A 72,089-nucleotide genomic window follows, 5' to 3' on the forward strand; every position below is an offset into this window, starting at 1 on the left:
TAGACCTTGAGAAGACCGTTGAGACGTCTAATGCTATGAAGAAAGAGGCTAGGGAGGATCATGAAGCTCAAATCCTCGAGTTTAAGACCACTCTAAAGGAGTGAAAGGATCTCTTAGCTAAGGAATAACTAGAGAGTGAGAAAGTTCACCGAAGCTTCTTGCGCGAGCAGTTAAACCTTGGACGAGCATGTGAGAAAATCAAGAACCTGAAGATGGGAATCTACGATCAAGCATACATGGGATTACAAAACAACTGCGAATATTGGGAGGAGAGATTCCATGGAGCCGAAGCTTCAATTTCTCAAAGGGATGAAATCATCCATAACCTCCAAACCCTCTATAGCGATTGGATGGAGAAATATGCTAACATGGCAGTGCTAACAAATTATACCCTCCGGGACTTTGCCCTAAAAGCACCCCCGAAGAGATCTACCATTTCGTCAAGTTCTGCAAGAAGACAATGACAGAACTCATCACCAACATTGAGGCTCTCCACAAGTCTCAAGGGGTCACTTTTAGGGTCGACATTTAGTTTGCTTATTTGTTTCAATCACTTATACTTTTCAATTCCCATGTATTTTTAATTTATATGATTCACTTCAAAGGACGAATGAAGCTTTATGATTCACTTTGTGTGCTTTCCTTTATTCTTGATTGCAAACGTAAATTGTTAAGTACTTCCTTCAATAAACAACACAAATAACTAAAGAGATTTGCATTAAAAAAACATTCATGCATCATTTTCATTTTCAAACACAAAAAAAAAACTCATTGTTCACCCTTTCTTGATCAGAAAATAACAAACACACTTCTCGACACCGTTACAACACGCGTCAGCACCAACAAGCAGTAATGGATCAACCAGAACATAATCAAGCCGCGCTCCGCGAATAGGTGTCCCAGGTGTTAGATCAAATGGGGAAGCTAATGGAAACAATTCAAGTCGTTGCTCGGTGCTAGGAAATAATGGTAAAAATGCAAGAGGAAATGAATCAGCATGCTCACGCTGCCAATCCCATTCCTACTGCCTATCCTCCTGTCATAGAGAATCCAGTACCTCCTCCTCCAAACAACACTCCAGTTCACATTCCGGTGGGTGCACCTGACAGTGTTCCTCCAGTTGTTCTCAATCCACCTGTTATTGAGATAGATGACAAATAAGATGCTTTCTTCAGCCCAAGTGTTGCCTCCATGTATGAATCTTTTGGACCTCCCACTAACGAAGTGGAGAGGAAGGTTAAATCCATCAAAGAGAAACTAAAAGAGATGGAAAGCACATACGCTTTAGGTCTCAATGTTGCCCATATGTGCTTAGTTCCTGGTGTGATTATCCCCGCTAAATTCAGGGTCCCTGACTTTGAAATATACAAAGGAGACAATGATCCAAGAACTCACATTCAAACATACTACTGTAAAATAGCCGCCTATTCCGATGACGACCGACTCCTTATGCATTTCTTTCAAGATTCATTGGCCGGAGCATACCTGGACGGTACATGCAGCTAGAAGGTACCCACATCCGCACATGGAGGGAGATGGTTGAAGCACTCCTAAAGCATTATCAGATAATACTAATATGGCGCCCAACCGCATGCAGTGGAAAAATTTGATGCAAAAATCCGAAGAGACTTTCAAGGAATATTCTCAATGATGGAGAGAGCTCACGGCCAAAGTACATCCTCTTTTGCTTGAACACGAGTTGGTAGATATGTTCATGGGAAATCTACAGGGCCCATACTTAGACAGGATGGTAGGGAGTACATCCTATGGCTTTTCCGACTTGGTTTTGGTCGGCGAAAGAATTGAAAATATGATAAAGATAGGAAAAACCAGAATGTTGTAAGCACCTCAGGTGTTGCAAAGAAACTCTTTGTCGCATACGGAAAGAAAATGGAAGGAGAAACCAATGCAACCGCAGTAGTCAGAACCAGAGCCCCGATATACCGTATCCTGTATCAGCAAGTGGTCGACGTACCTCCAGTACAACAACAACAACAACAACAACCACTCATAATTCCAGTTCAACAATAACTACAACCACATTATCAACAACAACAACAATAACAACCTCATTATCAACAACAACAACAACAACAACCATATTATCAGCAGTAGTAACAACAAAGATAAAGACATCCCAAGAGAAGGTTTGATCTGGTCCCAATGCCATACACTCATATCCTACCATATTTGTTGCGAGGATCATTAGTACATTTAAGGGAGTTAGGCCCATCTCCAGCGGTTCTTCCTCTCGGATATGATGTTAATGCCCGATGTGAGTTACACTCAGGTGCTTCCGGCGATTCCATTGAGAATTGTAAGGCCTAGAAATATAAGGTGTAAGATATTATCAATTCAAAGGAAATTACATTTGTGCCCAATAGCCTGAATATAAACAATAATCTAATGCCTCCTCACAACAAATCAACCATGAACATGGTAGATATGGACAATGGAAGAAGATTATTGACCTTTGTGGACGAGTTGAAAACTCCACTCCTTGAGATAAAGAATATGTTGATGAAGAATAATGCATTTCCTATTGGAGTACCACCTATGAAGATTGTCTTATTAACCCACAACAATCCGGAATTTTAAGGTCTACCATACAAAAACTGATGGACCAAGGGATCTTGTTAATAGATCGATCATCCACAATCGAAGAAGTATCTACTCTTGAGATCCTGTATGACAAAGTTTTATCACTATATATACCATATGATCTCTCTCAGATGACCGTCTCTAAAAAACCCATTACTCATATGGTGATAACAATACCGACAACATTTCCCTACAATAATCTGAAGGCAGTCACGTGGGTGTACGTCTCAGCTGTCTATATCCGTGGACAGGAAATGCAAGATAATCCCATAATGTATGATGAATCGATAGTGAGCATAGTCGGTACCATAAGGGTCACCCAAAGAGGAAGAATCTTTGCTCCCACATCTCCCCCAGTTGACAATAGTGGCCCTTCAACTCAGGCAAAAGGAAAACAGATCGAAAACACCCAGCAAAGGCAAGATTCTCTACCTACCAATGAGGTAGATGAGTTCTTGCGTATCATTAGAAGAAGTGACTATAGGGTGGTTGACCAACTCAACCAAACTTCATCCAAAATTTCTATGTTGTCTTTGCTCATGTGCTCCGAAGCACATCTTGACGCCTTGGTCAAATTTATGAAAATCACCCATGTGCCTCAAGAGGTTTCTATTTGCCAATTTGAGGTAGTGGTCAATAACATATCTACTAGCCTGAGTCTGGGTTTTGGTGATGAAGAACTCCCCGTCGAAGGAAGGAATCATAACAAAGATTTATATATCTCCGTTGAATGTGTAGACATTATGTTGTCAAGAGTCTTATTGGATACTAGATCATCTCTCAACTTTTTGCCTAAGATTTCTCTTTCAAAATTAACTATTGAGGGACTTGTGTTAAAGCCAAGCGAGCTGGTGGTAAGGGCGTTTGACGGGTCAAGGCGAGTAGTAATTGGTGAAGTAGATCCTTCCATCAAGATCGTCCCCCATACTTTCCTCATCACTTTCTTCGTGATGGACGTATATCCAACCTAAAGTTGTTTGCTTGGATGACTGTGGATACATGCGGTCGGAGTTGTTACTTTAACACTCCATCGAAGGCTTAAATTCCTGGTCAGCAACAAGCTAGTAGTCGTGGAGGGAGAAGAAGATATCATGGTTAGCCACTTGGCATCATTCTAGTGTGCGGAAGGAGAGGGAGAAGTTAAGTAAATACCATTTCAATCCTTTGAGATTGTCAATGTTAAAATGGTTGGCCTAATAAGGGAAGTGAAGACTGCTGAATTTCCAATGTCCTCCCTGAAAGATGCTCAGACTATCATCAGAAGTGGACACCCTGAAGGATGGGGAGGGATGCTGGAATTGTTAGTCAATAAGGATCACTCCGGATTTAGATACAACTCCCAAGACTTGAAGAAGCCAACACCGATTGTTGTAGAGGGGCAAGTACTCCCCTTATCAGATTTCTTCTCAGGCGTCGGGAACCTGTTAGATGGACATACTTGTACCCTGAAATAGGATGGTGAAGTTGAAGAAGAAGGATTGATCTATAAGAAGACTGAAGGAAGAGGCACCACTAACAGGATGGTGTTTTAGTTACCCGAAGTAATGATGTTGGAGAAGTAATTTTCCTTGTTTTTTATTTTCCATTAAAAAATCAAATAACCTATGTCGTGCTCAAGGCATGGGGGAATCATTTGTAGAGCCTCAATCAAATTTCCCTTTTATCAATTAATGAAAATTATCATGTTTCGTATTCAAATTTTTTATCATTGTCTTTCATTTATTTTATCTTTTCACTTAATCAAAAAATAAAAATGCTTTTCTTTTTCCTTTAAAGTTTTTTAAATAGTTTTTTCTTCCTTTCATACAAATACAGGCATGAACCCTAAATCGTGCAGATTACCCTCGATTACCACCAATAAGGAATCGGCTATGATCCCATATGACTTTGATAATCTGATTAATCACGCTAACAAAGATTGTGAGCTCCCTGAAGAGTTAGCACGACTAATTGTCGCAACCTGAAAAATACAATGTGCGAAAAAACAACCGGCGAAAGAAAATGACAGAAGAGTCGCCACCGTGCGTTATTTATCCCAAAGGAGGGAAAGGAAACGCTCGAAGTAAACCTGAAAAGAGGAAAGGAAAAGACAAGGTCTCGCAACCAAATCTTGGGTTCGGGAGTCGGTTATGTGAAGGGAAGGTATTAGCACCCCTACGCATCCGTAGTACTCTACGGGATCCACTTTTGTAATTCTTGTCTAAAGGGTGTGAGTTTATCTTGTGCTGTTTACTAAAAAAGGGGGTTAAATGAAAACGACTCGCGCGGATGTCGCATCCACTGCATACGTATCTCATCTGAATATGAGAATCAGAGTCTTCGTAGCTCGGCTGACCTATGGGTTGGGGGGATGTGTGCTCGCTAAGACATCGCGTCTTATGCCTACGTATCTCATCTGGAATGAGAATCAGAGCAAGCCGTAGTTCGGATAACTACGGGGTTAAGGATTATGTTTTGGGGGCGGACGGCGTTACTACGCAATCTACCGGATGCTCGACCTTTGGAGACTTACTCACCTGTAGTAGAAGGAGTAAACGTGTGTTTAGGAGAAGAAAAATCAATGAAGGGTTAGGGTTTGGGATGCTCATGCAAAAAGGCAATCCTTGACGAAGGAACCGCGCTACCTGCGGGGATACAAACACATAAAAAACAAACACGTATAAAATAAATGTGCCAACAAGGCAATCAGAATAAATCTCCCAAATGGTATCCCACAAGCAAAGTGGAATATCCAGCGAGCTATCCCAGCAAAAGTCATGTGAGCCTTCACAAAAACTCAACAAAAGGGTTAGTGAAACAAGATAAGGATTAGGAGAAAACATGCTATGACAAACCTAAGTCAGATTAGAGGAAAACAGTATGGTTTTTCATGGATAACAGTATGGTTTCAGAAACCTCAAACCCTGTGGCATACACTTCAGAAATTAAACGATTAAGCATTCAAGGCATTATTTATACATTCATACATAATTATGAACCCGTGGGCAAAAACCTAATGAAATTCATCCATCATACCTCAAACATTTAGAGTATTCAACTTCCAAGCACAAAGGTAAAGGGAATAAGGGCAAACCTGATTGGAGAGATCGGTTAAAGTCAAATGGCACGGCTGGATTTGCGAACCAATGTTAGGGTTTGCTTGAGCTGAAAGTGTGTGAGTCATAATGAACCTTTCAGAGTTTCCTGGAGGTTGCTCTGAACTCTGTTAGCTCTTCTCTCACTATCTTTTTCCCCAGGGTTCTTCTCTCACTACCTTTTGTTTCACTGAAACTCTGAATTTATAACCTGATTTTTGTGGACCTGTGGGCTCAAATGAGAGAGGTCCAAGTCCAAGATTTTTTATTTTATTTATTTATTTATTTTATTTTTTTCAAAACACGTGGGCTTCGCCTAACGAGCATGACAGCTCATGAACAAATCTTTGCTCCTTCAAGATTAACGTTTTGACTGACGAATAGACCCCTGTTGGAAGTAACTCAAGTCTTTCCCTTGTGTTGACTGATCATCTAAATAGAGCCCACAAAGTGTCCTGGATGATGTTCAAGCTTCTTGGATCCGATTCTGATTGCCATGATGAAATGCAAATGCTAAATGACCTAAAAATGAATGCATGCATGAGGTGTAAAGTGTATGCTTCCAGGGAAAATGAAGGGTAAAGTTTGGGGTATTACAGCTTCCCCTATTCAATCAACTGGAGACCTGGAAAGAAGATAGCAGCGGCTTTCATGCTTTCGAGGTATCAAGGGACTGAATACAATAAAAGCCCGAAAATTTGCACTAAAGTGAAGTGAAGTAACAATGCCTGTCAGAATCGGCAAAGAGGTGGTCTTGAAAGAAGAATCTGTCTGGTACGGTGAGAGTCAGTCTGAATACCGAAAAAGAATGTTAACCTGGATACCAAAATAAATGGTAACACAGAAATAACCATGGCCTGAATGCCGCTCATCAGTCTAAATACCGAAAAAGAATGTTAACCTGGATACCAAAATAAATGGTAACACAGAAATAACCATGGCCTGAATGTCGCTCATCAGTCTGAATACCGAAAAAGAATGTTAACCTGGATACCAAAATAAATGGTAACATAGAAATAACCATGGCCTGAATGCCGCTCATCAGTCTGAATACTGGAAATGACTTCGATCTGAACATCGGGAGATATGAGATTATTAATATCGGTCTAAACACTGAGAGGCTGGTGTCACATTACGCGAAAAACCGGCGGGAAAAAGAAACACAGAGCCGCCACCGTGCGTTATTTATCCCAAAGGAGGGAAAGGAAATGCTCGAAGTAAACCTGGAAAGGAATGGTCTCGTGACCAGAGATGCAAGGATCGGGAGTCGGTTATGCGTAGGGAAGGTATTAGCACCCCTACGCATCCGTCGTACTCGACGGGATCCACGCTCAAAAAGAATAGAAGAAAGGTTGCTAAAGAAACTGCTCAAGAACTGCACAAAACTGGGAACAAACACAGAAAGGACGGAAGAAACGGACTCGGCAGGATATCGCACCCTGGGCCTACGTAGTTTGCCATACACAAACATCAGAGTCGACGTAGTTCGGGGACATGGGAATGTGCTCGCTAGGATGTCGCATCCTATGCATACGTATCTTCTCTAACCAGAGAAAGAATCAGAGCACTCGTAGCTCGGCTAACGCACGCCAAACAAACACAAACAGGAAACCGACTGCCAATCGTTGGACTTATGTGAGACTCCGAACAAACAAACACACCCAGGAAACCGACTGCCAATTGCTGGACTTACGTCAGACTCCAACAAACAAACACACACAGGAAACCGACTGCCAATCGCTGGACTTACGTCAGACTCCAACAAACAAGGATAGGAAACCGAATGCCAATCGCTGGACTTACATCAGACTCCAAACGCACACAAGAGGGTTGAAAAAGAAAAAGGGCGCCCGGAGAGATCAGCTCATCTCCTGCCTACGTACCTCATCTGGTATGAGGATCAGGGCGACGTAGTTCCCCTTAACAGGGAAATAACTTCTATCCTAACCAGAGACTAGGGAGATAACAAGCCACTAGGGAGACTACGACTCGAGCCTAGAAGTTGTCATGCATACGATCCCTATGTTGAGGTCTCTAATCCTAACTTGCACAGGAAACAAGCTATCCTAAATAGCACATAAGCAATCACAAGCACAAGTATCACACACTATATGCAAACAATTGGCTCACACAAGGCTGGGCTTTAGTCAAGGGGTCATATCAACCTCGATAAACAAGCCAACTGGAAAAGGGTGTTGTTAGCTCTTAACCCTAACATTGAGAGTTAGGGTGAAGCAGATGAAATGGGAGATGAGGATCAGACCTCATAGCTCTTATCCCTGACCTGGGAGAGCTTCAATCAATGAAAGTGTGGGAGTTCAGAATGTAGGAACTCTTCTCCACATGACTGACACAACAAGATCTTGGGTTTTTATTCAAAGTGCATCAACACATGGTGTGAGCAGGATGAATGACACAACTGAATAATAGGGGATGGATTGCACATCCCTTCTATCTGCCAATGCCTCTTCACTTAGGAGGTCTTTGAATGTACAAGGCATAAAGATAAACAACCACAAACATTGCCTCTTAAGGAGGGCTTCAGACAGGTGCTTGCCAACATAACATGACAGGTCTTCCAGACTACATGAAGTTAGAGGTCATTACCTAAGTGGTATGCCAACCACAAGCACAGCAAAGCAAAGTTCAAATGAACTTAAAGCAACTTAGGTACATGTGTAAACAACTAAACAAATCAGTGCAGTGTTCAAACAATCAGACAACAGTCAACAACAAACAGACAATCCAATATACACAATGAGTAAGCCATAAGGCAAACACTCAAGTGAATTATCATCAAAGCCTACAAAACAAACAAATGTTAGCCAACAACAACAAATGACCAAGCTCAAATGAAGAAGCAACATCAATCATGGAGATGCATACTTGAACCTGAAATTCACAACTCAAATGTAAGTTCAAACCACTAGGTCAAAGCCTAGGGTCAAAGGTGGATCGAAAAGCCAAAACAGAACTTGATATTCAACATGAATCATATTTAATCAATCAAGAACAAGTCCTAAAAAGTACCAAACCAAAATCAATAAGCAAGTTCATGTAATAGGCAAGAGAAGTCAAAGACCAATTCAAGGCATACATTTGGACATTGAGAATGAAAATTCCAAATCAAAACAGAAATGATTCAAATAATTCTGGAAAAATTCATGAACATTCAACACATCTAACATGATCATCATACAAAATATCAGAAGCATTAGAGATCATTTGATATGGAAATTAAATTTCACAAGTTGAACAACCAAATGTGTGATACAAATTGTCACACCATACAAACATGTGTGTAAAATAGAAATGGCAAATGAGAAAAATACCAAACCAAGTCTCAAATATCCATCAACATGTCAAGAAACATCATACAAAATTTCAAAGCATTTGGATTAAAATCAAGCATTTCACAATAGAAAGAGCAAAGCAAGGTCATAAAAGCACATATGTTCAATCATTCTAACACAAACAGAAATCCAGCCATGCACAACTTCAAAATTCATCATCATAAAAAACTAGACAAGCAGAGGATCATTTTGCAAAAAATTGGGAATGTTTTGAGTCATTTTTCAATTTGTTATGGATTTATGAAGTTGGATAAAAAGATAAAATCAAAATGAACATGGCATGGAAAATAAGGGAGGGAAAGCATAAATGATGAAGTGATTTTGAAAATGCGCAGCCAGCCAGGATCGAACCCGGTAGAAATTCAAATGTGCGCGCGCCATGCTGAAACGGTGCCGTTTCACCTGAAAACCCTAACCAAGCCAAATTGGACGCTAATCCGTCGCTAGTTGGACGCTAATCTGGAAAACTTCATCTTCTTCACGAAGATGAAGATGAACAGTGGATCTCAAGAACAAATTTCCCAGAATCACGAAATCTTTACATTATTTCAAAGATCTTTCCATGGTGATTACAGATCAACTCAAATCTAAGCCTAATTCCACAAGATCAAAGAGAATCGATGCAAAACATTCTTGAATGCAAAACTTCAATCACACATAATTCACTCAATAATGCATCATTTTTCATGAAATTTAGCTCAGAATGCTCAGGGTTAAAAGATCTACACAAATATGTACATGGATTGGCAAATAATTGAGATCGAATTTTCACCTTCTTGAAGATCAATGTGAAGAAACAGTAGGTTCAGGTCCTCATTCACGCTCAGATCCACTCTATCTACTCTAATATGAAGCTTTGTGTAGGTATGGATGCTTGATTCCTCTTGATTCCAGCTCAATTTTGAATTTTCATCATCACCTTCAAGCTTGTGGTATGCACGATTTTGAGCAGAAATCCACAAAACGCACGTTGAATCAACAATTCACCAAGAGAAATGGTGCTTATGTGAGGAATTTTGAAGTTCTTTGTGAGAGAAATTTTGGATCAAAACTCAAAAACTAGATCTGAAACTGTGTCTTCTCATCAATACAGTTGCAATTAACCTTATATACCTCCTCTTAATTAATCTGAAATTAAATTTAAGCCTTGGCTAATTGAGATTAGAAGAATATAAGGTGCATGCACAATTTGACAATTTCACCTCATGCAAGGAATGGCCACGTGAACAATGCACAATGAAGGCCCAAAATCACTCAAAATCAGCCCATGCACACATTAGAATTGGAATTATATGCATGTGATCAACCAATTTTGATTTTGGCAATTTTCCTTCAAAAACTTCATGAATAAGCAAATGATCATATGTTCAAATTTAATGCCATGTGATGAGGTATTTGGAAAATTCATGTCATGAGGAGAATTGTGCAAAAAGGAGCACTCAAATTGGAGTCTTGGTTCAAAAGATATGGCCATTTGAAGTTTCAAGCACACTTTGCCATGATTTGATCATAACTCCTTAACCATTCATCATAAATTCATGATCTTGTACTTTTTGGAAATGGGAGAGAAAGATCTTCAACTTGCATGTTGGACAAAAATTCATTTGAAACTTATTTGATGTTGGAAATTTGAGTTGAAGTTGGTCCAAAAACTTGCCATTTTTGGAAACTTGAAATTACAGGTCACTTTCCGTTTTTGGAAACTTTTGATCTGGCTTCAAAATCTTCAAGGTAGATGTTTGACATGATGAAAAAACCTCTTTTGAACATGAATGAAGTGTCTCAAACCATTTCTCCATCTCCTAGCCCTCAGTTGACTTTCAGTTGACTTTTATGGGCCTCAGATGACTTGGACATGTACTGATGACTTTTGAGCCTCTAGCCTTTGGTCAAGTTGCTTCATCTCATGGAAATGCTTGGTCTCTTGCACAGTTGACTTCTCCTTGATGCCAGTTACAGTTGACTGAATACAATGCAATGTGCCATGCAATGTTAATGACCTAAAAATGAAATGGATGTACAAATGGGGGGTGCAAATTTGAGGTGCTACAGCTGGCCTGAATGCCACAAGTTGCGTCGACCTGAACATCGGAAACTTCTTCGATCTGAACATCGGAAAATTGGCCTGAATGCCACAAGTTGCATCGACCTGAACGTCGGAAACTTCTTCGATCTGAACATCGGAAAACTGGCCTGAACGCCACTTCGGTCTGAATACCGGAAACTTCATGCCTGTCAGCATCGGCAGAAATAGGGAACGATAATAGAGGCGGCGCATGGGCCAATGACACTTGCTGGGGATAACAAAGGTAAGTCATGAACAATCTTCAGTCTGAGTACTGGAAATAACTTCTGGATTATCACTTGGGATATCGAGAATGTTTTATGATTACATGCGTATGTTTGAATTTTTCAATGGCGTAATGCTCCATGAAAATGGAAATGCTACGCGATTTGGGAGGATGCAATGCAATATGATTCTACATGTAGGGATGCGAAATGCTGGATAGAATTCCAAGCTGAGGCAAGGGGATCTGCTGGGGAAATGATCACCATCTTCTGAACCCTGACAAGGCTACTGGAGATGCACAACGCAAAGAATTCTGTGGGGAAATGACCCGCCACACGGTGTTCTAGCAATGACAAAATACCTAGATTCTGATTGGGGAGAGAACGACACTAAAAACCTGCTGTTGGGGAAAGCGATAGTGGTTCTGGCAACCACGATCTACGAGAGATGACTCAGCAGGGGAAGCAAACACCGATACGGTACCGAGGTTCTTCTTCAAGGAAAGAAACCATGGATCTGGCATTGGGATTATCGATCTGGCCTCAAACTCTGAGGAGCAGCCGCTTCTGCTGGGAAGATACAGTCTGGCACTGTCAACTCCGCTGGGGGTATATAGTCTGACACTATCAACTCTACTGGGGAGTGTATAATTTGAAACCACCGCTTGGAGGGAGGTACAATGGTGAGAACCTGCTGGGGATTGAAGAATCCAACGCTCTGATCAGCTCTGCAGGGATAAGATACCGAATTCGTCTGTTGCGGGGAAAACATTCACGATCATCTGCAGGGGATTTTAAGGAAATGACCCGAGGGTACCTGTTCTGAATAGACGATCCAAAGCACTTAAAATATACAGCAATTTTAAATGTTTATTAAGCATGTACCTGTAAAGCTCTTATGTGTCATGATGCAATGTTTATCAAAAAATTCGGACGTCATTTTTGCAAACAAAACAGAAAAATGAAAGTGAAAACAGAGATATACTGAATAACATGATTTTATTGATTGAACGGCCTCTGAATAGGCATTTACATCAGGAAGCAATCCCTGGAAAGAGGTAATCGCACAACAGATAAAAATAGACATTAATCTAATGGCAATGTGAAATGGATTTCTATTAGGTTCCAATTCTGCTATGACTTGCTCGTCTTCAAGATCCTCCAGATGACCAGCTTTCTGAAAAGAGTGATTGGACTGTTCCCTATCCTTCAAAAGTTTCCAGTCCTTGACACGAGATGAGATTCAGAACTACTCAGAACGCAGTCATTCGCTTAATCCCTAACTTTTGCCTGGATCGCCCTTTTCGGGTTTTCAATCCACCGGGATACCCATTTTTGCCTAAGTTGCCTTTTCAGGTTTTCAACTTACCGGATGTACAATCTTTTCACTTTTAATCCCTAATTTTTGCCCGAACCTTTTTCATTTTCTTGGTTCGCCGGGATGCCCATTTTTGCCTGGACTACTCTTTTTATTGTCCAGTGGGTCTATTTCATGCGAAGTATTTTTTAACTGCGTCTGAGTTCACCGGGGAAGTGAAGTTTTCACCATCCATCGTTGCAAGCATTAAGGCCCCACCATCAAAAACCTTGGTGACAATATACGGTCCATCATAGTTAGGAGTCCACTTGCCCCTGTGATCTGTCTGAGGAGGAATGATCCTTTTCAACACCAAATCTCCGACCTGGAAGCATCGAGGATGCACTTTCTGATCAAAGGCTCTCTTCATCCTACTTTGATACAACTGCCCATGACAAATGGCTGCCGTTCGCTTCTCTTTGATAAGACTTAACTCATTGAACCTTTTTCGAATCCATTCAGCTTCGTCTAACTTGACATCCAACAGGACTCTTAGAGAAGGAATCTCCACTTCAACAGGTAGGACTGCTTCCATACCATACACAAGGGAGTAAGGGGTTTCCCCGATCGATGTACGTACTGAAGTACGGTACCCATGCAAGGCGAAGGGTAGCATCTCATGCCAATCTCTGTACGTAACGACCATCTTCTGCACAATCTTCTTTATGTTCTTATATGCCGCTTCAACAGCACCGTTCATCTTAGGGCGGTAAGGGGAAGAATTATGATGCTGAATGTTGAAGTTCTGGCATAACTCCTTCATCATTTTGTTGTTGAGATTAGAACCATTATCAGTAATTATTCTTTCGGGAATCCCATAGCGACAAATGATTTCTTTCTTGATGAATCGGGCAACCACATGTCTGGTGACCTTCGCAAATGATGCTGCTTCGACCCACTTGGTGAAATAGTCGATGGCCACAAGGATGAAGTGATGCCCATTGGAAGCGGTCGGCTCAATCTTCCCAATCATATCGATGCCCCACATAGTGAAAGGCCACGGCGAAGACATCACATTCAAAGGATTCGGCGGCACATGCACCTTATCAGCATAAATCTGGCATTTATGGCACTTCCGAGCATATTTGAAATAATCAGATTCCATGGTCATCCAGTAATAACCTGCTCTCAACAATTTCTTAGCCATTGCATGTCCGCCGGCATGAGTACCGAAGGAGCCTTCATGAACTTCCTGCATTAACATGTTTGCTTCGTGTCTGTCCACGCATCTGAGCAAAACCATGTTGAAGTTCCTCTTATACGGAACATCGTCTTTGTTCAAGAAGAAACTGCCTGCCAATCTTCTCAAAGTCTTTCTATCATTGTTGGATGCCCCTGCAGGGTACTCTTGATTCTTCAGAAAGCACTTGATGTCGTGATACCAGGGCTTGTCATCAACTACCAGTTCAGCAGCAAGCACATACGCGGCCCTGTCGAGGCGCATCACATCGATCCTGGGAGCGTGGTTCCACCGAATCACGTTGATCATGGAGGATAGAGTAGCAAGAGCATCTGCCATCTGGTTTTCGTCACGAGGTACATGATACAACTTTACTGTTGTGAAGAAAGTCAACAATCTTCTCGTGTAATCTCTGTAGGGGACCAGAGTAGGCTGGAGAGTGTTCCAATCACCATTCACTTGATTGATTACCAGAGCTGAATCTCCGAAGATGTCCAAAGTCTTGATTCTCAAATCAATGGCTTGCTCAATACCTAAGATACAGGCTTCATACTCAGCTTCATTATTGGTGCACTCGAAAGTCAGACGAGCGGTGAAAGACATGTGGGCACCTTTCGGAGTTGTAATGACAGCACCAATTCCACTTCCTCTGGCGTTGACGGCCCCATCAAACATTAAAGTCCACTTTTCGTCTAGATCAGGTCCCTCTTCAACAACTGGCTCTTCACAGTATTTCATCTTGAGGAGCATGATGTCTTCATCTGGAAAATCAAACTTCATCGGCTCATAATCTTCAACCGGCTGTTGAGCAAGATAGTCTGACAGAATACTCCCCTTGATGGCTTTCTGGGAAGTATAGTGGATGTCGTACTCTGTCAGTACCATTTGCCAACGAGCAACTCTTCCGATGAGAGCTGGTGTCATACGGTGAACTGGACTTTTTGGATTTGTAATCGCAATGTCGCGGTTAGCAAGAGTCGCCACCGACTTTTCTTTTATCCCATAAGGAAAGGCGGAAAAGAACAGGAAAGACCTTAATTTTAAATTCTTAGGTTCGGGAGGTACTTTATACAAAGGGAAGGTATTAGCACCCTTTGTATCCATGGTTATCCATGGGCTCTTAATTGCTCAATCATTTATGTTTTTTTTAGTTTGAAAAAGGTGGTTGAAAAATGGATAAAAATGTTTTGAAAATGAGAATTTAACTTTGTAATGATTCTTGCATGAATGTATACAAAGTGATTATCTCGTTCAAGTTTTTTTGAAAGTAGTTTGGAAAAATATAACTCGGCAATGATCCTAGTACGGATGTATGCTAAGTGGTGATTTTCCAAAAAAGATGTTTGAAAGGTGTGTGGTGTGAAGAGTATTTTTTTTTTTTTAGGTTATGAATGAGCAATTAAGATTATACCTGTCCGAGGTCTTTTCGGGCATTTCCTATCCTTATGAGGGTAAAACTGTCCTTACTATTGGGAAGCAAGTAGTTTTATCCTTGGGATGTTTAAGGGTCATCGTAGGGTCATCGGCTGGTCATTGAAGGCAACAGTTGTGAGGATACCTTAGCATTCGAAGGGACTATCATCATTTAACCGTAGGCTACACCGAAGGGTCATCGAGGGACAAAATCGTGTTTCGAAGGCAACATCCGAGGGACTATGATGATTTTACCGAAGGGTCTTTGCTAAGGATGACCCCATATTCGCGGGACATGACCGTAATATTGTAATCGTGGGGTAATAAAGAGAGGCCCGATATCATTTATTTAAAGTCCATGTTTTAAGTTCATTAGGTAATTATGGTGATACCGCATTGAATCGATACATTAAAATCAACACATTAAAGATCAATACATTAAAATTGGTTAGGCAACCAATATGAATTTTCACATTAAAGTGAAATAATGTAGAGTCTCTCTCTCCATGAAGGCTTCCCATGCATAAAGTGGAGTACCTATTTCTTCGGAAGTATGCTAGCCCTTACACCATGAACACACGGATTAAAGCATCGAGGTAAAATACAATTGGAAATTGCACCATAAAATAAATATAACAGCCAGGAACTTAAGCCAAATAATGCAGAATCATCATTAAGTAAACATGGAGTGGGCAGCGAAAAGGCAAAGCAGCCCCTGGCCCGGTCGCCTCTGCTTCGCCTAGCGAAGGCTCAGCGAAGGCTCGCCGCGGGCTCGCCTAGCGATGAGCTAGCGAGCGGCTACGGGTTTGAAATTATGACCTCAATCTGCAGCAAGGCTTATGGCCTCTAACACGTAATTATATGGTTTAGTTTCACAATATTCAAGCACATAAAAATTCTCACGCAAAACTTCAAAATGTTTATGAATTCAAGTATAATATCCTTCACAAATTAAGAACATGAAGTGGTACCATAGGCCAAATGAGAGTACAAAACGATATCGCATGCAAATTAAGACACTAAAGCGGTACCACATGCAAAATACGAACATAAAGTGATAATCATATGCCGGTTAAGAATCCTAAAGCAATATCATATGCCAATTAAGAACTAAAGCGATAATAGTGATACAAACCTGTTTGCGAATCGAGTTGCAATCTTGGATTGGCGAGGCGGATTGAGTTGGGCGGCGGTAGCTTCGGAACGGGTAAGCGGCCTTCAGGGTTTCCGCCTTCTGAACTCTTTGGATCAGTAGGGTTTCTGTGTTTCTCCCTCTGGATGCGTGTTTCCGTCCGCCTTCGTCCGTCTCTGTGTGTTCTTTTTCGTGGCAGAAGAGCATGTATTTATAGTAGTGGCAATGATGACCTAATGGGCTGGAAATGAGGTCCAAAATTTCCAATTTTCGCAAGCTTCGCTAGGCGAAGGAATTGCTCGCCTAGCGAGCAAATTAGGTCTGGGCTTTTTCCTGGATCTGATGCTTCGCTGGGCGAGTGGCATGATGCAATGTTCGCTAGGCGAAGCCGCTGCTCGCCTAGCGAGCAAACTGTTTTGGGCCGCCTGTGGATTGGGCCTGTAGTGAGCTGGGCTCTTGTCCATTTGGCATCAGTGCCTTGCAGAACAAGTCAGAGGGTCTTGGAAAATGCTTTGTAACACCAATGGGCAAATTTTGGGGTATGACAGCTGCCCCTGTTCAATATTCTCGAACCGAGAGAGTAGAATGGCATGTGCCGTTCGTGGTCTGGAGGTGAAAGATTATTGAACACTAGAATGCCCCGAAAATTTGCGCTTGTCCATCAGTCTTGACGGAGATGGGCTTAAAGATGCCATCCAAGAGACTTGCTGAGGAGATTTCCAGATTGTGTCGTACGTTAGACGATGTCTGCAGATATGGATGTCATACCGGGTCATACGCTAGACCGTATGGTGAGCCATCCATTATGCTGTCGACTTCGCTGGGGAGTCAGAGTATGCTATATACTGCTGGGGATATGGGATCAGCATGGATCGTATGTTAGACCGTGTCTGAATACCAGAGTGAGTTGTTCATTAGGCGGATGACTTTGCTGGGGATGAAAGATCAGAATGGATCGTACGCTAGATCGCATCTGGGTTGCAGAATGGGCCGTCCGTTAGGCTGAATCTGTTGAAAAGGGAGTAGTCGTATGCCAGACCACCATTCAGGAATGTACCTGTCCGAAGGTAGCACCTGAGAAAGGGAGTAGCCGTATACTAGGCTACCATTCAGGAATGTACCTGTCCGAAGGTAGCACCTGAGAAAGGGAGTAGCCGTATACTAGGCTACCATTCAGGAATGTACCTGTCCGAAGGTAGCACCTGAGAAAGGGAGTAGCCGTATACTAGGCTACCATTCAGGAATGTACCTGTCCGAAGGTAGCACCTGAGAAAGGGAGTAGTCGTATACCAGACTACCATTCAGGAATGTACCTGTCCGAAGGTAGCACCTGAGAAAGGGAGTAGCCGTATACTAGGCTACCATTCAGGAATGTACCTGTCCGAAGGTAGCACCTGAGAAAGGGAGTAGCCGTATACTAGGCTACCATTCAGGAATGTACCTGTCCGAAGGTAGCACCTGAGAAAGGGAGTAGCCGTATACTAGACTACCATTCAGGAATGTACCTGTCCGAAGGTAGCACCTGAGAAAATGAAGGTTTAACTTGGTCGTCCATTAAACCATACTTGAGTTGTTGAAGATCAGAACGGATCGTACGTTAGATCGTATCTGAACTGAAGATCCAAATGGGTCGTACGTTAGACCGTATTGGAGTTGCAGAATGAGCCGTACGTTAGGCTGTATCTGAAGAAGAAAGTAGTCGTACGCTAGACTACACCCCGGAATATACCGTACGCTAGGCAGCATCTGAGGATTTGAATATCCAAATGGGTCGTACGTTAGACCGTATTGGAGTTGTTGAGAGTCAGAATGGATCGTACGTTAGACCGTATCTGAGTTGAAAGAGTCATATGTTGGGCTGAATCAGAATGAACCGTACGTTAGGCTGTATCTGATAATATTTGCAGAGAATATCTGGGGTGGGCTTAGAGATGCCACCATTAGGAGGATGTCAGAATGAATGTTGCCATGGAGTATATTTGAAAGGCGTAGTTGAATCCGGAATGTAACCGATACAGATGTCCGTCCGAATGGACCTTTATTCTGACTGTACCAGGAGGATAATTAACCTGAAAAATAACGTTAGCCTCATGCAATGTCATGATGCATGAGATGTTTTATGCCTGCGAACCTGGTATGCGTGTGTATGCATGTATATGTTATAGAGTGTATGATGCGGAATGAAGTAAATGTGAGCGTCGTATGCAGGTATGTAATATGAAATGATGTAATGAATGCATTAGGCGTCTGAAACATTCTTCCAGGGGACACTACTGGGGAGATAGATCTCGGTCTACTGGTCGGAGACATTGGTATTGATGGCCCTTCCTTAGCTGGGGGTTTGGGTTCTGTCCAACGGGGCCTGGCTGGGGATAGAAGGGATGACCTGTCTGTCTGGTGGTGCCGACCTCTTCTGGGGAATAACTGGCGTTGCCGGGGAATCGGATTAGCAACGGACTCCTTGGGGAAGTGCGATTAGACCTTCTCCTCGACCCTGAAGTCGTGTAGTAATTGCTATTGCTATTTTAGGCATGCATTTTTGGTAAACATTGGTCATATTCAAGTGCATAAGTCAATTCAAGTTAAATCGATGGATGTTTACGCAAACAAAACAGAGAAAGTAAGACAAAAGCATCTTTTTGGAAATGAAATTGTATTGATTTTGAAAGAGAGCCTATAAACAGGCAATTTGTATACAAGGAGACAGAAATCCTAGTAAGAGGAAATTGTCAAGACAACAAAAAGAAAGCTATGCAGAATAAGTCCTATTGATTTTGATTCCACTACTGTCATTATGTCTTTAAGCATCTCATCTCCTGCTGTCGGATAGAAGTGATTGGCTTGTTCAGTCCCTTGAACTTGGTTGAAGCTGGCAGAGAACGGGACATAGTCATACGCTTTAATCCCTAATTTTTGCCTGGACCGCCTTTTCAGGTTTTCAGTCCACCGGGATACCCTTTTTTGCCCAAGCCGCCTTTTCAGGTTTTCGACTTGCCGGGTATACGTCTTTTTATATTTATCCCTAATTTTTGCCCGAACCCTTTTGGTTCGCCGGGATGCCCTTACTTTTGCCTAGGTACGTCGACCTAGCGGGTCTCTTTCATGCGTAGTATTTTTTAACTATGTCCGCGTTCACAGGATGCGGGAAGTCTTCGCCATCCATTGTAGCAAGTATCATGGCTCCACCAGAGAATACCTTCTTAACCACAAATGGCCCTTCGTATGTGGGAGTCCACTTGCCTCTGGGGTCACCTTGCGGTAGAATGATACGTTTGATCACCAAGTCGCCTACTTGATACACCTGTCTCTTGACTCTTTTGTTAAATGCCTGGGCCATGCGCTTCTGATATATCTGCCCGTGACAAACAGCCGCAAGTCTCTTCTCATCAATCAAATTTATCTGATCGAGTCGAGTCTGAATCCATTCATCTTCATCTAAGCCCGCTTCTTTCATGATTCTTAGAGAGGGAATCTGAACTTCCACCGGTAAAACGGCCTCTGTTCCGTAGACTAAAGAGAAAGGAGTTGCCCCCGTCGAAGTGCGTACTGAAGTGCGATAACCATGGAGAGCAAATGGTAACATCTCGTGCCAGTCTTTGTATGTTACTGTCATCTTTTGTATGATCTTCTTAATGTTCTTATTAGCAGCCTCCACGGCGCCATTCATCTTTGGCCGGTACGGAGAAGAGTTATGGTGCTTAATTTTGAACTGCGTGCAGAGTTCAGTAATCATCTTGTTGTTCAAATTAGTACCATTGTCAGTGATAATCCTTTCAGGGATGCCATACCGACAAATAAGGCTATTCTTGACGAACCGTGCCACCACATTCTTGGTGACAGAAGCGAATGAGGCTGCCTCTACCCACTTCGTAAAGTAATCAATAGCGACAAGAATGAAGCGATGTCCATTAGAAGCCGTAGGTTTAATCTCTCCAATCATGTCGATGCCCCACATTGCAAAGGGCCAAGGCGCTGTTAACACGTTCAATGGAGCAGGAGGTACATGTACTTTATCCGCATAGATCTGACACTTGTGGCAGGTTCTGGAGTGATGGTGGCAATCAGCTTCCATGGTAGACCAATAACACCCTGATCTCAGAATCTTCTTGGCCATGGTATGTCCATTAGGATGAGTCCCAAAAATACCGTCATGCATGTCTTCCATAATCTTCTCCGCTTCCTTTTTATCCACACAGCGAAGCAGAGTCGAGTCATGATTACGTTTGTATAACACTTCATTACTCAGAAAGAATTTAGCGGAGAACTTCCTCAGGAATTTTCTGTCCTTGATGGATGCCCCTTCAGGGTATTCCTGAGCTTCTAAATATCTTCTTACGTCGTGGAACCAAGGTTTCTTCTGTACCTCCTCAGTGTCAAGTTCATAACAGTGTGCTGGTTCATCTAATCGTCCAATGGTAATCATGGGAGCTTCACCGTCCCATCTAACTCTGAACATAGATGACATGGTAGCTAATGCGTCTGCCAACTGATTCTCTTCTCGTGGAATATGTTCAAATGTAATCTCTTCAAAGTATGGGATTAATGTCATCATCCGCTCTCGATAAGGGATGAGATTTGGATGTTTAGTCTCCCATTCTCCGTTGATCTGACTGATTACCAAGGCCGAATCTCCGTACACACTCAAAAGCTTGATTTGCCAATCTATAGCAGCTTTGAGTCCAAAAATACATGCTTCATACTCAGCCATATTATTGGTACAATGAAAACATAGTCTAGCAGTGAGAGGCGTATGGTAACCTCCAGGAGAAATGAGTACAACCCCAACACCATGGCCCAATGCATTAGAAGATCCATCAAAGACCATAGTCCATCGGGATCCCCATTCGGGTCCTTCATCTGGTTTAGGTTTTTCATTATCAGCAACAAACATGACATCCTCATCTGGGAACTCAAAATTCATAGATTGGTAATCATCCACCGCTTGATGAGCCAAATGATCAGCCAGCACGCTTCCCTTGATTGCTTTCTGGGTAGTGTACTGGATATCGTACTCTGTTAAGATCATCTGCCATCTCGCTATTCTTCCGGAGAGGGCAGGCTTCTCGAACATGTATTTGATGGGATCCATCCTAGAAATCAACAAAGTGGTATGATTCAACATATACTGTCTTAGTCGGCGAGCAGCCCAGGCCAAAGCACAGCAAGTTCTCTCGAGCAGTGAGTATCTTGTTTCACAGTCGGTAAACTTTTTGCTCAGGTAGTATATGGCATGCTCTTTTCGACCAGACTCGTCATGTTGCCCCAACACGCACCCCATTGAATTTTCTAACACGGTCAAATACATGATTAGAGGTCTTCCTTCAACTGGTGGTATCAGAATCGGAGGTTCTTGGAGGTAGTTCTTGATTTTGTCAAAAGCTTCTTGGCATTCGTCATTCCATATCGTCTCTTGATTCTTCCTCAGCAATTTGAAGATGGGTTTGCAGGTAGCGGTCAAGTGGGAGATAAATCGAGCAATGTAGTTCAAGCGTCCCAAGAAACCTCTGACTTCTTTCTCCGTACGGGGAACTGGCATTTCTTGAATAGCTCTCACTTTAGCCGGGTCAACCTCAATTCCTTTACCACTGACAATAAAGCCTAAGAGTTTACCGGATCTTACTCCAAAAGTGCATTTGTTCGGATTCAATCTCAACTTGTACTTCTTCAGCCTCTCGAACAGTTTGTATAAATGATCGAGATGCTCTTCTTCAGTATGAGATCTAGCTATCATGTCATCCACATATACTTCTATCTCATGATGAATCATATCATGGAACAAAACCACCATAGCACGCTGGTATGTTGCCCCGGCGTTCTTTAGACCGAATGGCATTACTTTGTAACAGAAAGTGCCCCATTGCGTCACAAACGTAGTTTTTTCCATGTCCTCAGGTGCCATTTTAATTTGGTTATAACCCGAGAAACCATCCATGAAGGAGAATACTTTGTGTTGAGCGGTATTGTCTACCAGAACATCGATGTGTGGGAGTGGAAAGTCGTCTTTGGGACTTGCCTTATTCAGGTCTCTGTAATCTACGCACATCCGCACCTTACCATCTTTCTTTGGCATTGGCACCACATTAGCAACCCATTGAGGATAAGAAGTAACAGCTAAAAAACCGGCATCGAATTGTTTCATGACTTCGGCCTTGATTTTCTCGGACATTTCAAGACGCATGCGACGAACCTTTTGCTTGACAGGACGGCAGTCTTCCTTCGTAGGCAGCCGATGTACCACTATATCAGTATCCAACCCGGGCATGTCTTCATAAGACCAAGCGAAAACCTCTACATAGTCATGTAACATCCGAACCAATCTTTCCTTGACACTGCTTTCCAATCCTGCTCCTATTTTGACTTCTTTTCTGTCTACCTCAGTACCCAGATTTACAATTTCGAGTGACTCCTCATGCGGCTGTATAGTCCTTTCCTCTTGCAGTAATAGTCTGGCAAGCTCTCCAGGGACTTCACCATCTTCCTCACTTCCATCTTCGGCTTGGTAGATTGGATTTTCAAAGTCATAATGAACAGTAGCGGAATTATCATCAATAGGATCCAGAGTGAGTACGGATCTGCAATTTGTTACGTGAGTGTGTGTAAGAATGCATAGCTTGTTTGAAAGACGACAGGAAAAATAAAGAGCGCAATATTTGAATGCGAAAACGTCCATAGATTTATTGAATATGAAAATATGCTTATGAAATGACAAAACCCTTAACAAATTAGCTATTGTGCCCCGGGTATAGACACAATGCTTTAAGAAGTCCGATTAAAATTTGCAATACTAAATAGACAATAACAATTACTCCTGACTAAAGGAGATCGGGATAGTGTCTTCAGCCTTCCAATTATTGGGTCCGTCGCCAATTGTTGGGTAGATCCAACTATCCAGGTCGCAATCACTGTCAGCATCTTCTACAACATTGATTTGATCTTTGACCGTCTTCTCAGAGCTAAATCCCAGGCCAGACTTATCAGACTTGTATGGTACGTTGATCAGTTGACCCCAGCCAGTACAGCCACCATCTTCAACCACAGCTTGAGCATCTTTCAGAGAAATCATAGCAGGAGGAGCACGAGTAACCTTGGGCACACAGGGAGTTGGCTTAAGGACAGGATCGGGCGGAGAAACCACTTCAAATGACTGAATTGGAGTCTCGAAGAATTCACCATCCATCTCAACATATCTGAAGGTATGCACACTACTGACAATGTATTCTTCTTCCCCACACACAGTGACGATTTTACCCTCTATTGGATACCTCAGCTTTTGATGGAGAGACGAAGCTACAGCACCTGCCTCATGAATCCAAGGACGCCCCAGTAGGCAGGAGTAGGCAGGACGAATGTTCATTACATAGAAGGTAGTGTTGAAAACTTGAGGTCCTATCTTGATAGGGAGAACAACTTCACCGTGGACAACACTCTTTGCACCATCGTAGGCCCGCACCACAATGTCACTAGGCTTCAGTTCAACGCTCTTGCAGTCAAGTTTCTCGAGCACGGCTTTCGGTAACACATTCAAAGAAGAGCCATTATCGATCAGCACATGAGACAGGGTGATCCCTTTACACTCAATGGAGATATGCAGGGCCTTATTATGGTTCTTTCCCGCTGGTGTCAGATCAGCGTCGGAAAATCCTAGGCCATTGTCAACAGCCAAGTGAGCCACATAATGTTCGAACTGATCGACGGATGTTTCCTGAGGCACATGAGCAGTCTTCAAGAATTTTATCAACGCATTGGCATGAGATTCAGAAGATAACAGCAATGATAGCATTGAGATCTTAGATGGGGTATGCCCCAACTGCTCTACAACATCAAAGTCACTCTTGCGAATGATTTTCAACACTTCTTCCATTTCTCGTTTGGCAACGTCTTCAGTAGTATCTTCGACCGGTGTCTCTGACTGAGAAGGATTGACTGGTTCCTTTCCTCGAGTCTCAGGAGCTGGGGGTGAGATCTCTGGAGAGAAGATCCTTCCGCTTCGAGTAATTTTACTAGTCCCAACGATGTCATTAGGATTAGCAGAATCACCAACTTGCTTTACGCCATGGATATAAACCTCACCTCCATAATTCCACGGAATGGCCTTGCTTGAGGAATACGGTATTGGGCCAGGTGCAGTAATGATCAGGGGAGCTGCCTTGGGCTCAGCAATGATCTTCACAGGTACCCTGTGAGCGGTAATCTTAACCGGAACTTTGGACCTTGCAATCATAGATATTTCTTCACTAGGGTTTTCCGTTTTAGAAACCCTTTCAAAGAGAATTGTACGGTCGTCCATCAGCCGTTGAATGCCATTTTTCAATTTCAAGCAGTCCTCGGGCCAAAGTGTGCAGAGATTGCAATCTTCAGTACAACCTGGAAATAAACCAGCTTGCGATAAATTCCGCTTTATGATCGGGAGAGGAGATGTTAAGTCCGCTACAGTAGTGATGAGAGAATCGTCATTGAGAGCATTAACAGCCTTGTCATGATTAGGCATAGGTGCATTGATGACATTAGGAGTCTCCGGAGGCTCGAACTCAATTTCCCCAACATCGATCATGTCCTGAATCTTATTCTTCAACAGCCAACAATCATTTGTATCATGCCCGGGGCTATCGGAGTGATATGCACACCTGGCATTGGGATTATAACGAGGCGAAGCAGTGTTGACATTTGCAGGAGGACCTCTGAGAGTGATTAGGTTTACCTTCAGCATACTTTGCAGTGCTTGTGCTAAAGTCATATTGAGCTTGGTAAACTGCCTTCTTGGTCTGTCTTGTCTTTGCTGGAAATTTTGAGCTGGCGGGGCTGCAATCGTCACTGCTCCAATGGCATGGTCACTGATTTTCTTATTATGATTCTTTTGTCCATACACAGCATTCGATTCACTCTTCCCATGGTAGGACTTTTTACTGCTTGTAGAAGTAGTTGCCTGCAATTTTCCACTTCGAATGCCGCTTTCGACCCGTTCACCTGTCAGTATAAGTTCAGTGAAACCTGATGAAGAACTCCCCAGTAGGTGGCTATAGAATGGGCCAGTCAGGGTACCCATGAACAGGTCTACTAATTCTCGGTCGGTCATAGGGGGTTTGACTCGGCCGGCCAAATCTCTCCATTTCTGAGCGTACTCTTTGAAGCTTTCTTTAGATCCCATGGCCATATTCTGCAACTGCAGCCGAGTAGGTGCTAGTTCAGAATTGTACTGGTACTGCTTGTAGAAAGCCGTTGCTAAATCAGTCCAGGTGCGGATGTCAGAGCTCTCGAGCTGATAATACCATTCCAACTGAGTGCCAGACAGACTTTCTTGGAAGAAATGGATCCACAGTTTCTTGTCAGTGGTATGCGGCTGAATTTTTCTCACATAAGCCCTTAGATGCATCTGAGGACAAGACGCACCATCGTACTTAGTGAAAGTGGGGATTTTGAATTTGCGAGGAATGGTCACATCGGAGACCAGACCCAAACTTTCGAAATCTAGACCAGGCGCCTTCTGACTCTCCATGGCTAGCATGCGTTCTTCCAGCAATTTGTATTTGTCATCTCTTGGAGAGTACTGCTCATTCTCATACTCTTCATCATCATCCTCAGGGTTAGAGAAACCGGCATTCTCCTCCTCTGAATCATCCTCCGCCTCCTCTTCTGGACCGTTCGGGATTCCAAATTTGATTCCCGTAGCCTGTCCTTTACGCCTTCTTCCCGGGTTAATGAAACTCACAGCTTTCTTGTCCTTCTTCTTTTCGGCCAAAAGAGCCTTCAGTTCCTCCTGCCCCTTGGATAAGCTTAGCATCATCTCCTTGAATTGAGCATTCTGAGTCTGGAGATCTTTGACAGTTTGTTCGAGATCCATTTTTCTGTTTAAGAGGCAGACTGTGAGAATATGGTCCTTTGGGATACCTGTTATGCAATGTTATGTTATGCGATGCAATGCATGAAATGTTTTCAAGGACTTTTGGAATTTAACTCTGCATAAATCCCCAACAAGAGGGAAATGTTTTATTGCTATTTTTTTTTGATCAATGTTCATTACAAAAGGAATAATAGTAAAAATACAATGAGAGCTCAAGTCTCCCAGGGGCGACTTCTTTTCGGGCGAAGATATGCATTGAGTCTTCGTTCCTCATTAAGCTGACTGGTGAGATCTAACACTTTCTTCCTTTCTACATTGAACTGAGCTTCGAAAGTATCTCTCTCTTCTCTCAACTGGGTCCAGGATCTTTTCAATTCCTCAACGTCAGTAGGCATATCTGGATAAGGAATGATCTGGGAAGTAGTTCCTTCGGCCTCTGATTCAACAATCAATGGTCCGACTGCAAGATATGGCATGACAAGTTTGCGAGCTCTGGCGCGTACCCATCTGAGATAAGGCTCCATAGGAATAGAATTTTTCTTTCCTAAAGTGCTTCTTTTCACCATGCCCCAAGCTCGTACAAACCTTTGGCGGAGACCTTGAGCGTCATTGTCATAGTCAAACATTATACCTTGAATAATCATTTCATGTGGACCATCTCTTCGAGCATGCCCAAACTGACGTAGGGCTAAGGCAGGATTATAAGTAATACCTCCTCTTATCCCCATGAGTGGTACATTAGGGAATTCTCCACAACGGTCGATGATGATAACATTTTCTCTGAGGTTAGAACACCACCGGATGTCTGAATGGGAGAGTGCCATTATCCTTTGAGACCATTTCAGATTTTGATCATTCTTCAAGACTGATTGAGGGAGGTGCGAAATAAACCACCTAGACAACAAAGGTACGCAGCACATGAGAGTCCCTTGCTTCTTCATAGTACGAGTGTGAAGGGAATGCAAGACATCTCCAAGCAAGGTAGGCACGGGGTTATGAGTGAGGAATACCTTAATAGCATTCACATCTATGAACTGGTCCGGATTAGGGAATAGCACCAAACCATAGATTAGCAATGCTAGAACATCTTCAAAAGCATGGACATTCATAACTTTTAGGAATTCTCGGGCCTTACTTATCAGAAATTTGGCAAGTAAACCTTTAATTCCACTTCTTGTGACCCAATTAGTTTCAATGTCGGACTTTGTCATGTGTAAAGCGGCGGCAATTTCTTCGGCCTTTGGCATCTTTTCTAAACCGCTGAAGGGTACTTGACCGAGGATAGGTATCCCAAGCAGCTTGGAAAACTCTTCCAATGTGGGTACCAACTGATAATCTGGGAAAGTGAAGCAATGATGCTTAGGATCGAAGAACTGGAATAGGACTCTCATCATATCTTCTTTGAAACCAGTGGTAACTAAGTTGAGAAGATGACCATGTTTCTTGTTGAACTGAGCATGATCGGGGAGTTCTGACACCAAATCCTTGAGTTGAGGAGAGATTGCTACAAGATTGATCCGGATAGTCTTCCTGGAAGCCATAACCTGTTTAACAGAGCAAAGCTAAATTCCTAAGTCCTTGAAATGGTTAGTATGATGATGCTATGATGTTATGATGTCATGATGTTATGATGTTATGTAAGCACAGACATGTCACACCACAATCATTCCTAGGTTTTAAGGCTTGCATGAGTTCCACAGGTAAGTACCCTCCCCCTGAAGTTTAGTTGGTTCAACCTGTCCTAGAATAGTAACCGGGTTCTAGAAGGATCTCAAATCATCGACCTTTCCTTAAGTCCACTTCAGTGCAACACCAAGTGGTTGACCGAAGCTTCCCTAAAGTCCAATCTCAAAGAGTGTAGTATCGAGTATCAACCAACCTCAGTCGGAACCGAAGCCAGTTATCTCACTACTTTCTAATGGCTAGGATGAGTCAATTAGGGTTCTACAGGTCTGGTTAATGCTTTGACGACACCACGCGGAAGCCAAATTTTTCCTCAAGTAAACATGAGGACCATCAGGACAACCAAAGTGCCACATTAACCGTAGCCATCATTTTAACCATTCCAGTATACGCCGGATAGTCGCGATGATCTATTGCTACTTACCTAGGGTACACTAGATCCGAGTGTAGGATCTTTCACTCAGACAATCCCTTAAAACGAAAGAACAAATTAAAACATAAATGATTTTTTAGGGTGGACCTCTCTTTATGTCCCCAGCAGAGTCGCCAGTTCTGTCATACGGTGAACTGGACTTTTTGGATTTGTAATCGCAATGTCGCGGTTAGCAAGAGTCGCCACCGACTTTTCTTTTATCCCATAAGGAAAGGCGGAAAAGAACAGGAAAGACCTTAATTTTAAATTCTTAGGTTCGGGAGGTACTTTATACAAAGGGAAGGTATTAGCACCCTTTGTATCCATGGTTATCCATGGGCTCTTAATTGCTCAATCATTTATGTTTTTTTTAGTTTGAAAAAGGTGGTTGAAAAATGGATAAAAATGTTTTGAAAATGAGAATTTAACTTTGTAATGATTCTTGCATGAATGTATACAAAGTGATTATCTCGTTCAAGTTTTTTTGAAAGTAGTTTGGAAAAATATAACTCGGCAATGATCCTAGTACGGATGTATGCTAAGTGGTGATTTTCCAAAAAAGATGTTTGAAAGGTGTGAGGTGTGAAGAGTATTTTTTTTTTTAGGTTATGAATGAGCAATTAAGATTATACCTGTCCGAGGTCTTTTCGGGCATTTCCTATCCTTATGAGGGTAAAACTGTCCTTACTATTGGGAAGCAAGTAGTTTTATCCTTGGGATGTTTAAGGGTCATCGTAGGGTCATCGGCTGGTCATTGAAGGCAACAGTTGTGAGGATACCTTAGCATTCGAAGGGACTATCATCATTTAACCGTAGGCTACACCGAAGGGTCATCGAGGGACAAAATCGTGTTTCGAAGGCAACATCCGAGGGACTATGATGATTTTACCGAAGGGTCTTTGCTAAGGATATCCCCATATTCGCGGGACATGACCGTAATATTGTAATCGTGGGGTAATAAAGAGAGGCCCGATATCATTTATTTAAAGTCCATGTTTTAAGTTCATTAGGTAATTATGGTGATACCGCATTGAATCGATACATTAAAATCAACACATTAAAGATCAATACATTAAAATTGGTTAGGCAACCAATATGAATTTTCACATTAAAGTGAAATAATGTAGAGTCTCTCTCTCCATGAAGGCTTCCCATGCATAAAGTGGAGTACCTATTTCTTCGGAAGTATGCTAGCCCTTACACCATGAACACACGGATTAAAGCATCGAGGTAAAATACAATTGGAAATTGCACCATAAAATAAATATAACAGCCAGGAACTTAAGCCAAATAATGCAGAATCATCATTAAGTAAACATGGAGTGGGCAGCGAAAAGGCAAAGCAGCCCCTGGCCCGGTCGCCTCTGCTTCGCCTAGCGAAGGCTCAGCGAAGGCTCGCCGCGGGCTCGCCTAGCGATGAGCTAGCGAGCGGCTACGGGTTTGAAATTATGACCTCAATCTGCAGCAAGGCTTATGGCCTCTAACACGTAATTATATGGTTTAGTTTCACAATATTCAAGCACATAAAAATTCTCACGCAAAACTTCAAAATGTTTATGAATTCAAGTATAATATCCTTCACAAATTAAGAACATGAAGTGGTACCATAGGCCAAATGAGAGTACAAAACGATATCGCATGCAAATTAAGACACTAAAGCGGTACCACATGCAAAATACAAACATAAAGTGATAATCATATGCCGGTTAAGAATCCTAAAGCAATATCATATGCCAATTAAGAACTAAAGCGATAATAGTGATACAAACCTGTTTGCGAATCGAGTTGCAATCTTGGATTGGCGAGGCGGATTGAGTTGGGCGGCGGTAGCTTCGGAACGGGTAAGCGGCCTTCAGGGTTTCCGCCTTCTGAACTCTTTGGATCAGTAGGGTTTCTGTGTTTCTCCCTCTGGATGCGTGTTTCCGTCCGCCTTCGTCCGTCTCTGTGTGTTCTTTTTCGTGGCAGAAGAGCATGTATTTATAGTAGTGGCAATGATGACCTAATGGGCTGGAAATGAGGTCCAAAATTTCCAATTTTCGCAAGCTTCGCTAGGCGAAGGAATTGCTCGCCTAGCGAGCAAATTAGGTCTGGGCTTTTTCCTGGATCTGATGCTTCGCTGGGCGAGTGGCATGATGCAATGTTCGCTAGGCGAAGCCGCTGCTCGCCTAGCGAGCAAACTGTTTTGGGCCGCCTGTGGATTGGGCCTGTAGTGAGCTGGGCTCTTGTCCATTTGGCATCAGTGCCTTGCAGAACAAGTCAGAGGGTCTTGGAAAATGCTTTGTAACACCAATGGGCAAATTTTGGGGTATGACAGCTGGCTTCTCAAATATATACTTGACTGGATCCATTTTGGAGATCAGTAAGGTTGTGTGAGACAACATGTATTGTCTCAATCGCTTCGCAACCCATGCAAGTGCACAACATGTTTTTTCAAGCATTAAGTATCTCGACTCGCAATCTGTGAATTTCTTACTTAGGTAGTAGATGGCATGCTCTTTCCTACCTGTCTCGTCGTGTTGACCGAGAACACAACCCATGGAATTGTCCAGTACTGTCAAATACATAATCAGCGGTCTCCCTGGGACCGGAGGCACAAGGATATGAGGATTCTGCAAATACTTTTTTATCTTCTCGAACGCCCTTTGACAATCATCATTCCACCTGATAGCCTGATCTTTTCTCAACAATTTGAATATTGGCTCACACGTGGCTGTCAGGTGAGAGATGAATCTTGCAATGTAGTTCAACCTCCCTAAGAAACCACGGACTTGTTTCTCTGTTCTTGGCTCAGGCATTTCCTGTATCGCTTTCACTTTGGCCGGATCCACCTCAATCCCTTTTCCGCTAACAACAAAACCTAGTAGTTTTCCAGATCTCACCCCAAAAGTACACTTGTTCGGATTAAGCCTCAGCTTGAATTTCCTCAAACGCTCAAACAATTTCTGCAAATTCACCAAATGTTCTTCTTCTGTCTGAGATTTGGCAATCATAGCATCAACATAAACCTCGATTTCATGATGAATCATATCATGGAACAGAGTCACCATCGCTCGCCGATATGTTACTCCGGCATTTTTCATACCAAACGGCATCACCTTGTAGAAGAAGGTGCCCCATGGGGTTATGAATGTTGTCTTCTCCATGTCATCTGGTGCCATCTTAATTTGATTATAGCCAGAAAAGCCATCCATGAAGGAGAATACCGAGAACTGCATCGTGTTATCCACCAAAACGTCAATGTGAGGTAAGGGGAAGTCATCTTTAGGACTAGCCCTGTTCAAATCCCGGTAATCAACACACATCCGTACCTTTCCATCCTTCTTAGGTACCGGAACATTATTTGCAACCCATGGCGGATAATTTGTGACTGCTAGAAACCCTGCATCCAACTGTTTTTTCACTTCTTCCTTTATCTTGACAGCCATCTCTGGTCTTGTTCTTCTGAGCTTCTGCTTGACCGGAGGACAACCTTCTTTGAGCGGCAAGTGATGTACCACAATGTCTGTGTCAAGCCCTGGCATGTCCTGATAAGACCAAGCAAAGATGTCAACATACTCTTGCAGCAATTCAATCAACCCCTTCTTCATATTGTCTTCCAAAGCAGCCCCTATCTTGATTTCTCTCTTGGCGTCCTCGGTGTCGAGATTACTCACTTCAACATACTCTTGATGCGGTTGAATGACCCTTTCCTCTTGTTTTAATAACCTGGTAAGTTCTTCAGGGAGTTCACAGTCTTCATCACCCTCTTCTTCAGCTTGAAAGATTGGATTTTCAAAGTCGAAGCGAGCCATAGCAGAACCGTTATCAATAGGATCTGGTGATGTGCATCTGCATGAGTGATGGTATGTGCTTATGAGTGTGAAAAAAAAAAGAAAAAAAGTGGAAACTAAACAAAACATTGCCATTTTTTTTGAAAAACTGCAAAAATAGGAAGAAAGGGAACGAAATATTTGAATGCAAAAAGACGTCCTTTATTTATGATAAAAAATGCAAGTGTCACATAGATGAGCCCTACAATGAGTCATTACGCCCTGGCGGAACGTAAGACTTGGATATGCATGAATAAACAAAGAAAATTACTCCTCCAGACAAGTGGCTTGAACAATCTCCTCAGAAGACCAATTGTTGAGAACTTCACCCGGGATCCTCGGACGCACCCAGTTATCGATGTTGCAATCACTATCCCCATCTTCATTGTTGACCGTAGAGACTAATTTGACTTCTCCTTCAACCATGTTAACGTTGGCTCCACCATGCTGGGGCATGGGATTGTTGACGACATTAGGAGCTGGTGCAAAGTTAACTGCCTTTGAATCAATGAGGTCCTAAACTACGTGCTTAAAAGCTTTGTAGTTCTCAATATTGTGGCCAGGTGCCCCAGAGTGGAAGCTACACCTAGCGTTGGCGTCATAACCCACCGGAAGCCTACCAACGGGAGGAGCCATAGTGCGCAACTGCACAAGTTGTAGTTGTTGAAGACTAGAAAGCAACTGAGCGTACGACATTGTAAGAGTGTCGAAACGCCGGTCCATCGTCCTTGGCCTCGGTTGATAGGCGTGTCTGTTACCCGGTTGTTGTGGTTGGTACTGAGCTGGTTGATGCTGTGGTTGTTGTTGTTGTAGTGGTGCTGCAGCTGGAATGGTCACAGCCGCAACATGCGGTTGCTGATGATAGTTCTGCCAGTTATTCCTCCGGTTATCCCTGTTCTGATAAGAAAATATGGCACTTGCATCCCCTTCTCTCCTCTTCTGTCCCTGAATGAACGGCTTCTTCACCCCTGATGAGGATCCACCTCCACTCTGGGTCTTGTATGTCCTCAGGTAATTCTCCACCCTCTCTCCGGCAGACACTACATCAGCAAAATTGGAGGCATTGCAACCCACCAGGCGCTCCAAATAAGGTCCTGGCAGAGTGTTCATGAACATGTTAGCGATTTCCTTCTCCAACATAGGAGGTTGAACACGGGAAGCTGTTTCCCTCCAGCGTTGAGCGTATTCTCTGAAGCACTCATTGCTTTTAAGAGACAGATTTTGAAGTTGAGTTCTGTCCGGAGCCATGTCTACATTATACTGATACTGCTTCACGAAAGCCTCAGCCAAATCCCTCCAGCAACGGATGTGGGCTTTGTCCAGCCTCATATACCATTCCAGGGATGCCCCAGCTAGGCTGTCCTGGAAAAAGTACATAAGCAACTTTTCGTCATCGGAGTATGCAACCATTTTACGGAAATAGGCTTGCACATGGGTCTTCGGGCAAGAGTTTCCATTGTATTTGTCAAATATCAGGACCTTGAATTTTGGTGGCACTCTCACACCTGGGACCAGCCCCAAGTACACAACATCTACTCCCAGAGGATTCTGTCATTCCACTGCCTTCAACCTCTCTTCCAATCTTCTAAACATGGGGTCCACACCATGACCCATACCAAAGTCTTCCTGCAGCAGGGGGAACTGATCGTCCTGATCATCATAAACGGGCTGTTGACCGGAGGTGACATGTAGGATTGGGATAGGCCCCGGTCCATTGGGTCCATTAGCCTCTCCAACTGGAGGATCAGTCACCGTCTCTGGTTGAGCAGGGGGATTCCTCTGTATCATCTGCCTGAGCTCTTGTTGTCCCTGATCCACCCCTTGAACCACATCCATGAATTGATTCATGCGGATTTTCATCTCGGCGAACTCTGCCTGTAGGCTTTCCATTACTCTCTGTTGGTTTCTGCGGGTACCGTACCGGTGAATGCTTGGGTCAGCTATCCTGCTGATGGAACACCAAACAAACTGAGAACACTGTGGCGGTACCTGTTATGCAAGACATGCTAATGAATATGTAAATGCAATGACATGTTTATCAATTCCAATGGTATTCTACCCCCTTGATTCCAGTCTCTCAATAGATAAACGATGTAAAAAAAAAGACTAAGCCGTTGATGAGAACCAAGAAATTCCGACTAGAATCAAGTAGAAGATATAAACCCCACAGAAATGGATAAACATGTGTGAATGATTATGAATACAAAATGATGTGATGCAAAATGATGTGAATGCAGTGTAGTGGCATGGGAATCAGGATCGCTGTATCTGCTTGAACATCTGTCAGGTTGCACTGTTTGGAGAGAAATTAAGAGCATACCAAACAAAGGTCATGGGATGGATCATGTTATCCTTAATATCAACCACCCATTTTGGTGGATTATGGTTTACACCTTATCAACACCCAAGTTTCATTGATATTAAGGATACCTGATCGAATCAACCATGAATCAAGGGTTTGTTGCAAGTCACGAGCATGGAGTTTAGGTTAAGAACCACCCAAAAGGAGTGTACTAAGGTTTAAACCTGCCAAACATGTTCTACAAAAGGTTCCCATAGTCATAATCCCATCTTTCGGATATTATCGGAGGAACGACTACTCGTATTCCAAAAATATTCTCAAGAGAGACTCTTATGAGTGTAATATCGCGTAACAATCGTATCAAATCTTACACTTGAACGACTTTTGCACTACGTCCTACGAATAGGCCAAGATGGGTTTGGTAAACTAAGGTCCTCGGCTTCTAAGGTCTATATTGGAAAAAGTAATGTCTAACCACAACTTACTTGTGTGACATTATTGATCTCAACATGACCTCCACCAAGTGAATGGGCTTGCAAGTCAATTTGCTAAGGAATAACTCCACACAAGTCGACAAGACTATGCCATTCTCCTATCCTAAGTGCACTCGAGTTCGGGTATAGAACTCATCTCACAAAGATCACCAAGCAGCCATAGCCAGCCAACAGATACAGCAATGATATATACACAATGCAATAAGGTAAAGTAGGTAAATAAATAACTGTACAAAAGCATGAACACCCAATAAATAAACAAACTACGAAAGCTAGGAGGGACTCGCTTAGGGAAACCGGGTCCCCAGCAGAGTCGCCAGCTATCGCAACCTGAAAAATACAGTGTGCAAAAAAACAACCGACGAAAGAAAATAACAGAAGAGTCGCCACCGTGCGTTATTTATCCCAAAGGAGGGAAAGGAAACGCTCGAAGTAAACCTGAAAAGAGGAAAGGAAAAGACAAGGTCTCGCAACCAAATCTTGGGTTCGGGAGTCGGTTATGCGAAGGGAAGGTATTAGCACCCCTACGCATCCTTAGTACTCTACGGGATCCACTTTTGTAGTTCTTGTCTAAAGGGTGTGAGTTTATCTTGTGTTGTTTACTAAAAAATGGGGTTAAATGAAAACGACTCGCGTGGATGTCGCATCCACTGCATACGTATCTCATTTGAATATGAGAATCAGAGTCTTCGTAGCTCGGCTGACCTATGGGTTGGGGGGATGTGTGCTCGCTAAGACATCGCGTCTTATGCCTACGTATCTCATCTGGAATGAGAATCAGAGCAAGCCGTAGTTCGGCTTACTACGGGGTTAAGGATAATGTTTTGGGGGCGGACGACGTTACTACGCAATCTACCGGATGCTCGACCTTTGGAGACTTACTCACCTGTAGTAGAAGGAGTAAACGTGTGTTTAGGAGAAGAAAAATCAATGAAGGGTTAGGGTTTGGGATGCTCATGCAAAAAGGCAGTCCTTGACGAAGGAACCGCGCTACCTGCGGGGATACGAACACATACAAAACAAACACATATAAAATAAATGTGCCAACAAGGCAATCAGAATAAATCTCCCAAATGGTATCCCACAAGCAAAGTGGAATATCCAGCGAGCTATCCCTGCAAAAGTCATGTGAGCCTTCACAAACACTCAACAAAAGGGTTAGTGAAACAAGATAAGGATTAGGAGAAAACATGCTATGCCAAACGTAAGTCAGATTAGAGCAAAACAATATGGTTTTTCATGGATAACAGTATGGTTTCAGAAACCTCAAACCCTGTGGCATACACTTCAGAAATTAAACGATTAAGCATTCAAGGCATTATTTATACATTCATACATAATTATGAACCCGTGGGCAAAAACCTAATGAAATTCATCCATCATACCTCAAACATTTAGAGTATTCAACTTCCAAGCACAAAGGTAATGGGAATAAGGGCAAACCTGATTGGAGAGATCGGTTAAAGTCAAATGGCACGGCTGGATTTGCGAACCAATGTTAGGGTTTGCTTGAGTTGAAAGTGTGTGAGTCATAATGAACCTTTCAGAGTTTCCTGGAGGTTGCTCTGAACTCTGTTAGCTCTTCTCTCACTATCTTTTTCCCCAGGGTTCTTCTCTCACTATCTTTTTCCCAGACAGGGTAATAGGAATAGAATTCCCTTTTGTTTCACTGAAACTCTGAATTTATAACCTGATTTTTGTGGACCTGTGGGCTCAAATGAGAGAGGTCCAAGTCCAAGATTTTTTATTTTATTTTTTTCAAAACACGTGGGCTTCGCCTAACGAGCATGACAGCTCATGAACAAACCTTTGCTCCTTCAAGATTAACGTTTTGACTGACGAATAGACCCCTGTTGGAAGTAACTCAAGTCTTTCCCTTGTGTTGACTGATCATCTAAATAGAGCCCACAAAGTGTCCTGGATGATGTTCAAGCTTCTTGGATCCGATTCTGATTGCCATGATGAAATGCAAATGCTAAATGACCTAAAAATGAATGCATGCATAAGGTGTAAAGCGTATGCTTCCAGGGAAAATGAAGGGTAAATTTTGGGATATTACACTAATCAAGCGAGATTCAAAGGTCATACAACCGCGAGAGGAATCAGTAGAAGTGGTCAACCTTGGAACAGAGGAGGAAGCTAAAGAGGTCAGAGTAGGCCCAACTCTACAAGATGAAGGGAAGACAAAGTTGGTCAAGCTCTTATAAGACTACATGGATGTGTTTGCATGGTCTTACCAAGACATGCCAGGCCTCGATACAGATATCGTGGTCCACCATCTACCCCTCAAAGAGGATTTCCCTCCCGTGAAGCAAAATCTAAGAAGGACTCGTCCCAACATGACTATGAAGATCAAGGAGGAAGTGCAAAAATAGCTCAGCGCAAGTTTTCTAGTAGTCTCCAATTATCCTCGGTGAATTGCCAATATTATGCATGTGCCCAAAAATAACATAAAAGTTTGCATTATGTAGATTACATAGATTTGAATAGAGAAAGTCCCAAAGACGACTTCCCACTGCCCCACATTGATGTGCTAGTGGATAACACCGCTCAATTCTATGTTTTCTCCTTCATGGATGGCTTCTCCGGTTACAACCAAATCAGCATGGCTCTGGAGGACATGGATAATACTACTTTCATATCCCCATGGGGTACCTTATTCTACAAGTAAAAAATGGCTGATACAGGTAACAACAATGATTAACTTTATTGGTATATGTAAAAAGTAAAAAAATGACACTTAAAAAGGAACGGAGGGAGTAATTGATTCATCAATGATCTAGTGTCAAATGAATTAGTACAAGTCTGACTTAGATAGGTCCCTCCCATTTCTTTTAGTGTGTGGTATGTTTTAGGAGTTTGGTTCTTTTTACCAAATCTCTAACATACATTAACACCTATATTTTTATTGCCCGACCTCAGATAGTTGTGACTTTTACATAAGTCCAATTAGGATTGCTTAACATAGAGCTAAATTTGATTGAGAAGGAAAATAATTCTAGTAAGTGAGATTATAAGTCTCCAATTCTTAATGGCATTGTGTGTAAACTTGACCTTTTTTCCTTTCATGAGAACTAGTGGCATACTTGTTGAATTATCCAAGTTGGAGCCCTTCTCGTGGAAGATGTCTTGGTTTAAGGATTCATACTTGTGAATTAATGGTTGAGTGTTCTCCAAAGAATGACTTAATCAATTAAAATCCACTAATAACACAACTAATCATTGACCAACTCTTAATAATACTCCTTTACTTTCAAGTCATTTAATTTATGCACTTTAAATTTCAGTATCTTCATCATTCATTGCCATTTACATCTCAAGCAACTTGTTTATGTTTCAAGTCCTTTTCACTTTGCTCATTTGAGCCATATCTTGTGATTTTATATATTTTTTGTTTGTCTTTTGTTTTGTTTGTGGTCTTAGGACCTTAAAACACCTAATAACAACAAAAACCCTAAAAACATTTTATTGAACTGTTGGATTTCATCTGAGCTTCTAGACTTAGAACTAGGCAACATTCCCTATGCTAAAGGACTTGGCCAATGCCAACATCTAAGATTGGGCTATCTTTGATTATGCCTTCATCTGATGCAAGACCTTTGAGTGCCCTTGATTCATATGCTACTCTCTCTCTCTCTCTCTCTCTCTCTCTCTCTCTCTCTCTCTCTCTCTCTCTCTCTCTCTCTCTCTCTCTCTCTCTGTGCATAATTGCTTATTTTGTTATTGTTGTCTATGTCTGATGTTTTGTTCTGAGTTGATCAAGGAATATTTCATTTGATACATTGGAAGACATTTGAAGACTGCTAGTTATCGGAGTGCTTTCTTGGATAATGATATCTTTATTTGATGCCTTGATATTCATGATGTCTGGATATTGCTCATTTCTTATTGCTTATTGCTTGATTAAAGTCCAAAGGAAATGGGTTTCTATATGACATTCTTGTCTGTTGGATTGGATCTCATTGGTCAGATCTTTTCAACTCTTAACTTTTAATTTTTTCTTAGGGTAGTCTCTTCATCTCCTCCCATTTTCTTTAATTTCAAAATCTCTCCCTCTTTTCAAAAACCTTCTTTGTCTTTTGATTTCAAACTTAGACATGTTTTAATGATTAGAAACTTTGGCCTTATGCCATTGAATTTTTAAACTTCTTTTCTTAAATCAAACTTGTAAATAAACTTAACCATATTGACTTAAATTTCAAAATACAAAAAGAACTAATATCCCCATTCAAACCTTTGGCCTTTTGTGCCTTTTCATTTAAACTTTTATTAAAACCAATTCACCAACTTCTTTGAAATTTTTACTACGAACTACGGGGTTTTGATCCCTCATCTTTATGTTGGTACATAGGCATAAGACCGAAGGTCTTGTCAAACACAAAAATATAATCAATGAGTTCTTTTCTCACCCCCACACTCTATTTTTATCAAACATCTTTTATACCGAAAATGTATCTACACATAAAAAGGGCTCCCTAGGAGTACCTAGAACACTTTGGGTGGTAACACCTTCCCTCCGTGTAACCAACCCCCTTACCTGTAATCTCTGGCATTTTATTAGTTTTGATTTGAAAACTTCTTATATTTGGGTTTTGTTCATACTTTTCCCTTTTTCTTTGGAAACAATAAAAGCGCGGTGGTGACTCTGGTTTTATTACCGTTAAGCTTATCCATAGCTTGATGGTCATGAATTTACCGCTACAGAAATTAAGTGGCGACTCTGTTGGGGAGTAGTCCTCAGTGGGTTTAGCCTACTTTTCATGTTTATATATTTGTATATTTGATGTTTGTTTGTATATATTATTTGTGTGATATACTCTATTTGTTGTGCTTGGTGATCTCTGTGTGGTAAGATAAGTTCTAACCCAAACTTGAGTGCAATTAAGATATGAGAATGGTATAGTCATGTTCAACTTGTGTGGGATAGTCCTTAACAAGTTGGCTTGAGACCCATCTACTCAGTGGAGACCCCTTTGGAATTATTGATGTCTCACGAGTTAATTGTGGATAGACATTCTTTTGGGAACTTCTAAGAACATGATCTACAGGTTTTCATCCTTAGTACACTCCTTTGGGATGGTTCTTAACCTGACTTCATGCTCGTGACTCGCAATAAACCCTTTGATTCTCGGTTGATTTGATCAAGTCTCATCAATATCAATGGAACTTGGGTGTTGATAAGGGGAAAACCATAATCCACCAAAATGGATGATTGATCTTGATGATGACCTAATCCATCCCTTGACATTTTTTATGTGTTTTCCTTGTGTGTGATCCCTTGTGTGTGATTGTTGTTGCATTCATGCATACATGCGCATCATAACATTCATCACAAAAGTAAATTTCAAGGAAACTGAGGTCTTATTCGCAAATATTTTCAGACCATGGATTGTGGATGAAGGAACACTAAGAAGTATAGTTTCAGATGTCCTGATTTGAAGGAATTAAGGAAATTGTCATCCTTTGTATTAGATCCCTTGGACTTCAAGCAACGTCATGGGAAGCTTTTGTCTGTGTTATCTACTGATGTGGTTGAAGGACTTCTGAGTGTTTTGGTGCAGTTTTATGACCCTCTCTATCGGTGCTTCACTTTTCCTGATTATCAGCTTGTGCCTATGTTAGAAGAGTGTGCCCATCTCTTGGGTATGCCCGTATCTAAAGAAGTACCTTTTAGTGGATTATAAGAGATTCTCATATCTCATGTCATAGTTTAAGCTCTTCATCTGAAGAAATATATATTGATGCTCATTTGGTGAAGAAAGGAGGTATTCTTGGGTTGACCTCTGAGTTCCTCATTGGTAGAGATACTGTTTTTGCTTAGGCCGGTAGCACTGATGCTTTTGAGTCCATATTTGTATTACTCATCTATGGTTTAGCATTGTTCCCTAACATTGACGGTTTTGTTGATGTTAACGCCATTAGAATCTTCCTAATTGGAAATCATGTTCCTACTCTATTAGGTGACATGTATTTCTCTTTGCATTTGGGGAATTATAAAGGTGGTGGGACTATTGTGTGATGTGTTCCTCTTTTGTACAAGTGGTTTATTTCGCACTTGCCTCAGACGCCTGCTTTTTTGGAGAACAAACAATGTCTACGATGGTCTCAGAGACTTATGTCTCTCACTAATGATGATATTGTTTGGTATGGTCCTGCATTGGGTAGCTTGGATATTATTGATAGTTGTGGTGAGTTCTCTAATGTGCCTCTCATTGGTACACAAGGAGGAATCAACTACAACCCTGCTTTAGCTCGTGTTCAACTAGGGTTCCCCTTGAGAGATAAGCCTAATAACATTCAGTTAGAGGGTCTATTCTATTAAGAGGGTAAAGATCCCCAACTTTTGAAGAAAAGGACGGTACATGCTTGGCATAATGTGCATAGGAAAGGAAGATTGGAGCTTGGCCCATGCAACTGTGTAGCTTTGGAAGCTTACACTATTTGGGTGAAGAACATAGCTTTGGAGCTTAAGATGTCATACGCTTGTGAAAGACTTGTGTCTTTGGTTGTGGCTGATCCATTAACTCTCCCTAACCAAGATGTAGAGGAGTTGAAAGACGCACTCGCCAAGATGAAGCAAGAGAAAGACATGTGGGAAGAGCGGTTCCATGCTTTGAGCCGAAAGCATGAAGAGTTGCAACTCGAGTCGAAAGACAAAGATGAACTTATTGAGATTCTGGAAGAGCATGCAGTGAAGAGACAGAGAGAGCCAGAGGATTTATTTTCCTCTAGTATGCCTCAGCCTTCTGGTGCTTGGAAGAAGATTGTTGATCAGCTTGTCCTCGAGAAGGCTCAAATGAAAACATCCTTTGAGTCAGAGATTCGACACATCTGCAGGAAATATACTCCTTTGGCTAGATCTTATGATGTAGTTGCTAGGGATCCTTAGGATGATAGTTTCCTTTTTCTCTTGTATTTGTACTTTGATTTCTGAAATTGTACTCAATGTAATCCTTCCAAATTTTATGAATAAGAAGAGATTTTGTGGTCAATTGAATTGATATTATTAATTATTATTATATTTGCAAATAAGACTTCATATATTCCTTGAAATTTAAAACAATCAAAAACATTGAATTTCATGCATCATTTTCATAACAGGTTGCTTCCTCCAGGTGTCTTATCAGTTCTTCTTCTGTGTATCAGCCAAGCTGACTCACCACTACAACACTCAAGCTAATTGTTTGTGAAGAATGGAGTATCTAGAGTAAGAGAATAGAGAGCTGAAGGATGAGATTGTCAGACTAACGACATTGATGGAGTCTATCATTGCTGCTCAGAATCAACAGTCTCCGCCTCCTGCAACTCCTCCTCCTTAGAGGACCGTCATCTCAGAAATTATTTCTTCAAATGTTCCTATTGCTGCTACCAGCCAGTCCATTCCTACTATGCCAGCTGGATTCCCTTGGGGAATGCCACCAATTTTTTTTCCTGAAGGGTATGCGCCCACTTTTGTCTCTCTGCCGGCATCTAGCCCGGTCATGTCAGTGCCTCCTCCTATCATTCACACTCTGCCTCGTGTTAAGGAGACTATTTACCACTCTGAGCCGTCTGAAGGTCCGGATGTGTATGAGAAGATGGATAAAATGAAGGATCAATTTCTTGAGTTGCGCAAGGAATTGAAAAATCTGAGAGGAAAAGACTTATTTGGCAAGAGTGTTGTTGAACTCTATTTGGTTCCCAACGTTAAAATTTCGGTGAAATTCAAGGTCCCAGACTTTGAAAAGTACAAAGGGAATACTTGTCCACTGAGCCATCTTGTTATGTATGCCATGAAAATGTCTACCCAAACTGATAATGATCAGTTGCTGATTCACTACTTCCAGGATAGTTTGACTGGAGCTGCCCTGAGATGGTACATGGGCTTAGATAGTGCTAACATTCGTACTTTAAATGAGTTAGGCGAGGCCTTTGTCAAGCAGTATAAGTACAACATTGATATGGCGCCAGATAGATATCAGTTGAGGTCGATGCCTTAGAAGGAAAAGGAGACATTCAAAGAATATGCCCAGAGATGGAGGGAGGTTGCTGCTCAGATTAGTCCACCCTTGGAAGAGCAAGAAATGACCAAGATTTTCCTAAAGACGCTAAGTTCATTTTATTATGAAAGTATGATTGCAAGTGCCCCCAATGATTTTACTGAGATGGTAAACATGGGTATGAGATTAGAGGAAGGAGTCTGTGAAGGACGTCTGTCCAAAGATGAAGCGTCAAGCAGCAAGAAGTATGGTGGGAGTTTCTCTAAGAAGAAGGAAGGAGAGACTAATATGGTATCAGCAGAGAGGCGGAGAAGGCCTATTGTAAGGAAAAACTCTCAATCCCGTCAGCATCAACACCAGGTATCTTCAGTGACTTCGGTTTTTTTCCAATAATTCCAATAATCAATCAGTTTCAATTCAACAACAACATCAGCAATAACCGCAACAAAGAACCAACTACAATAACAACAACAATCATCATTAAAATTTCGAGAGGAAGAAGGTCTCTTTTGACCATATTCCTATGACGTATGCAGAGTTGTACCCATCTTTGGTACTCAAAAATCTCATTCAGCCAAGAAATGCCCCGCAAATTCCTGAGCCACTACCATGCTGGTTCAAGCCTGATCTTCATTGTGCTTTTCACCATGGAGCCCCTGGTCATGATATAGAGAATTGATATCCGATGAAGTACGAAGTTCAAAAGCTTATAAAAAGTGGAATGGTGTCCTTTGAGGACAGAGCGCCAAACGTGAAAGCAAATATGATGCCTCCTCATGGTAATGCATCAGTGAATATGGTGGACGGTTGTCCCGGTGAATTAAAAATTTATGATGTCTTCTATATCAGAAAATCTTTAGTGGCAATGCATAAGGATATTTGTTTGGTAAGTGATTGTGAGCATGACCATGACGGTTGTATAATTTACAGCGTGAACCCTCGAGGATGTGTTATTGTCAAGAGGGATATTCATAGGCTGATGGATGAAGGTATTATTGAAATTTTCCAGTCCCATCATTGGGGAAATGATGTGAATATAATAGTGCCAGTTTCAAGACCCCAAAGCGGGTGGTTATTCAATTTGATAGCAGCAACAACAACATTGTCAACAGATCGATATTGATGTTGGTAATACAGCTAGCAGGCACTGTTCCCTATTCATCTAATAAGGTTGTTCCGTACTAGTACAATGCTATAATGATTGAAAATGGTCAAGAGGTTCCTCTACCAGTTGCAGGCTCAGTGGTAAATATTGTAGATATTGCGAAGGTGACCCATAGTGGTCGTGTGTTCGGTCCAGTGTTTTCGAAGGCTGTGGAAGACGTGTCCGAGGGTAAGAAGGCAGAGATTCCTACAGCGAATCCAATTAGTGCTCCAATGTGTCAGCTAGATGAATCCAACAAGTTGAAGGCTAACGATGATGATGAAGTGTTACGATTGATTAAAAGGAGTGAATTTAACATTATGGAGCAGCTGCTCCAAACGCTGACAAAAATCTTTGTGCTGTCATTGTTGATGAATTCGGAGGCACACAGAGAGGCATTGCAGAAAGTGTTGGAACAGACTTCTGTTGAACACAATGTCACTATGGATCAGTTTGACCACATTATTGCCAACATCACTTGTAAAAAATTGAGATTTTATGATGAAGAACTTCCTGAGGAAGGTAGGAATCACAATTTGGCATTGCACATTTCAATGAATTGCAAGGAGGACGCTCTGTCCAATGTTTTGGTTGATACAGGATTATCATTAAATGTGTTGCCAAAGTCTACTCTATCAAGAATCTCTTATCAAGGCGCCCCGATGAGGTATAGCAGCGTGGTTGTTAAAGCGTTGGACGGTTCTCGTAAAACTGTCATTGGAGAAGTGGATCTTCCGGTGAAGATAGGTCTGAGTGATTTCCAAATTATTCTCCAGGTAATGGATATCCACACGGCCTATAGCTGCTTATTGGGAAGGCCATGGATTCATGAAGTTGGAGGTGTGACGTTTACTCTACACCAGAAGCTGGAATTTGTGAAGAACGACAAGTTTGTCGGTGTTGATGGAGAGAAGGCATTGTTGGTGAGCCATTTGTCATATTTTACTTACATTGATGTTGAGGAGGAAGTTGGAACGCCGTTCCAAGATTTGTCCATTGCTGATGAATTAAAGAAAGTTGGGGCACCCATGTCTTCTTTAAAAGATGCACAAGAGGCTATTCAGGCTGACAGTATTGATAAGTGGGGCCGTGTTGTGGAAGTTGCCAAGAACAAGAACAGAGTAGGGCTAGGATTTCAGCTAGGGCCGTTCAACGCCAAAGTCAAGGTTATGCAACCAATTTTCAGCAGTGCAAGGTTCATTCATGAGAATGGTCAACACTCAGCTGCAATTATTGAAGATCAGGATGAAGACGAAGTTTGTGACAACTTTGTGACGCGTGGCCAGACTTGTAACAACTGGGTTAATGTTGATGTTCCTACTGTCATTCACCGTTCTAAGTAATTTTTTTTATTTTTTTTAGAAAAAACCTTCTCCTATGCCTATTTTTTTTATTTTCCTTATTATCATCAATGAAATACAATTTTATTCATCCACATCTATGATGTTTTATTTTTACTTTTTGTTTTTTATGGAAATGGTAATCACAAAAAACATAAATAAATGATAAATCTTCCCATCTACATAATATTTTTTTGCACTCAACTTCTCTAAAATCAAAACATCAAAATATTATGCAGGTTGGTTTTCAAATCCATAGAATATAATGATCCTACTCCCTCTCCAAACTTTGATTTTCCTGTGTTTGAAGCTGAGAGAGAGAGAGAGATAGAGTGATGATGAAGAAGTATCTGATGATTTATCCCATTTTCTTGAGCACAGGGAGAAAGCCATTCAGCCGGTTGAAGAGCAAATTGAACTAGTCAACTTGGGTTTCGAGGATAATGTGAAGGAAGTCAAGATTGGGTCTCAACTGTGTCCAGAAGCTAAGAAGCGATTGATTGATCTTCTTCGAGATTACTCTGATGTGTTTGCTTGGTCCTATCAAAACATGCCTGGTTTGGATTCTGAGATTGTGGAGCATATATTGCCTTTGAATCCATAATGCTCGTCGGTCAAGCAGAAGTTGAGGAGAACCCATCCTGATATGGCAGTGAAAATCAAGGAGGAAGTGCATAAGCAGATTGATGCAGGATTTCTTGTTACCTCCGAGTATCCGTAATGGGTGGCAAACATTGTGCTTGTTGCAAAGAAAGATGGAAAAGTCTGCATGTTGTTGATTATAGAGATTTAAATAAAGCTAGTCTGAAAGATGATTTTCCTCTGCCACACATTGATATGTTAGTACACGATACAACTAAATTCAAAGTCTTTTCGTTTATGGATGGATTTTCCGGTTATAATCAAATCAAGATGGCACCTGAAGATATGGAGAAGACCACATTCATTACACCCTGGGTAATATTCTGTTATAGCGTGATGCCTTTCGGTTTAAAGAATGTTGGTGCAACGTACCAAAGAGCTATGATCACTCTTTTTCATGATATGATGCATAAAGAGATTGAGTTTTATGTTGATGATATGATTGCTAAGTTAAGTGATGAAGAAGAACATGTTGAGCATTTGTTGAAGTTATTCCAGCGTTTGAGGAAATATAAACTCCACTTGAATCCCAATAAATGTACTTTTGGTGTTCGTTCTGGTAAGTTCTTGGGCTTTATTGTCAGCGAGAAGGGTATTGAAGTTGATCCTTCCAAAGGTCAAAGCAATACAAGAGATGCATGCGCCAAAAACTAAGAAGCAAGTCAGAGGTTTTCTCGGCCGCTTGAACTATATCTCAATATTTATATCGCATATGACTGCCACATGTACGCCTATTTTCAAGCTTCTCTGGAAAGATCAGTCGTGTGATTGGACCGAGGATTGCCAAAAAGCTTTTGAAAGTATCAAAGAGTATCTACTAGAGCCTCCGATTTTATCTTCGCCTGTTGAAGGAAGACCGTTGATCAGGTATTTGACTGTGCTTGATGAAAGTATGGGTTGTGTTCTTGGTCAGCAAGATAAATCTAGGAAGAAATAATATGCAATTTACTACCTCAGAAATTCACCGACTGTGAGACTCAGTATTCTATGCTTGAGAAGATATGTTGCGCATTGGCTTGGGCTGCTAAGCGTCTGCGCCAGTATATGTTGAATCATACTACTTGGTTGATATCCAAAACGGATCCAATCAAGTATATTTTTGAGAAGCCTGCTTTAACTGGGAGGATCGCTCGTTAGCAGATGTTGTTATCAGAGTATGCTATTGATTTCAATCTCAGAAAGCTATTAAAGGTAGTGTCTTGGCTGACCATTTGGCTCACCAACCTATTGAAGATTATTAGTCAGTGCAGTATGATTTCCCTGACGAAGAGATTTTGTACTTGAAGATGAAAGATTGTGATGAACCATTGCTTGAAGAAGGGCCAAAACCTGGTTCCCGTTGGGGGATGGTATTTGATGGAGTTGTTAATTCATATGCTAATGGCATTGGGGCAATAATTATTACTCCTCACAACACTCACTTTCCATTTACAACTAGATTGATCTTCAAGTGTACAAATAATATGGCTGAGTATGAAGCTTGCATTATGGGGCTTGAAGAGGCCATTGATCTCAGAATTAAATATCTTGACGTCTATGGAGATTCAGCTTTGGTTGTGAATCAGATCAAATGTGAATGGGAGACGAATCAACCCAGTTTGATACCATATAGAGATTATGCGATGAGGATTTCAACTTTCTTTACAAAAGTTGAGTTTCATCATATCCCTCGAGATGAAAATCGGAGGGCAGATGCTCTTGCAACGTTGGCTTCAATAATTGTGGTGAATTTTTGTAATGAAGTTCCTAATTTAACTTTGATGCATCTTGATAGGTCAGCTCATGTGTTTGCTGTTGAAGAAGTCAAAGATGAAAAACCTTGGTATTTTGATATCAAATGTTTCCTCCAAAGTCATATTTACCCGTCTGGGACATCTTTGAAAGATTATAAGACTTTGAGAAGATTAGCTGGAAATTTCTACCTGAATGGTGATGTGCTTTATAAGAGAAATTTTGATATGGTTCTGCTCGGATGCATGGATAGACACGAAGAACACCTGTTGATGATTGAAGTCCATGAAGGTTCATTTGGTACTCATTCCAATGGACATGCTATGGAAAAGAAGATGTTGAGAGCAGGTTACTATTGGCTGACAATAGAATCTGACACTATTAAATGTCATTTCCTCTCCATGGACCTTCTCCATGTGGGGAATTTATATGATTGGCATGATTGAGCTCAAAGCATCAAACAGACATCGTTTCATTCTGGTGGCTATTGACTACTTCAAAAAGTGGGTTGAAGCAGTATCGTGTGTGAATATGGCCAAGCAAGTTGTTGTAAGGTTTATCAAGAATCAAATTAAATGTCGTTATGGTGTGCTAATTAAGATCATTACTAATAATGGATCGAACTTGAAGAATAATATGGTGGAAGCTCTTTGTAAAGACTTCAAGATTGCACATCATAATTCTTCTCCCTACAGACCCGAGATGAATGGGGTTGTTGAAGCTGCGAATAAGAACATCAAGAAGATTATTCAAAAGATGGTTGTAACATACAAAGATTGGCATGAGATGCTCCCATTGCTTTGCATGGGTATCGTACATCCATCCGCACTTCAACAGGGGCAACCCCTTTCTCTCTTGTTTATGGAATGGAAGTTGTGCCCCCCGTGGAGGTTGAGATTCCGTCCTTGCGTGTCATGATGGAATTCAAGTTGACAGAAGTTGAATGGTGTCAGACTAGATTTGACCAGCTGAATTTGATTGAAGAGAAGAGATTGACTGCCATGTGTCATGGTTAGTTATATCAGTAGAGAATGAAGAAAGCATTTGATAAGAAGGTCAAGCCTCGTGTATTCCGAGAAGGTGACCTCGTGCTCAAGAAGATTCTATCTTTCAAACCTGATGCTAGGGGCAAATGGACTCCTAATTATGAAGGCACATATTTTGTTAAGAGAGCCTTTTCAGGCGGTGCTTTGATTGTTACAACTATGGATGGTGAAGAGTTCACTTGTCATGTGAACGCTGATGCAGTCAAGAAATACTTCGCCTAAAAAAATAAAAGAACAACTCGCTAAGTTGAAAACCAGAAAGGGCGGCTTAAGCAAAAATGAGCGTCTCGGTGGATTGAAAACCCGAAAGAGGCATCCAGGCACAAGTTAGAGACATAAAACAGAAAATTATATTGAGTACCCCACCTTGGGGAAATCTAGGCAAAAATTAGGGATCATGGCAAGTAACTGCATCCGGTTTTTCTTGATCTTGGAAGCAGTTTTGAACAGTCATTTGGTTCTGATTCATCATTCTCAACCAAAGACAAGCACAGTGGATTTTGAAGATGGGTAGGAAGAGTAGTGATCATTGTGTTCAATGTAACCCTTTTCCATGTAAATCATCATTTCTCAAACTTTGTAAAGATCCGTGGAGTCTCACCATTTGCAAACTACCATTCTATTAAATAAAGTTGAGCTTTTATCCAATTATTTCTATTTTTATTTATTTCTATTTTAAAATCAAATTTTTATGATGATAATTTTGAAATAAATTAATGAATAATTATTTTTCAGAAAATAATAAAAACATTCACATTAAGAATAATCGATTTCAGCAAGGAATGTGAACATCAATCTAAGAATGGGTAAGTCTTGAAGTGTGAAGCATTCTTGTCTTCCCCAAGTAATTGTTTTGCTTAACTTTTCCTCCCCAACAGTTCGTCATTCGTTTTCAACAAGGTTAAGAAGTTGCTCCCTGTAAGACCCCAATTTTGACCCTAAGATCCCTCATGCTATTCTCATCATATGCATTAGCATTGGGATCACACCTTGGTATCCTCCTTACCCCTTATTCTTTGGGTTTGCAATGGGAGAGATCATCAAGCACATTTGATTGTATCATACTTCATTTTTTTCTTTGTTTACTAACCAAAATACCAAAAATATGTCATTGTATAGCTTAACTCTTTTGTAGGTAGTGAACATGCTCACCGATGCTCTATCAAGCTCATATCTAGGGTTTAAGACCCTTAATGCAAGGAGACCAATCAAGGAGTGGTTCACAATGACTCTAGACATCATATATGGATCCCCATGGTCTTCACATATCATTTTGATCAAGAAATCATCAAGAGTTTGAAGCTTGTTTGCCTTGGAAACCCTAATTCATCTGGGTATCTTATGTGACTTCCTCAACAAGTTTCTTCAACACGTGATCAAATATTTCAAGGGATAATTCATATTACATCATCCTACACATATATGATCCTCCATTAGTCCCAAAAGTCAAGAGAATATCAAGCTAGCAAGTCGGTACATGGTGGTTGACCAGATGAATTCAACTGGTCAAAACTGGGGTTCCGTAGACCCTATCTCCTACAATGTTTGTCATATAAAAATGATTCTAAGAGAAATGTTACTCTAAATGACATTCCAAACGACTTTCATGTTGAGGTCAAGAGCTAGTTTTGCTTGGGAAGTCATTTTTTATGGTGAAAGATTATAGGTCATTTTGTCTAAATCCTAATTTGGAGGTCAACTTCCCAAGACCATAACGTGCTCAATTTTTATGATATGAAAGCCATTCAAGTTGCATGATCAAATTCCAGATGTCTACTTCAAGTTTTATGTTTGGAGGAAGTGCAAATTCAACTTTCAAATTCATGTTATAAAAGGAAACATTATAGGTCATTTTGAGCCAATACCATTGAACAAGTGATTTTCCTCAACTTCTAAAATGCATAACTCTTTCATGTTAATAACAAATGAGGTCAAATTTGTCACTAATTTGAATGACTTTGAGAGAGATACAACTTTGATAAAGGAACGTTTCTTATTTTAAGTCCATATAAAAAGTTACTCAAGGTGGAAGAAGTGAACATATGGCTTAGTACTTAGAAATGTTTTGATATGTTTAATTTTCCAAACTTCCACCTTAAAATTCATCATGATCCAGGCTTTAAATGAAAAAGTGTTCAACATGAAAGTTGTTCCTCTTGATCTAACCTTTCCAAAAAGTCCAAATTCATCTCATTTGGACAAAGTATGAATGACTTGCACATGGCTTAAAGTTGAAGGACCATTTGGAAGATTTGAAGTTCCACTTTTCGTACACGATTGCATGGCCTTTCCACATGATTTCAGCATTGCTTACACACAATTTTAGACCTAAGTGCATCATTTGATGGGCCTATCTCACGCATATGAAAGCATGCAAGTGAGATTTCCATTTTTAGCCAAAAATGGAAGTGTGCAATTATCAATCTCCTTGGTTATAAATTGAAGTCATCTTACTCAGAATTAAGGACCCTGGCGCGCAAGCTTTGAATCAGTAACCCTAAACCCTCACATTCAAAGGATAAGCTTGAAGATTTTCTTTGAAAATTGAGTTTGAATCTCTCATTGTTTTTGAGATTGAAACTCCAAGAGTCCTTCCTTCTCTTTGATTCATTTCCACTCCATCAAGCATCTGAAGCAAGGCCAACCATAATTGAGAGTAAGATCGTGCCAATCTGAAGCTACATTGAAGGTGATTTTCAGAATTTTTCATCTCTTCAATTCTCACTCAATTCTATATTATTCTTGATGATTTTTGGTTGTCTAAAGTCCTACCAATATAGGCAACAAGATTGAGTTTCTTAGAGGTCAAATCGAAGCAACTCAGATCATGATCCTCAAAATTCAACTCCCTGTATCTTTCTATATACTTGGAGTTAGACAAAATTGCGGCCAGATTCGAGCTCCTAAGCATTTTTTCTTTAAATTCATGTCCTCCTTTTTCATTTTGGTGATGGTTGAGGGTGGACTAGCCCGGTGAGGTCCATCGGAGAAGAAGACCGGAGCTTTGGCTCCGGTGATGTGTTGGCATCCTTCTGAACCACATGATCCGATCAAATTGTTTTAATCATGAGCGTCCAAAGTGATTACCACACATGTGGGACATTTGACTTGGTGTATGGTGGAAAGCGCGCTGTGATCCATCTGATCTGCCACCTCCATTAATGAGGGAGATCAGATGGTCCACATTTTTTTGTAATTTCTGTTTTTCATTTTAATTGCCTTATTTTCATTAATTCATATTAATTTTAATATTGATCCAACAAATATGGGACTTTCACCAAAAAAATTCAAATATTTTTCTCTTTTATTTTCTGAATTAAAATTATTTTTCAGATCAATATTAAAAATACTTCTAAGTTTCCAAAAATAAGGAAATTTTTTCTCCAAGATCCTTTGACCTTGTTTGACCTATGACAAATCTCTTGGCCATTTATTTGGTGTTTTGAAGAGGTTTTAGGTTTTTGATCAACCATAATTTAATTTAATGCATTTTTAATTGTTTAATTGTGAATAAATTGTGTTGAGCTATTTCCATTGACTTGTTGAGTTTGACTATTGTTGTTGGGCCTTGGTCAAGGTTTATTTGACTTTGTTGGATTAAAATTATTGGATTTAGGGGATTGATAAAATGTACATTTCATCTCCCAAAATGAATGAATGATTTTAATTTGATAAAATTCCTCCCATGACCAATTTGTGTTTGTCTCATTTCCCCTCCCTCTTCATCTTCAATCCCCTTCTATCCCATTCATTCCATTGACCTATGATATCTCTATATCCTAAGGCTAATTGGTTGATAAACAAATACAAGTATGGATGAGATTAGGTCCACCCTTTTTCTATTTTCTTTTAAGTGTTGTATGTTTTAGGAGTATGGTTCATTATACCATATCTCTAACATGCATTAACACTGAAATATCTATTGTCCGACCTCAGATAGTTGTGACTTCAACATAAGTCCAATTACGATTGCTTATTATAGCGCTAAACTTTGACCCAAAAGAATAGCATTCTAGTAAGTGAGATAGTAAGTCTCCCCCCTTTCATGGTATTATGTGGAAACTTGGTTTTTTTCCTTCCTTTGGAAGACGTCTTGGTACAAGGATCCATGCTTGTGAATAGAGGGTTGAGTGTTCTCCAAAGAATGACTTCAACAAATGAAAAGCAAAACAATACTAACTTCTAATCAACTAAAATTTGACTAACTTTTAATTTCAAGTCATTTACTTTATGCACTTTAAATTCAAGTCATTTATCATTTACTACTATTCATACCATTTAACTTGTTTATTTTAATGTCGTTTCCACTTTGCTCACTTGAGCCATATATTGTGATTGTATATACTTGTTTGTGTATTTTGTTTGTGTCTATGGTCTTTTGACCTTAATGTGCATAATAACAACAAAAACTCTTAAAAAATGTTTGGGAGGACTGTTGGATTTGAGCTAAGACTTGGACTTATAATTAGGCAACATTCCCTATGCAAAAGGACTTGGCCAATGCCAACTTTTCTGAAATCAAGTGATTGTGAATTGGGATTTCGTCTGATGCAAGTATTGAGATCCCTTTTGAGTTCATCTGCTACATGGTCTTGATGCAAATGTTACGTTGAACCTGTGTCTAATACCTACTTCTGAGCCATTCAAGGAGTATGTCATCTGATTATGAAGAAGACTATGAAGTTGCTAGCTTGGATGTGGCTATCTTTATTTGATGCCTTATTCTTTATCTTGCTATTGTGTGTATTGATATTGCTTGATTCTGAAGTACAAGGGAAAATTGGGTTTCTATATGACATTCTTGTCTCTTGGATTACATCCCATTGGTCAGATCTTTTCAACTCTTAACTTTTAATTTTTGCTTAGGGTTAGTCGCTTCATCTCCTCCCACTTCTTACATTTCAAATTTTTCCCCTCTTTCAAAATCTTCTTTGTTTGTGATTTTTAAACTTAGACTCTTTATTGCAAATTAGAAAATTTGGCCTTATGCCATTGCATTTTTAAACTTCTTTTTTTCTTAATCAAACTTGTAAATGAACTTAACTATACTTGACTTAAAATTTCAAAATACAAAAAGAACTGTCGCTCATTCAAACTCTTTTAGGCATTTTATGCCTTTTTCAAACTTAAATTTTTATTAAAAGCAATTCACTCACTTTGAAATTGATACCACAAACTACGAGGTTTTGATCCCTCATTTTATGTTGGTACGTAGGCACAAGTCGGAAGGTCTTGTCAAACACAAAAATATAATTAATGAATTCTTTTCTAATCCCCACACTGTATTTATTGCAAACATCATTTTATACCAAAACACATGTACACACAAAAAAGGGCTCCCTCGGAGTACCTAGGACACTTTGGGTGCTAACACCTTCCCTATGTGTAACCAACCCCCTTACCCGTAATCTATGGCATTTTATTAGTTTATATTTGAAAACTTCTTATCTTTGGGTTTTGTTCTTACTTTTACCTTTTCCCTTGGAAACAATAAAAGCACGGTGGCAACTCTGGTTTTATTGACGTTAAGTTTATCCATAGCTTAATGGTCATGAATTTACCGCTACATAAATTAAGTGGCGACTCTGCAGGGGAGTAGTCCTCAGTCGGTTTAGCCTACTTTTTTATGTGTATATAATTTGTATATTTGATGTTTTGTGTGATATAATCTTCTTGTTGTGCTTGGTGATATCTGAGTGGTGAGATAAGTTCTAACCCGAACTTGAGTGCAATTAAGATAGAAAGACGGTATAGTCATGTTCGACTTGTGTGGAGTAGTCCTTAACAAGTTGGCTTGAGACCCATCTACTCAGTGGAGACCCTTTTGGAGCTATTGATGTCACACAAATTATTTATGGTTAGGCATTACTTTCTCTGATTTGGGGTCCGAGAAGCTGAGGACCATAGAACATTTAACCCAACTTGGCCTATTTAGGACGTAGTGTAGAGACTGTTCAAGTGTAGACTTGATAGCAATTGGTACGCGATACTACAATATCCGATAGATGAGTTAGTCATCCTAACCTATAATATCCGATAGATGAAATTAAGACTCTGGGAACTTTTTAGAACATGATCTACAGGTTTTTATCCTTAGTACACTCCTTTGGGATGGTTCTTAACCCGAATCCATGCTCGTGACTCACAACAAAACCTTGATTCTTGGTTGATCCAATCAAGTCTTGTCAACATCGATGAAACTTGGGTGTTGATAAGGTGAAAACCATAATCCACCAAAATGGATGATTGATCTTGACAAAGACTTGAGTCATCCATTGACCTTTGTTTGCCTTGTGTGTGATCCCTTATTTTTTATTGTTGCATTCATGCGCATCATAACATTCATCACACCAAAAATAGCTTCAAGGAACTGAGGTTTTATTTGCAAATATTTTCAGACCATGGATTATGGACGAAGGAACACTAAGAAGTACAGTTTCAGATGTCCCGATTTGAAAGACCTAAGGAAGCTATCATCTTTTGTATTAGATCCCTTGGACTTCAAACAAAGTCATGGGAAGCTTCTATCTGTGTTATCTGCTGATATGGTCGAAGGACTCTTGAGTGTTTTGGTTCAGTTCTATGATCCTCTCTACCGTTGTTTCACTTTTCCCGATTATCAACTTGTGCCTATGTTATAGGAGTATGCACATCTCTTGGAAATACCTGTTTCTAATAAAGTTCCGTTTAGTGGATTGGAGGAGACTCCCAAATCTCATATCATAGCTGAAGCTCTTCATCTGAAGAAGTCTGAGATTGAGGCTCATTGGATGAAGAAAGGAGGAATATTTGGGTTGACTTCTGAGTTCCTCATAGAGAAATCTACTGCCTTTGCTCAATCTGGTAGTGTGGATGCTTTTGAAGCTCTCTTTGTGTTGCTCATCTATGGTTTAGCTTTGTTCCCTAACATTGACGGTTTTGTTGATGTTAAGACCATTAGAATCTTCTTGATTGGGAATCATGTGCCTACTCTGTTAGGTGATATGTACTTCTCTTTGCATTTGAGGAATTCTAAAGGTGGTGGGACAATTGTATACGGTGTTCCTCTTCAGTACAAGTGGTTTATTTCGCACTTGCCTCAGACGCCTACTTTTGTGGAGAACAAACAATGTCTAAGGTGGTATCAGAGACTTATGTCTATCACTAATCATGATATAGTTTGGTATGATTCTTAATTGAGTAACTTGGATATTATTGATAGTTGTGGTGAATTCTCTAATGTACCCCTTATTGGTACACAAGAAGGTATTAACTATAACCCTATTTTGGCTCGTCGTCAACTTGGGTTCCCCTTGAGAGACAAGCCTAATAACACTCGGTTAGAAGGTCTTTTCTATCAAGAGGGTAAAGATCTCCAACTTTTGAAGCAGAAGATGGTGTATGCTTGGCATAATGTGCATAGGAAAGGAAGATCCGAGCTTGGTCCATGCAACTGTGTAGCTTTGGAAGCTTACACTACTTGGGTGAAGAATAGAGCTTTGGAGTTGAAGATGCCTTATGCTTGTGAGAAACCTATGTTTATGGTTGTGGTTGAGCCAATAAACTCTCCCTAACCAAGATGTAGAGGAGTTGGAAGACACACTCACCAAGATGAAGCAAGAGAAAGATATGTGGGAAGAGTGGTTCCATGCTTTGAGTAGAAAGCATGAAGAGTTGCAGCTTGAGTCTAAGAACAAAGATGCACTTACTGAGCTTCTCGAAGATCGAGTAGTGAAGAGGAAGAGAGAGCCATATGGTCCATCTTCCTCTAGTATGCCTCAGCCTTCTGGTGCTTGGAAGAAGATAGTTGATCAGCTTGTCTTTGAGAAGGCTCAGATGAAGACTTCTTTTGAGTCCGAGATTCGATGCATCCGAAGGAAGTACGCGTCTGCAGCTAGATCATCTGACACCGTTGTTAGGGGATCCTTAGGATGAATAGTTTCCTTTTCTCTTGTATTTGTATTTTGGTTTCTGAAAATGTACTTAGTGTAATCCTTCCAAATTATATGAATAAAAAGAGATTTTTATGGTCAATCAAATTGTTACAATTGTTATTATTATACATTTGCAAATAAAATGGTATGTTCCTTGAAAATAAAAACAATCAAAACATTGCATTTCATGCATCATTTTCCTAACAGGTTTTTCTTCCGCCAGATGTCTTATTGGTTATTCTTCTGTGCTTCAGCCAAGCTGACTCATCGATACAATACTCACGCCAAACATCTAAAAATCATGGAACACTTGGAAAAAGAGAACCGATAGCTAAAGGACGAGATTGCCCGTTTGACTGCCATGATGGAGTTCGTTCTAGCTGCTCGGAGTCAGTCTTCTCCAACGCCCGCAACTCCTCCATCTCAAAGGACTGTCATTTCAGAGGTTGTGACTTCAATCGTGCTCGTCACTCAATTTGCGCCTGCTAATGTGTCGGATTCCCTTGGGGAATGCCGCCGAACTTCGTGCCTGAAGGGTTTGCGCATACTTTTTCTTCCATGCTGGCATCTAGCCCGGTCATGTTTGTGCCGCCTCCAGTTGTTCACACTCTGCCTCATGTTGAAGACACCATTTACCATTTTCAGCCGTCTGAGGGCCCTGATGTTTATGAGAAGATGGATGAGATGAAAGACCAATTCCTTGAGCTGTGAAAGGAGTTGAAAACCTTGAGGGGAAGATCTGTTTGGTAAGAATGTTGCGGAACTTTGCTTGGTTCCCAACATCAAGATTCCGATGAAGTTCAAAGTCCCTGACTTTGAAAAGTATAAGGGAAACTCCTGCCCACTTTGTCATCTTGTCATGTATGCCAGGGAAATGTCGATGCACACTGATAATGATCAGTTACTGATTCACTATTTCCAAGACAGTATGACTGGTGCCGCTCTGAGGTGGTACATGGGTTTGGATAGTGTGAGTGCCCGCATGTTCAATGATTTGGGTGAGGCTTTTGTGAAGCAGTATAAATATAATGTGGATATGGAGCCAGATAGAGATCAGTTAAGGTCGATGTCTCAGAAGTACAAAGAGGCATTTAAAGAGTACGCCCAGAGATGGAGAGAGCTAGCTGCTCAGATTAAACCTCTGTTGGAAGAGAAAGAAATGACCAAGATTTTCTTTAAGGCCTTGAGCTTGTTTTACTATGAGTGAATGATTTCTAGTGCCCTCAGTGACTTTACCGAAATGGTAAATATGGGGATGAGATTAGAGGAATGTGTCGGTGAGGGACGATTGTCTAAGGAAGAGATATCTTCGAGTAAGAGGTATGGTAACAGTTTCGCTAAGAAGAAGGAAGGCGGAGCCAATGCAGTATCAATTGGGGGGCACAGGAGGCCTCGTGCCAGAAGAAGTCTGCAACAACGTCAACACCATCATCAAGTATCATCTGTTATTCCAGTGTTTTCCAACAATCAATCAGTAACAGTTCAACAACAACGTCAACAACAACCATAATAAAGAACGAACAACTACAAAAACAACAACAACAATAATCAACAACATAACTTTGAGAGGAAAAATGTCTCTTTCGACCTGATTCCTATGTCGTATGCTGAATTATATCCATCTTTGGTTCTCAAGAACATTTTCCAACCAAGAAATCCGCCGCAAATCCCAGAACCACTTACATGGTGGTACAAGCCAGAAATCTGTTGTGCCTTTCATTAAGGGGCTCCTGGTCATGATATTGAGAATTGCTACCCGCTGAAATATGAGGTCCAAAATCTAGTGAAGAGTGGGATGGTGTCCTTTGAGGATCATGCGCCGAAAATTAAAGCTAACCCATTGCCAGCTCATGGTAATCCCTCTGTTAATATGGTAGATGGTTGTCCAGGAAGGTTCCGCGTGTTTGATGTGCGACGTATCCGTCGATCCTTGGTTGAGATGCACAAGACCCTGTGCACGATTAGTGATTGTGAACACGACCATGACAGTTGTGCAATCTGCAGTGTTAACCCCCGTGGGTGTTCGGTTGTCAAGACGGATATCCAGAGGTTGATGGACGAGAATCTGATTTAGATTCAACAATCAAGAGATATAGATGATGTCAATGTGATAGTGTCAGTGTTTCAGACCCCTGAGCGGGGGTAATTCAGTTCGATAGCAGCAGTAGTAACAGCGTCGACAAATCGGTATCACCGTTAGTGATACGGTTAGCGGACCCAGTCCCATATGCATCCGATAAAGTTGTTCCCTATCAGTATAATGCAACAATGGTGGAGAATGGTCAAGAGGTCCCGTTTCCTACGACTAATTCGATTGTGAATATTTCCGATATAGCGAAGGTGACCCGTAGCGGTCGTGTGTTTGGCCTGTTTTCCCGAAGGTTGAAGTGCCTGTAGCAAGTACGGTTAATGCTCCTGCATGTCAGTCTGGTGAATCCAGCAAGTTAAAGCCTAACGATGATGATGAGGTGCTCCGTTTGATTAAGAAGAGTGAATTCAATATGGTGGAGCAGTTGCTCTAAACTCCTTCCAAGATTCCAGTGTTGTCTTTGCTTATGAATTCTGAAGCGCATAGAGAAGCATTGCAAAAGGTATTGGAGCAAGCTTATGTGGAACATGATGTAACAGTGGACCAGTTTGACCATATTGTTGCTAATATCACTTCTTGCAATAATCTGAGCTTTTGTGATGAAGAACTTCCCGAGGAAGGCAGAAATCACAACCTAGAACTACATATTTCAATGACCTGCAAAGAGGATGTGTTGTCCAATATGTTGGTTGATACCGGTTCTTCATTGAATGTACTCCCGAAGTCAACTCTGTCCAGATTGTCGTATCAAGGAGCTCCGATGAGATACAGGGGAGTGATCATCAAAGCTTTTAATGGTTCTCGCAAGACTGTTATTGGTGAGGTGGACCTTCCAGTGAAGATTGGTCCGAGTAATTTTCAAATTACTTTCCAAGTAATGCATATCCATCCGGCCTATAGTTGCTTGTTAGGAAGGCCATGGATACACGAGGCAGGAGCTGTTATGTCAACTCTGCATCAGAAGTTCAAATTTGTGAAGAATGGAAAGCTCGTTATTGTGGGTGGAGAGAAAGCTTTGTTGGTAAGCCACATGTCGTCTTTCTCATATGTTGAAGCTGAGGATGAGATTGGAACTCTGTTCCAAGCTCTGTCTATTGCTGAAGAAAAAAAAGTTGGGGCACCTATGTCCTCTTTTAAAGACGCTCAGAAGATTGTTGAAGATGGTAGTTCTGATCAGTAGGGACGGATGGTAGAGGTCGTCGAGAATAAGAACAAAGTCGGTTTTGGTTTCCAACAAGGGATGTTTGTTGTCAAAGTTGAAGATGTGCAACCTAGTTTCTATAGCGGAGGGTTCATCCATGGTAATGAACAACACTTAGCTACAGTGATTGAGGATGATGAAGATGAAGACTGCACCAATTTTGTGACGCATGGAAAAGCTTGCAACAATTGGATCGATGTCGATGTTCCTGTTATTGTTCATCATTCTAAGTAATTGCTTTATTATTTTTTTAAATCCGTCTCCTATGCCTAAGGGAGAAGTGAAGATTGTTTGGCATCTTTCAACTTGATCATTAATAAAATGCAATTCTATTCATCCACATCTATGATGTTTTACTTTTACTGTTTGCTTTTCTGAAAAGTGGTAATCACAAAAAACATAAGTAAATAATGATTGTCCATATGCATAATATTTGGTCACAGTTCACTTCTCTAAAATCAAAATATCAAATCATTATGCAAGTTAGTTTCTAAACCCATTGAATACAATGATCCTACTCCTTCTTCAAACTTTGAATTCCCTGTGTTTGAGGTTGAGGAAGAAAGTGATGAAGAAGTGTCTGATGAATTGTCTTATCTACTTGAGCACGAGGAAAAAGCCATTCAGCCATTCGAAGAGCAGATTGAGTTAGTCAACTTGGGTTCCGAAGATGATGTGAAGGAAGTCAAGATTGGGTTGCAATTGTGTCCAGAGGTTAAGAAGGGGTTGATTAATCTTCTTCAAGAGTATTCAGATGTGTTTGTTTGGTCCTATCAAGACATGTCTGGTTTGGATTCTGAGATTGTGGAGCATAGATTGTCGTTAAAGCTAGAATGCCCGCTAGTCAAGCAGAAGTTGAGGAGGACTCATCCTGATATGGTAGTGAAGATTAAAGGAGAAGTGCATAAGCAAATTGACGCGGGTTTCCTTGTTGATGTTGAGTATCCGCAATGGGTAGCCAACATTGTGCATGTCCCTAAGAAGGATGGAAAAGTCTGTATGTGTGTTAATTATAGAGATTTGAACAAAGCTAGTTTGAAAGATGATTTTCCTCTGCCACACATTGATATGTTGGTAGATAATATAGCTAAATTCAAAGTCTTTTCGTTTATGGACGAATTTTTCGGATATAATCAGATTAAAATGGCACCCGAAGATATGGAGAAGACCATATTCATTACACCCTTGGGAACATTATGTTATATAGTGATGCCTTTCGGTTAAAAGAATACTGGTACAACTTACCAGAGAGTGATGACCACTCTTTTTCATGATATGATGCATAAAGAGATCGAAGTCTATGTTGATGATATGATTGCTAAATCTAGTGATGAACAAGAACATGTTGAGCATTTGTTGAAGCTATTCCAGTTTTTGAGGAAGTACAACCTCCGTTTGAATCCCAATAAGTGTACATTTGGTGTTCGCTTTGGTAAGTTGTTGGGCTTTATTGTCAGCGAGAAGGCTATTGAAGTTGATCCTGCCAAGGTTAAAGCAATACAAGAGATGCCCTCGCCCAAAACTGAGAAGCAAGTCAGAGGGTTTCTCGGCCGCTTGAATTATATCTCAAGATTTATTTCGCATATGACTGCCACGTGTGCGCCTATATTCAAGCGTCTTCCGAAATATCAGTCTTGTGATTGGACCGAGGATTGGCAGAAAGCTTTTGACAGTATCAAAGAGTATCTGCTTGAGCCTCTGATTCTGTCTCCACCTGTTGAAGCAAAACCATTGATCATGTATTTGACTGTGCTTGATGAGAGTATGGGTTGTGTTCTTGGTCATCAAGATGAAAATGGAAAGAAAGAATATGATATTTACTACCTCAGTAAGAAATTCACCGACTGTGAGGCTCGGTATTCTATGCTAGAAAAGAGTTGTTGCGCATTAGCTTGGGCTGCTAAGCGTCTGTGTTAATATATGTTGAATCATACAACTTGGATGATATCCAAAATGGATCCAATCAAGTATATTTTTGAGAAGCCTGCTTTAACTGGGAGAATTTCTCGTTGGCAAATCTTGTTATCAGAGTATGATATTGAATACTGATCTCAGAAAGCTATCAAAGGTAGTGTTTTGGCTGACCATTTAGCTCACCAATCAATTGAAGAATACCAGTTAGTGCAGTACGATTTCCTGATGAAGAGATCTTGTACTTGAAAATGAAAGATTGTGATGAACTATTGCTTGAAGAAGGGAAAGAACCTGGATCTCGTTGGGGCATGATATTTGATGGAGCTGTTAATCAGTATGGTAATGGCATTGGGGCAGTCATTATTACTCCTCAAGGCACACATTTTCCGTTTACAGCCAGGTTGACTTTCAAGTGTACAAATAATATGGCTGAGTATGAAGCCTGCATTATGGGGCTTGAAGAAGCCATTGATCTCAGAATCAAGTATTTAGATATCTATGGAGATTCAACTTTGATCGTGAATCAAATCAAGGTGAATGGGAGCCAAATCAACCCGGTTTGATACCATATAGAGATTATGCGAGGAGGATTTCAACTTTCTTTTCAAAGGTTGAGTTTCATCATATCCCTCGAGATGAAAATCGGATGGCAGATGCTCTTGCAATGTTGGCTTCAATGATTATGGTAAAATTCTGGAATGAAGTTCCCAATTTGACTATGATGCATCTTGATAGGCCAGCTCATGTGTTTGCTGTTGAGGAAGTCAAAGATGAAAAGCCGTGGTATTTTGATATCAATTATGTTCTCCAAAGTCAGATTTCCTCGCCTGGGGCATCTTTGAAAGATAAGAAGACTTTAAGGAGGTTAACTGGCAACTTCTACCGGAATGATGATGTGCTTTACAAGAGAAACTTTGATATGGTTCTGCTCAGATGCGTGGATTGACATGAAGCAGAATTTTTAATGACTGAAGTCCATGAAGGTTCCTTTGGTACTCATTCCAATGGACTTTCTATGGCAAAGAAGATGTTACGAGCACGTTACTATTGGCTGAAAATGGAATCTGACTATTGCAAATTTGTGAAAAAATTCCACAAGTGTCAAATATATGCAAATAAGATTCATGTTCCTCCGACACTATTGACTGTCATTTCCTCTCCATGGCACTTCTCCATGTGGGGAATTGATATGATTGGCATGATTGAGCCCAAAGCTTTGAGCGGACATTGTTTCATTCTAGTGGCTATTGACTACTTCACAAAGTGGGTTGAAGCGGCATCGTATGTGAATGTAACCAAGCAAGTTGTTGTAAGGTTTATCAAGAATCAGATTATATGTCGTTATGGTGTGCCAAGTAAGATCATTACTGATAATGGGTCAAACTTGAACAATAATATGGTGGAAGCGCTTTGCAAAGACTTCAGGATTGCACATCAAAATTCTTCTCCCTACAGACCTAAGATGAATGGGGTTGTTGAAGCTGCAAACAAAAACATCAAGAAGATCATTTAGAAAATGGTTGTGACGTACAGAGATTGGCATGAGATGCTCCCATTTGCTTTGCATGGGTACCACACATCCATTCGTACTTCAACAAGGGCAACCCCTTTCTCACTTGTGTATGGTATGGAAGATGTTCTCCCAGTAGAGGTTGAGATACCATCCTTGTGTGTGCTGATGGAAGCCAAGTTGACTGAAGCTGAATGGTGTCAGACCAGGTTTCACCAGTTGAATTTAATCGAAGAGAAGAGACTAACTGCCATGTGTCATGGTCAGTTATATCAGCAGAGAATGAAGAAAGCTTTTGATAAGAAGGTCAAGCCTCGTTTGTTTAGAGAAAGTCCATATGTTGTTAAGAGAGCATTTTCAGGCGGTGCTTTAATTCTTACAACTATGGATGGTGAAGAGTTCACGCGTCTTATGAATGTCGATGCAGTCAAGAAATACTTCGCCTAAAAAGAAAATAATAGCTCGCTAAGTTGAAACCCAAAAAGGCGACTTAGGAAAAAATGAGCGTCTCGGTGGATTGAAAACCCGAAAGGGCGATCCAGGCAAAAGTTAGAGACATAAAACAGAAAAATTATCGCGATAAATTGAGTACCCCACCTTGGGGAAATCTATGCAAAAATTAGGGATTATGGAAAGTAACTGCAAGTTGTTGATCTCCAGTCTTGAAGACTTTCTTGAGCACAATGTTCGGTTTTGATTCATCTTCAGCCAAAGCCAAGAGCACAGTGGATATTGAAGGCGGTAGAAGGATTAGTGATCATTGTATTCAATATAGCCCTTTACCATGTAAATTACCACTTCTCAAACTTTTGTAAAGATTTATGGAGTCTTTTCATTTACAGACTACCATCCTATTAAATAAAGTTGAGCTTTTTATCCAATTGTTTCTACTCTTATTTATTCAGCTAAATGGAATTAAATTTTATTGTGATCATTTTGAAATTAAAGTTTTAAAAAAAATATAAAAAATCATGTTTTCTTAAATAATAAAAGCAATTACTTTTTAAAGAGCAATCAATTTCATTAAAGGATGACCACAGCGGTCCAAGGACAGGTAAGCCCTAAAATGCGAAGCATTGTTGGTTTTCCCCAAGAAGTTGGTGTGATCTTTGTTTCTTCCCCAACAAATTTTTAGCTTCAAGCCGAGTTTTGATGGTTCCCTCAGCTGAGTTCGCATTTGCCTCCCTCGGGTTGTAGGCGCATTATTGCAGCAGGTTGCATAGATTCAGCAAATTTTGTTTCCCCGCAAGTCGCCATCGGAGTTATCCCTAACCTATGTTAGCCCCGACTCTTGAGCAGTATTTTTGATCCTCTACAAGGTTGTCTCCCATTTGATATGGTGTTGACCTAAAATTCCCTGCAGAGTTGATGGTGCAGATTTTCGGCAAACCTCTTCCCTTTCCACAGCCAGGTTTAAGCCTTTGAGGTGGATAATTCTTATGCATCCCTTTGCACCTTTTTCTCTCCAGCAGATGTTTCCCTCCTGTGAGGATTGGCTGAGTATTGTATTGGTGATGCAGACCAGTGACTTTTGTATCCTTTGTGATTGTCCTGTCAACATAATCATCATATATACATTCATAAATTTCATTATTGCATCATAATGCACTTTGTGTTTCATTGTTTCCCTGATCCTCTACTACGATGATGTTCTTTCCCCCCCCCCCCCCCCCCACGCAGATTTGGTATGTTTATTCTCTTTCAATTATAGAGTGTCCGCCCCATAAGCAGAAAGAGTTTAACCTTTATCATTCCCCACTGAGTTACTTCCTTGTGGATGATCATTATTTCAGTTTCCTCCCCAGTTGATAGTCTGGATGGAATCACTCCCCTTGAGTTATATCCTCATTGGGTTGAGTATTTGTTTGATAGTTTTTTTCTATATCTTACCTAGATAGATGCTTTTGGTCCCCTGAGAATTTATTACCCAGTAACTGGTAATATTCTTCTCAAAATTGCAAGTATTTCACTTCTTCCCCAGTGTCCGACAAAAGCAACCCTTTTCTCCCCAGCGGATTCGTTTTTCACGTTTCCCAGGAAGTCTATCCTTGATATGTTCATCCTAACCGATGAAGGATATTATCTTTTTGGTATTCTACCCAGTAAAAAGGTAGTTGTAATCCCTATTTCTTTCCCCAGAAAGTTAATCCTTGATAAGTTCATCCTAACCAATGACGGATTTCCTCTTCTTTGCGGTCTTCTGCCCAGTAACCAGTAGTTGTAAATCCTGCTTCCCCTTTGCAGATTCTATCCTTGATATGTTCATCCTAACTGGTGACGAATATTCTCTTTTGGGTATTCTATCCAGTAAATGATAGATGTAATCCATATTTCTCCCTTCGGAGTTTATCCTTGATATGTTCATCTTAATTGATGACAGATATTCTCTTTTGTAACACCCCAAAATTTGCCCTCCTCATTCATGCATTCATTTTTAGGTCATTTAACATTTCACATTGCATTTCATCATTATCAATCAGAATTAGATACATTGCATTTCATCATGTCAATCGGGATTAGCTCCAAGAAGCTTGAACATCATCCAGGACACTTTGTGGGTTCTATTTAGATGATCAGTCAACACAAGGGAAGGACTTGAGTTACTTCCAACAGGGGTCTATTCGTCAGTCAAAACGTTAATCTTGAAGGAGCAAAAGTTTTTTCATGAGCTGTCATGCTCGCTAGGCGAGCAGAATGGGTCGCCTAGCGAGTCCCAAGAAAAGCCACCAGAATCACCTACGCTCAGAGGAATTTCTTGAACTGTCATGCTCGCTAGGAGAAGCCCACGTGTTTTGAAAAAAAAATACAATACAATAAAAAAATTAATAAGTAAATAAATAAATAAATAAAATATAACAGAAAATTTTTGGACTTGGGCCTCTCTCATTTGAGCCCACAGGTCCACAAAAATTAGGTTATAAATTCAGAGTTTCAGTGAAACAAAAGGCCATTCTATTTCTATTACCCTGACTGGGAAAAAGATAGTGAGAGAAGAGCTAACAGAGTTCAGAGCAACCTCTAGAGACTGAAGAGAAATCATCTGCAAAGAACCCATTCCATCTCATATAAACCCTCAGATTGCTTTGCAAACCCAACCGGGCAATTCAATTTCATTCGATCTCTCAAGTCAGGTTTGCCTTATTCCCATTACTTTATGCGTTTAATTTGAATGCTCTGAATGTATGAGGTATTATGGGTAAATTTGATACCCTTTTGATGCATGTATTTGACAAGAGGTTTAGGCCTCCTACCCTTGGTTGCTTTTTGTGAGCTTTTTGTGAAATTTAATGGCATGATTCATGTGGTTACATTTTGATTTGGGGGCAACTCTTGATTACCCTATCTTGTTTCTCTAACCTGTTTGTTGAGTTTTGTTTTGTGAGGGCTCATATGACTCTTGCAGAGATGGCTTGCCTGGTGTTCCACTTTATTTGTGGGATACCACCTGGAGGTTTATCCCGATTACCTGTACTGACTCGCTTTCTTTGATGGTGCTAGCTTGAGAGATCTCTGGGTTTCTTATCTCTTTATTTGTTGTTGCTTTGGATCTTTATCCGTGTGGTAGATCTCTTAACCCCCTTTATCTTTCCCGCATTTTACTACTTTTTGCCTAAAGACCTCCATGAAGAGGCAATTGACGGATAAAAGGGATCAATAGTCAATCCCCCGTTATTCAGTGCGTCGTTCTTTAAGATCATACTACGTGTCGATGCTTCAGAACAAAAACCCCATATCTTTTGTCCGGTCAGTCGGTGGAGAGGGTTCCACCTTTCTGAACCCCCACTTTTTGTCATGAGCTCACCCTGTCCAGGGTTAAGAACTATGAGGTCTTATCCTCATTACCCTTTTTGCATGAGCATCCCTAAAACACAAACAAACTCATTGATTTTTCTTCTCCTAAGAACACGTTTACTCCTTTTACTACAGGCGAGTAAGTCTCCAAAGGTCAAGCATCCGGTAGATTGCGTAGTAACGTCGTTCATCCCAAAACTTAACCCGTAGTTAGCCAAACTACGGCTTGCTCTGATTCTCATTCCAGATGAGATACGTAGGCATAAGACGCGACGTCTTAGCGAGCACACACTTCCCCTTAACCCCTAGGTAGCCGAGCTACGAAGACTCTGATTCTCATATTCAGATGAGATACGTATCCAGCGGATGCGACATCCGTGCGAGTCATTTCCTTTTGACCCTTTTTTTATAGTAAATAGTACATTAGATAACCCACACCCTTTATACAAGAACTAAAAGAGTGGATCCCGTAGAGTACTACGGACGCGTAGGGGTGCTAATACCTTCCCTTCGCATAATCGACTACCGAACCCAAGATTTGGTTGCGAGACCTTGTCTTTTCCTTTCCCTTTTCCAGGTTTACTTCGAGCGTTTCCTTTCCCTCCTTTGGGATAAATAACGCACGGTGGCGAATCTTCTGTCTTTCCTTTTTCACCGGTTGTTTTTTTCGCAGGTAGGTTGCGACAGCTGGCGACTCTGCTGGGGACCCAGTTTCCCTAAGCGAGTCCCTCCTAGCTTTTGTAGGTTGTTTGTTTATTGGGTGTTCATGCTTTTGTACAGTTATTTATTTACCTGCCTTATCTTATTGCATTGTGTACATATGATTGCTATATCTGCTGGTTCTGTTTTTGGGATGGGATGTTCTATGAAAGATAAGCCCATTACCCAGGCTTGAGTGTACACACAGGTTTTAGAGTGGATAGTCATGAGGCTTGTGTGGCATGTTGCTATGTTAAGTCGTTCATGAAAACCCACACCCAGACGAGGTTTCTTTTGGATATGTTCTGTCCTACGGGTGTTCCGTAACGGCATGATGTTCCTCTAGAAATCGTCGACTCTGGTGACCATTTCCCGAGAACTCAGTCGAGGCCTCTCCTCCGAGACGTGATTATGTTAGCTCTGGTGGGCGCGTTCTCGCTGAGCAATCCGAGGACCCCGAGACTGGGAACTTGCTATTAGGATGTCCTGTTGAGGGGAGTCAGTGGAGGTCTTTTATCCTGTAATAATGCCAAACCTTCAGTGGTAAACGTATTATTCTCGACTGAAGGGCCAAAGTTGACAAACTTCTGTTCTTAGAACCTACCAGTGAGGGGCGGACTAAATTCAGGAAACTTTAACCTCCAACCAACCCAGTTTTCTGGAACAGAGTTGTGATTTTGTATTATATTCCTCAGTGGGTTTCTCTTCAGACAGTGCAACCCGACAGATGTTCAAGCAGATACTGCAATCCTGATTGACATGCCTTTGCATTGCATAACATCATCTGCATATTTGCATCCAACATCTCATGCTTATTCATTTGCAGGGTATTCCCTTTCAAAGGGGGGGCGTCTTAAAATTGAATAAGCAGCGCATCGCATACCATGCATATTAACCCTTGTCTGTTTTGCAGGTGTCACTGTAGTGTCTAAAGTTTGTTCCCTGTTTCAGGCATTATTGGTCCCAAGCGAGTCCACAGGTACCTGACAAAGGAAAATCGTCCGCAACTAGCGATGGACCAAGTATAGAAAGAGCTGGCTGATATGCGTGAAAGGATGGATCAGTTCATGACATTAATGACTGGTATGGCAGAAGGCCAGGAAAAGCTGAGGGAATTGGTTGAGCAACCGAGGCCCGATCCAGAGGTAGAGATACCAAATGCTGAGGGGAACCCTGGTAACCCTGGGAACGTTGATAACCCTGTGAACACTGGTAACACGGGTAACGCAAATGTTGATGGAAACCCAAGTAATGTTGGCAACCCGGGGAATGTTGGAAATGGTATTGGCGGAAGGTACAATGTGAATCAAGGAATTAGGATTAACGGGTGCCCCGTTACTGAGGATTATCAGTATGATCAATTCTCTTTGCACGATGAAGCTCATGAGACCACTTGCCGTATGGATGAGCTTGCTGAGAAGCTCAAATCTTTGGAGTCTCAAAATTCCTTAGGCTTTGATGTCACAAATCTTGGTCTGGTTCAGGGAGTAAGGATTCCTCACAAGTTCAAACCCCCTACTTTTCAGAAATACAATGGGACTTCTTGCCCATGCACTCATCTCCAATCTTATCTGGGAAGGTTGGGAGCTCACACGGAAGATGAAAAGTTGTGGATGTACTATTTTGAAGACAGTCTAACTGGAGCTTCTCGTGAATGGTATTCTCATTTGTCTCGTACTACCATCAAGAGCTGGAAAGACTTGGCAGAGGCTTTTGTCAAGTAATATTAATAAAACTTGGACATGGCTCCAAATCGGACCTTGTTGCAAGGAATGTCTCAGAATGCCAAGGAGACCTTTAGAGAATATGCTCAGCGTTGGAGACAAATTGATGCGTCCGTCCAACCCCCTATGTCTGAAAGGGAAATGGTGGACATGTTAATGAACACTCTTCAAGGCAATTATATTGAGAGATTGGCTGCTTGCCCGTCAATCAGCTTTGCAGAGATAGTAGTTGCTGGAGAAAGAATCGAGAGTCTGTTGAAGATGGGCCGAATTCAAGACAATAGTGCTCCCAAGAAACCGTTTGCTGGTAACGGTCAGCGAAGAAGAGAAGGCGAGACAAGCGCTGTGTATGCCGGCAGAGGCAGGGGCAGAGGGCGCCCTAATTATTATCAAGATCAAGTGGCCGCAGTCACTATTCCTACACCTGCTCCTCAACCGCAACAGCAACCGCAGTATCATCCTCAACAGCAACCCAGGTACAACAATCAACAACAAGGAGGTAATCCGGGTCAACAGAGACACTATCAACAACGTCCAAGGCAGACGGATCGGGTCATTGAGCCAATCCCAATGCCTTATTCTGTATTACTCCCCAGGTTGATTGACCTGAATCTGGTTACGTTAAGAACTCTGGCCCCACCAACCGATCCCAATAATTTGCCTAGAGGTTATGATGTCAACGCTAGATGTGCTTTTCACTCCAACGCACCTGGCCATACTACAGGTAATTGCAGGGCTCTCCAGCTAAAGGTACAAGATTTGAGAGATGCCCAGGCTATCAATTTTTCTCCGGTGCCTAATGTTATCCAAAACCCGATGCCAGCCCACGGCGGGCAGAGGATTAACGCTGTTGATGGTGGGGAAACTTTGAATTTGGTTTCTGATGTGACTAAAGTGAAGACTTCGCTAGCGGTGGTTAAAGACCGACTTTTGAAAGGACGGATTTTCCCGGGCTGTGGGGAAGAGTGCAGACATTGTCAAGCTGCCGAGAACGGATGTGATAGTTTGAGAAGGGGTACCCAGCAACTGATAGATGAAGGTTGTCTTCAGTTCGACCAGACTCGTCGAGTGAAGAATGATGTGTCGACAGTGACGATTTATTTCACTCCTGAAGAAATATATGTTCCCGAGAGACCCGCTCCGATAACAGTATATCTCCCAGAAAGTACAGAACCAGCAACGGTGAACGTCGAAAGTCCAACATCGGTTACAGTTTACTCTGACAGCCCTCAACCGGCTTTGGTTAGTCCGGTCACCATCACGGTACCAGGACCTGTTCCGTATGAGAAAGACAGTGCTATCCCGTGGTACTATGGGGTTGATATCTATTTCCAGGGGCAAAAAGTTAATGAAGAAGACTTTGACATTGGTAGCTCCGCTGTAGACAATGTTGGAGGAGTTGGTGGCTTCACCCGCAGTGGACGCCTATTTGCACCATCAACATTGCGCACGAATACTGAAGCTGAGGCAGCTGCCAAGGCTAAAGGAAAACAGGTAGCCACCGAAGAGGTTACTACCGAGGAAGCTCCTCCTAAGACCGCATTCGAGAAGGAAGTGGACGAGTTTATGAGGATTATCAAGAAAAGTGACTACAAGGTAGTCAACCAGCTAAATCAGACACCCTCAAAGATCTTCATTCTCTCATTATTGATGTGCTCTGAGGCTCACAGAGCAGCCTTGTTGAAAGTACTGAATATGGCCTATGTTACACCAGAGATAACTGTTAACCAACTGGAGTCGGTAGTTTCAAATGTAAACACTAGCCATGGGCTAGGTTTCACCGACTACGACTTGACATCTGAGGGCAGGAATCACAATAAAGCCTTGCATATCACAATGGAATGCAAAGGGGTGATGCTTTCCCATGTTTTGGTTGATACAGGATCTTCTCTGAATGTTCTTCCAAAGAAAGCCTTAATGAAGTTGGATTGCGATGGCATCATCCTGAGGCCAAGTAATTTAGTTGTGAGGGCTTTTGATGGCTCTAAGAGAGCTGTCTTTGGAAAAATTGAGTTGCCAGTTAAGATTGGACCGCAGGTGTTCAAGAGCACCTTTCATGTGATGGATATCCAGCCTGCCTATAGCTGTCTGCTAGGTCGGCCCTGGATTCATGCTGCCGGTGCTGTTACTTCTACTCTCCACCAGAAGCTCAAATATGGACTAGAAGGTCAGGTCGTCACTGTCTGTGGTGAAGAGGATATTTTTGTTAGCCACCTGTCTACATTTAAGCATGTGGAGATGGATGGTGAGATGCATGAGATGCTGTGTTAGGGCTTCGAAGCCATAAACATCAGTGAGGTCGCGCCCGAAGCTGTCTTTTCACCTAAGTCCGAGAAGGTCGGGACTTCTATCTTTTCATACAAGCAAGTTGTTGAAGTGGTTAAAGCTGGTAATGCCCAAGGCTGGGGCAAATTTGTGGAGCCAGTCA

This window comes from Lathyrus oleraceus, chromosome 4 (genome assembly GCF_024323335.1).
Source record: "Lathyrus oleraceus cultivar Zhongwan6 chromosome 4, CAAS_Psat_ZW6_1.0, whole genome shotgun sequence".
NCBI lineage: Eukaryota > Viridiplantae > Streptophyta > Magnoliopsida > Fabales > Fabaceae > Lathyrus > Lathyrus oleraceus.